This window comes from Macaca nemestrina, chromosome 11 (genome assembly GCF_043159975.1).
Source record: "Macaca nemestrina isolate mMacNem1 chromosome 11, mMacNem.hap1, whole genome shotgun sequence".
Lineage (NCBI taxonomy): Eukaryota > Metazoa > Chordata > Mammalia > Primates > Cercopithecidae > Macaca > Macaca nemestrina.
In genome coordinates this window covers 11,866,205-11,935,233 of record NC_092135.1, presented here as the reverse complement: position 1 = coordinate 11,935,233, position 69,029 = coordinate 11,866,205, and the positions used below count along the sequence as shown (strand labels likewise).

The 69,029-nt window shown below is 51.5% G+C and overlaps 1 protein-coding gene across 1 annotated transcript; it reads left to right on the top strand.

Annotated features, from left to right (window-relative positions):
* Positions 1–29,219: 29,219 nt before the first annotated feature.
* LOC105492491 (STEAP3 metalloreductase) lies at positions 29,220–68,793 on the top strand. Its single transcript, XM_011759687.2, has 5 exons — positions 29,220–29,304; positions 51,433–51,932; positions 53,615–54,142; positions 60,549–60,713; positions 68,512–68,793. Exons 2-5 carry the CDS (start codon positions 51,441–51,443, stop codon positions 68,791–68,793), a joined length of 1,467 nt encoding a protein of 488 aa, XP_011757989.1. The 5' UTR covers positions 29,220–29,304; positions 51,433–51,440.
* Positions 68,794–69,029: the final 236 nt, after the last annotated feature.

Genomic DNA, 69,029 nt, shown 5'->3' with positions numbered 1-69,029 from the left:
TGGAAGGAAGGAAGGAAGGAAGGAAGGAAGGAGGGAGGGAGGGAGAGAGGGAAGAGGCAGAGAAGGTGAGAAAGAGGGAGGGAGGGAAGAGGAGAGAAGGTGAGAGGGAGGAGGGAGGGAGGAAGGAAGGAAGGAAGAAAGGAGAGGGGAGGGAGGGAGGGAGGGGGAGGGAGGGAAGAAGGGAAAGAAGGAGAGGAAGGCAGATTTCTACTGAGGCTGCCTCTTTATTCCCCTGGGTGGAACAGGTACTTCTTTGTGGGTGTGGCTGTGGACACCCAAGCACTGGCCATGATCCATGAGAAGCCAAGGGAAAAGGTAGGATCTGAGAACAACTTATTTGTTAATGGGAAAGGACCTGGGCAGGATGGTCCTATGGTAAGGTTTCAGCTAAGAAGCAGACAGTATTCAGTAACATCTACTGTGAGTGACAGATTCTGACTGGATGGGCTGCACCAGCAAGAGAACGTACACGCAACTGATGCGTTCCAGCAGCTCACAAGAGGGCTCTACCACGTCCTGATGGCTCCAGCACAGCTTTCTCTGTCCTTTCATCTCACTAACCATACATAAAGTCACTAATGTGGGTGCGCAAGCATATTGCTTTTTTTGTTTAGTTACATGACATGTGTTTTAATAGACGTGAAATGCAGATGGGGTGAGGAAAAACTGCTTCTGTAAAAATTCCTCCTTTCTCCATTACTGGCTTGCTTACTCAACTTGCATCCCTATCTTCTAGTAAATTGTTTGGCTCTCAATGTTTAACAAAAAAATTCCTTCTTATCATGTTTGGAGAATTGCAATGGTTTTCATTTTTTGTAAAACCAAGGACACTCTTATAATTCATTTTGCATGTAGCTGCTTCATGTAGGACAATCTGTCTTTAGGGAGGGATACAGCACTTTAAACAGAGATTCCCTTCAAGTCAAGCATCTAGTTATTTAAAGAAAGTTATTGATTCTGGGGATTTGGGTTCTGTGGCTCATGGGGAGGCCCTGGCACCTGTATTTTGAACACGTGAGTTAAGTGAGTGCAACGCCGCAGACACCCACGGCCTTTGGGACACACTGTTCTCATCTAGAATGGAGAAACTGAGGGGCAATCTCGCATGTTTGACCGAACTTGGAGGCTTCATTTTGGGGTACCCCAACTTGTTTTCTTAGAGAAATAGAAAATGTTTTAAACACCAGCAGGCACCTAATTACAGCTTGCAGACAAGAAGTTATAAGGAAAAGCAAAAGCACAGTTTCTGCTTTGATGCATTTTGCAATCCAGGGTGGGGGAGGGTGCAGAAATGGGAGCTCAGGCTGAACGCCTGTGGGGGTGGGGGTGGGGCTGAGGTCAAAGTCCAGGCCTGAAGCTGCAGAGAGGCACATCTGATTGGCATTTTGACTCAACACTATGGAGTTTTTGTTAAAGGATTTGCAGGGACAGGGAAGGGGTGGCTCCCTCCATCCTCCCCTCACCCCCTCCACGGAAAACCAGTTCTTCACCCCAGGGCTCTGTCTTAGATAATCATCACTCCAACTTTCTGCCCATCAGGGTGCAAGGAGGAACTTGGTTTGGTGGGTGTGCTGAGGGTTGAATGGGAGGATGTAAATTGCAGAGACCAAGACATGGATGGATGCTCTTGCAGGCAAAAGCATGTGGTCTTCACACATTCCCCCTCCTCCAGCCTCCCACTGCCTGAGGACCAGCCTCATCATCCCAGACCCTCGCAGGACCAGGATCCTTCCCTGGCCAGTGCCCCCAACGTGGAAAGACACTGGGGTCCTGGGTTTGACATTCTGTGACTCGAGACTGCCCTCCTGCCTTCTCTCTCCTCCTGCCCCAGAGAAGATTCAGGGTCTTTTTCCTCTCTCTGTTCAGGAGACAAAGGCTTTTCCATTGTCATGGGTAATTTTGAGCTCTTTTCAAGTGTAAGGTTCTCATCTGCCCTAAACCTGACATCCTTCCTTGCCTGGCTCGGCCGATTACTCAGAGAGCAGGATGCCGAATAGCCCCAGGAACAATTCCACTCCTTCCAGGCAGGGATCCATCTCCCAATTATTTCTTTATCCTATTTACTTAATGACCAAATCTAGTGTCATCCCATGTTTCACAGCCACGAGCAGCCCCATGATGAGGGTAAATGGTTCACGCCACTGCCAATGCGGGGCCCTGCCTCCACCAGCCTAGAGGGACCGAGGGAGGCTTCCGGGCTCTCCCCTCCACGCACCTGGGCACGAGCCACTGCTTCCAGCAGCAGCTTTCCCCTTCCCATGTTCAAATCTGCCCTGCCTACTCCGGGGCTCCCCGCTCCGTAGCAGACCCAACATCGTGGCCCCAGCCTTACAAAGCCCTTCTCATTCCGGCCCCTCTCCCTCACCTGCAGGGGGCTTTCCCCTACGGTCACACCTGTTGCCGGTGGCTGGCACTCCCCATAGCAAGCTGAAAAGTTCTGTGCCAAGCCCTTTCCCCAGGATTGTGTCCTTTAGTCCCTACAGCAACCACAGAGATCAGAGAGGTTAAATGACCCCTCTGAGGCCACCCAGGATCTACAGTCCAAACCCAGCTCAGACTGTAAAACTTGCACTCTCAGTGACTGCCCTAGCCAGCCCCACCGAGGCCATGAGGGGCCTCTCGGAGCCAAGTGCAACGGCTTCTCTTGGCCTCAGCCTCCTTGACCTGCAAGCAATATTTGATCCCACTTCCCTTCCTGTCTCACGCCCTCCTGACCTCCTCAGCTCTCCTTCTTGGTCTCTCTTTCCCTCTCCCCACACCTCCAATTAGATCTTCAGCCTTCCTCTCCTCTCACTCCACATTTTTCAGCCGGAGTCCTGTGTTTTTCACTCTTATCTCTGCTCCTATGCCTGCCAAATCTGTGTGTTCAGCGGTCCGAACTTCTCAGCTCCACATGTGTGTTTGCAAAGGCTTCACCATCCTCCCCACACTTCCTCCACCAGAGGCTGCACCACGGATCACTGGGCCTCAATCTTTCTGCCCACTCAGCTGGAGGCTCTAGGGTCAGCTTTCCCTCCTGCCAGACCCTGCACTGCTGGAATCAACTGCCCACACCTCTCTCCTTTTGGACTCGTGTCCTCACTGAAACTTGCGAGGTGTCCCTTGGAGTCCCTTGAGAGCTCATGATTGTCACCCTCTCTAAGAGCCTAGAGACCCCTGATGGATACGGGTCCTGGAGCCCCTCACACAAGCCTAGCCCTCTGTGTTAGCTAGCCAGTCAAGTGGGTGCACACAGGGCTAGCACCACCGCAGCTCAGAAGCTGCCTTCCCCTGGAAGCCACTCCTTGTATCTGGGCACTTTCTCCCCTGGACTATCCTTGCATTGCACTGTTCTTCTTTTTTTTTTTTTTTTTTTTTTTTGAGACGGAGTCTCGCTCTGTCACCCAGGCTGGAGTGCAGTGGCGCGATCTCGGCTCACTGCAAGCTCCGCCTCCCGGGTTCACGCCATTCTCCTGCCTCAGCCTCCTGAGTAGCTGGGACTACAGGTGCCCGCCACCTCGCCCGGCTAGTTTTTTGTATTTTTTAGTAGAGACGGGGTTTCACCGTGTTAGCCAAGATGGTCTCGATCTCCTGACCTCGTGATCTGCCCGTCTCGGCCTCCCAAAGTGCTGGGATTACAGGCTTGAGCCACCGCGCCCGGCCTGCACTGTTCTATGGTAGGTGCTGGAGACAGTGGTAAGAATCCACGGCCCCTGCCCTCAAGAAGTTCTCCAGTTTTATTGGTGGAAGCAAACAACTATACAGACAGATATGGAGAAAATGCATCAGGTTGGGTTTGCATGCAGGAAGTTGTCACTTGGGAGGGAATGACAAGAAGCAAAAGGAGGCAGAGGGAGAAGTTAAACCAAGGCGCAGTCCCAACAGAGGCATCAGAAGAACCCACGAGAAACTCAGAAACTGGACGGGCTTTCAGAGTTGTACCAAATGGAGGCAAGAAGACTGGCCTCTACCCCTGTCTCATCCACTGTAATGTGGGCTGCTCCCAGAGAGGGCGTGAGTGAGTTTGGGCAATACATCTGCCTTCAGTGGAAAGCAATTCCCAGAGAGGGCTGCAACCATTGCTCCTCCAGCAGCCACGGATATGAGTACCTGCGTGCAGAAGGGGACCTGGGCAACATGCCACAGCATCTATGACACGGCACAGACAGGGATGCCCAAAGTGGGAGCTGGCCAAGTCAAAGACGAAGGAAGTAATGAGGTGATCATCAGATATTCCCATTTCACCTGGGCATTGACCTACATGTAGGCGTTTTTCAAGTAGGCAATCTTTAGTTCCCTCAGCTCCTCATCATACAAATATACCAGCAATGGCTGATGTTATCTTTGCACTTGCTGCGTGCCAAGCCGTGCCTTAGCTCTTCACATGCATAGCTTATTTAATATTCACAAGAACCCTATGAATGAAGTAATACTGGCCAGGCACAGTGAGTCATGCCTGTAATCCCAGCACTTTGGAAGGCCAAGTTTGGAGAATTGCTAGAGCCGGGGATTTCAAAACCAGCCTGGGCAACATGGTGAAACCTCATCTCTACAAAAAATAAAAAATACTAGCCGAGCATGATGGCAGACACCCATAGTACCAGCTACTCAGGACCCTGAGGTGGGAAGATCACTTGAACCTGGGAGGCAGAGGCTGCAGTGAGCCAGGATCGCACCAGTGCACTCCAGCCTGGGTGACAGAATGAGACCCTGTCTCAAAATAATAAATAAACAAGTGGGCCAGGCGTGGTGGCTCATGCCTATAATCCCAGCACTTTGGGAGGCTAAGGCAGGTGGATGACTTGAGGTCAGGAGTTCAAGGCCAGCCTGGCCAACATGGTGAAACCCCATCTCTACTAAAAATACAAAAATTAGCCGGGCATGGTGGCGCACTCCTGTAATCCCAACTACTCAGGAGGCTGAGACAGGAGAATCACTTGAACCTGGGAGGCGGAGGTTGCAGTGAGCTGAGATCACGCCACTGCACTCCAGCCTGGGCAACAGAGCAAGACTCCATCTAAATGAATAAGTAAATAAATAAATAAATAAATAAATAAATAAATAAAACTATTGCCCCTATCTTACGTAAATGGAACATGAGGCTTAGAGAGGTAAAATGACTCAAGGTCACACAGTAAGTCAAAGGCTAAGCTATCTCTGCCCTTTCTTCTCTCTGGTGTACACCTTTCACCCTGCAAAGCTCAGTGCCCACCTTACTTGCTCTATGAAGCCTTCCCCATTTGCTTCAGAAAGACCAAGTCCCCCTCCTGGTTTCTAGAGAACAAGCTGCCCTGGGCCACACACCTTGGCTTCCAGCCCCTTCACTATCCCAGACAAGGTCACCTAGAAGGTTCCATCCAGACTGTGAAAGTCCCTCTTTAACTACAGCCCCCAGTGAACCCACAACCTCGGAGACATATGACCTTGGAGGGTTAAGTGGGATTTCATTTCCCTGATTCTGGACCTGAGCTTTGCTAGCACGCCTCTCCCACTATAATGGCATTCGCTTAAGGCAGCTGAGCCCCATCAGGGGCTCCCTGAGCTTGTGGTCATCTCAAGCCGTCACATCTTCCTCATCTGTGCTCTGGGAGGCTGCCTCTGCTTGGTCTACACAGCTGAGACAATGGAGCCTGGGTGGGCTCGGGGGCCCCTTCTGCTGGGAAAGTGCTTTGAAACAACACATTCATTGCATTCACTGGCAGAGCATCAGAAGTAGACAGTAATTTGTGTTTTTTCTTTACTGGATGCCCTAGGGTGGGTTCCCCTGAAGCAGATCCTGAGATGGGCATTTATGCAACTGATCGAGGGCGTGCCCAGGAAAACTGGATAAGGGAGCCAGAGTGGGAGGGAAGAAACTAAGAAAATTGTGCTCCAGGCAAAGTCCCAGCCTCAGCTTGATATAAATTACACTGACTTGCAAGGGGGCTGGGCTCTCACACCCCAGCTCCAGTCAGTCATTGTTTCAGGGTTGCCCCAGGAGGACACCAGCTCCCAGCACTCTAGCGGTCTGTGCATGCATTCAGCACGGTGGCACCCCCTCAAAGGCCAGCCATTTAAGAGGGTCACAGGTGCTGGGGCCACAAAGCAGCCAGAGCTGGGTGCACAGCCACTATCACAGCGATGGGCGCACAGGCACTGTCAAAGGAATATGAGGGCCGGGTGCAGTGGCTCACGCCTGTAATCCCAACACTTTGGGAGGCTGAGACGGGCGGATCCCCAGGTCAGGAGATTGAGACCATCCTGGTTAACACGGTGAAACCCTGTCTCTACCAAAAATACAAAAAATTAGCCGAGTGTGATGGCACACGCCTGTAGTCCCAGCTACTTGGGAGGCTGAGGCAGGAGAATCGCTTGAACCCGGGAAGCGGAGGTTGCAGTGAGATTGCACCACCGCACTCCAGCCTGGGCAACAGAGTGAGACTCTGTCTCAAAACAAAACAAAAAAAGGGATAGGAGAGGACCAGAGCAGCATCCCCTGTGCTACTGGAGGTGTTTTCGTCTCCTGTTAACAGGAAGGTACCAAGCTGTTGTTCCCTCAGGTTGTTCTCCATTCCATGTTGCCCAGCCAGCCAAAATCAGAACTCGCCAAGGCACCCAGGGAAACAAGGCACCCACCGAAGCTCTTTGTTTTCAAAAGTTTGAGCTAATTAAAAGTTGATGGAGCTGGATTTCCCCAGAAGGGAAGGATGCCAATGTTTGGGAAGGTTGGGATCCAGAGAAAGAAACATTTGAAGTCTTCCCCAGGGCCTAGAAATTAAAGTTTAGAGATTTGGGAGGGTCTCTAGAAGGGCAGGAACCCAGGCCTTCACCTGAACCACTTCCTAAGCAGATAGCCAACCTCAGACGGGAGGTTCCTAAAGGGGCTGCCATCAAATCCTGAGGCTCCATGGTGAAGACCCCGAGCTACAGCCTGGCCTGGAAGCAGAGTGACACACCTACTAGAATAAGAACTGATCAGAGTATCCAATGACAGGAGAAGTCCAGAGGGCTCTTCCCTGAATGTTCACCCTCGGTGAGTCCTGCCCCAAACCTGACAGATACAGATTTCTCATCTATCTTGACAAATGGGAACTTGCAGCCAGTTTAATTTGATTTAAAGAAAATAAAATGATGTGACATTCCTTCACTCCCAGCAAGAATTAATCCCTTTCTCCAGTGCTCCTACAACGGGGAGGACTTTTCCCTCGTATTGGTTTTTCGTGACTGTCCTTCCTCCCTTGGAGACCCTGATCTCCTTAGGGAAGAGGTGGTGCTTTTTAAACCATTTCTGCAGCCCAGTGCCTACCGAGGCCCCCGAATCCAGTGGGTCTCAATAAACGGGACCTGTCATAATCAACTTTCCCCTGCATCAGCACAGAAGTCATCAAAGTCTTACGTGTAGTTTGCACTTCTCTACCCCCTCTCCTTTCCCATCACCTCAAAGCTCTCAAGCACACATGAACCACTGCTCTAAATGTTGCATGAAAGAAGGGGCAGATGGATGGACGGATGGATGGGTGGGTGGATGGATGGACAGATGGACAGCCTGATGGATGAGGCTGGAGAGCAAGTGAAGGAGTGCTTGTTTTAGAATAAGCTATTTAGGCCACTGCCATTTCCTGTTGGCTGAGCAATGAGCATGCCACAGGGCCAATCAGCTCTAAATGCAAGGCGGTGCATGGCCAGAGGAACGTTCCTGCTGTCTCTCCTTCAGCCTGACAGCCATGGCCCCAAAGGCTAACAGAGGCCCTTGAGACCAATTCTGCCAAGAGGAAGGAGAAGCCCTGGCAAAATATTTGCATTCAGAAAATTAGCACTTATGACACAGTCAGAGAACTATGAAATATCTTCCAGGCCAAGCACTGGGCATGCCATGTCGGTGGGTTCTGATGAGCCCTGGGAAACTTACTTGCACCTTTTCAGCCCCTAACCCTATGACTCATACCCCTGCGTGGAACAAACGCCCTCATCTGCACATGCTGTTGGAAGTGCACTTTGATACAGCCCCTACTCAAGAGCAATTTGGAAATACCTGTAGACATTTTATTAACAAATGTGCATGCCGTTTGACCCAGGAATTCTACTCCTAGGAATTAATCTTACACATACACTCACATATATGTACAAAACCCCCATATACAATGTTTGTAAAAAGCACGGCATGAAAGCCATCTAACTCTTCATCAGAGGGACTGGGTAAATAAAGGATGTTCTGCAGCCATCAAAAAGGATGAAAGTTCTACATGTTCTGATATGGAACAAACAATCCCCAAAATATATTGCTAAGAAGGAAAAACAAGGTGAAGATCAGTGTGCATCATTTACTACCATTTGTGACGGTCTTATATAGCATAGACCAGCTCTGGAAGGATCCCTAAGAATGGGTCCCAGGGACTGGGTGTAGTGGCTCATGCCTGTAATCCCAGCACTTTTGGAGGCCATGGCGGGCAGATCACCTGAGGTCGGGAGTTTGAGACCAGCCTGACCAACATGGAGATACCTCGTGTCTACTAAAAATACAAAATTAGCCAGGCGTGGTGGCACATGCCTGTAGTCCCAGCTACTCAGGAGGCTGAGGCAGGAGAATTGCTTGAACCCGGGAGGCGGAGGTTGCGGTAAGCCAACCATTGTAACCATTGCACTCCAGCCTGGGCAACAAGAGTGAAACTCGGTCTCAAAAAAAAAAAAGAAGAAGAAGAAGAAGAATGGATCCAGGAGTAGTCTCCAAGGAAGGACCATGGGGACAAGGAGACAAGAGTAGAGAAATGCTTCTCATGTTGCACAATTTTGAATTTTTTTGTATCATGTGTATGATTATGCTTAATCAAATACTCAATTTTAATATTAATTTTAAAAAATAATAATATCCCCACCCACCCAGCCAGGTGCCATAGTATCTGACATTCTGCCAATAGGGAGCCACAAGGTTAAAGTCTCGGACTGAACATTGTTTCAACATTATTTCTCACTGGAAGCTCTTTATCATGTAAACCTTACTGCAACTGGCTTAAGTGTATCCAACCTATCAGACCAACTTTCCTCTTTCAGGCATACAAAAAATTTCACTGGACATTGACTTTGTCCTACACACTTACACAGGCACTGGAGAGACAGGGAGAACAAGGCTGACCTCACAGTCAGCCAGGTGGGCAGCTGCAGGCACAGAGTGGTGGCAGTGCACAGGGAGTGGTGGCTCTGCACATGGACTGTGGGCCTTGCATGGGACTGGTGGCACTGCGTACAGGGTGATGGCCCTGTACAAGGAGTGGCATCCCTGCATAGGGACCTATGGCCCTGCACAGGGAGTTGTGGCCTTGCATGAGGCTGGTGGTGGCCCTGCACGGGACTGGTGGCACTGCACAGAGAGTGTGGCCCTGCACAAGGAGTGGCGGCCCTGCATAGGAACTTACGACCCTGAACGGGGAGTTGTGGCCTTGCATACAGAGTGGCAGCCCTGCACAGGGATGGGACAGATATACCCTGACATTTGAGGAGACTGAGGCAAGGATGTAAGTGGGAGAGAGTTAGAATTTAGAATTCTCAGACTCCTCGGGTTTCATGCTGGAACATGACAGCATGAGAGAGCCAGGCCTTGGCCTGTGGTCCAGCTCCCTCCTCTTCCCACCCCCTGCCCCGTCCCACCCCACGAGGGGCTCGCACACACACAGAGACCCTTCAGCCCTCATAGCCAAGCTCCTTGCATGCAGACTCTCTCCACAGTCAGCGCCCTTAGCTCCTCTCAAGCCTCCAGGTGCGCACAAACCTGTACCTTTGCTTGCCTGCAGGAGGAACGACCCAGCCAAGAATCCCAGCAGGGCTTGGGAGCGATCTTGATGCCACCCGGGCAGAAAATCCCAGGTGGAGCACAGCCGGATAAAGATCTAGAAGGGAGAGCCCAGGCTTCAGGTTGGCATGTTCTTCGGGTTCTGCAGCTCTCTCGGGCCCTGGAGAAGGAGATGGCCAGAGGAAGATAGCAAGGCCTTCCAAAGTGCAGTCCCGGGTCACAGCCCGCTGGCCTGGGTCTAAGGACAGTGTCACTGAGGCTCTGGCAGTGGGAGAGTCCAATTCACGGTGAAGGCCTGAAGGAGGGGGTGGGTGGCCCTTGCTAAGAGCTGTGGCGGGCTGAGAGGGCCTCCCAGCACTCTGTCAGTAAGGCCCTTCCAGGACGAGGGAGTGGCTGGACAAGAGGCTGTGCGTGGAAGGCAAAGGGGAGAAGGGAGAGAGGTGGCTGGTAACTCAATCCTTCTTCCTGCCTCCCTACTTCAGCATCCGCCCTGCTCACACCCCTTGCAGAGCTCCCACAGCGCTCCCTGTGTACACCTTAGATGCTCAAAGGGTCTACACTAGCCAAGCACAGTGGTTCTTGCAAAGGTGGGAAGATGTCTTGAGGCCAGGAGTTTGAGACCACCCCAGGCAACACCGTGAGACTCTGTCGCTATTAAAAATAATTTTATATATATATATATGGTTTTTTTTTAAAACAGTGTCTTACTCTGTCGCCCAGGCTGGAGTTCAGTGGCGTGATCTCGGCTCACTGCAACCTTCCCTTCCCCAGTTCAAGCTATTCTCTTGCCTCAGCCTCCCAAGTAGCTGGGATGACAGGCGCCCGCCACCACACCTAGCTAATGTTTGTATTTTTAGCGGACACGGGGTTTTACCATGTTGCCCAGGCTGGTCTCCAACTCCTCACCTCAAGCAATTCGCCCACCTCGGCCTCCCAAAGTGCTGGGATTACAGGCGTGAGGCACCACACCCAGTCAATGATAATTTTTCAAAGGGTGATCTAAGATCAGCAGCATGGCCTGGGAACTTGGAAATGCAGACCCTCTGGCCCCACCTCAGAACCACTGAATTAGAATTTGTATTTGGATAAAAGTCCCAGGTGAGTTCTGCAAGCTTTGTAATTTGAGAAGCGCTGGTCTACACTATATTCCAGCACCTTAACGGAGCTCTGTTTAGCAGTGGTGGACATTCTGCAGTGTATGGTTCCTTCTTGAGTGCAGTTTATGGAAGGAGGGGGAGGGACAGGACTGAACGTATTGTTCAAATCCCCTTGTGGTCTCGGGGTTCTTGGTGGCTCACTGCAGAGTTTATAGGTGGAATGAGCAGCTGTCCTCACCTCTCCAGCACCCTTGGAATGAAAGAGGCGGCCCTGAGCTGGGCTGGCGTCTCCTGGGTCCTCAGTCTCAAGCCTCTTTCTGATGTCAGTGAGCTCTTTGAAGTCAGGTCTGCATCCTGCACAGGGTAGGTACAGGGGGCCAGGAAGGTACAGAATACACAGTAGGTTGGATCCAGCATCTGATCCACCTCGCCATGTTTCAGGAATGGGCCAGTGGGTGAATCTTAGGGAGGGCTAGGCCCTGCCTCTTCGAGGAAGGCTTAAAAGGCCCCAACCTACTCTTCTTGGCCTGGGCAGCTGGAAGCAGGCAGATGCCCCAAGTTCAGACAGTCAGATGCTCCCACCAGGGATTTGGGTCTATGGTGAGTGACATGTAGAAGCAGGGCCAGTCAGAAGTCCTTCTGCGGGCTGGGTACAGTGACTCACACCTGTAATCCCAGCACTTTGAGGGGCTAAGGCAGGAGGATTGCTTGAAGCTAGAAGTTTGAGACCAGCCTGGACAACATAGCAAGACCCTTATCTCCACAAAAGTAAAACTAATAATAATAATAATAATAATAACCAGCCATATTAGAGCATGCCTATAGTCCCAGCAACTCACTGAGGTGGGATGATCACTGGAGCCCACAAAGTCAAGGCTGCAGTGAGCTATGATTGCATCCTGTAGCCCAGCAATTGCACACCTAACCCCACATACACATAATCAGATAGAGATTATACATTCACGATTGAAGCAACAGTGTTATGACACAAAACCTACCCTTAGGACATGTGATAAGATCTGATATTTTAAATTTTTATTCTTTTTCATTAAAGAGTTTGTTGATCCAACCCTCTAATAAAGCTGAAAGCCAACGTTTGCAAACACTGGCAGGTGACTGCGTGTCAGGGTGAGGTGTCACTGAACAGGGTGATAAAGCAAGATCTTGTCTCTAAAATAAATAATATAATATAATAAATATAATATAATTAAGTAGAATAATAAAATATCCTGCTGGCCAATGTGGCATCCCCGCCCCCAGCAGCAAAGTCAGCAGGGCCAGTGGTGGCACCTGGTGTCCACACCAATGGCCACAGTGTCATGGCCAGGCAATCTCTGCCCTATGGCCTCAGCTGGCTTTTCAGCTGCCTGTGGTTTCTGCCAGTTTCCCTTCAGCCTCCCTAGATTCTGGGAGGGGCCAGTGTCCTGCTCGGGGCCGGCAGAGTCCAGGTCTGTTGTGGGCAGAACTCTGATGATCATTGCAGGAGTGGGAAGAGGGATGGAGGGAGCGTGACGCTGGCAAAACCTCCATGGCATCTGGGGAATTGAAGGCTGTCTTTTTGCTCAGTTCTCACCATCCAAAGCAGCATGAACAGTTTTCACCATGCCTCTCTTGCGGATGCCTGTGTTCCTGGTACACACCTCTGCTATGACACTTATCACCTGGTATTAGTTAAGCATCTGCCTCCTTCATTTGCTGTGGGTATTTAGAAAGCCATCCATATTTCCTCTCTGTATGCCTCAATTTCTCCACCTTTATTAGAGGAGACTGGATATTATTTCTGAGGCTGCTTCCATCAGCGGTTCTGTGAGCTGGCCCGTGCATTCAACCAGCCAGTTGGCCATCAAGCATGCATCTATGCAAGGCACGAGGAGGGTTACACACAATGGGAAACTGAGGCCCAGAGAGAGAAAGATGAAGTGCCCAAAGTTAAGGAGACAAAAGCAGAAGCGCAGGTCAGAGAAGGAGTATTCATATTACTGCGGGAATCCAAATTTTACAGGAAGGTATGCTTGTTCTTTAAAGGGAGCCCTCGCTTTAAGCGTTTATTTGTCGATCAATACCCATTAATAATTACAGGACACGGGCAAAGATTCTAGCAAAGGTCCTGAGGTCTTCCTAGATGTGCCCAAAATAACAAGGAGTCCCCTCCGCAGGCGGCACCAAAAGTCGGAGGAGGTTGGAAGCTGACCTTCCCCACCCTGTCCCTGCCTCACCCACAGTCCCCCATAGTCACCCACTCCTCTAGGATGTAATGGTGAAGCACTCAACACATGGGCCACCTTGGGAAGTCGCTTAACCTCTCTCCCTTTTCACTTTATAAAATGGGCATAGTCGTTACACAAACGCATAAATCAACCTCAATTTTCTCATCTCTAAGTGAGAAGGTTGGACTAGAATTAACAAGAGGATCCTTGAAGTTCTTTCCAGCTCTGATATCCTCATCCACTGCAAACAGGCTGTGAAACCGGATTATGTAAAGTCCTGTGGCCTCACCAATTGTTTGGCGCATGCGGTCTTTTTCCCTAGCTAGATAATGATGCGGCTGAGGGCAGGGACTGTGCCCACACTCACCAGGTGCATGTGAGTCAGCGTCTGGATTGTGTGGCCCCGCTGGGGCTACCCTGGCTGTATCACGTGCCTCTTGTGCCCATCTCACACCCCTCAGCCACCCTCTAACCACAGCATTGGCCGGTGTGCCCCCTGCAGGCTTTTATTCTCCTGCAGCCCCAGGGCCTCTTCGACACTGTGACATCAGTCACCTGAGAAGCCCAGTCCCACAGGCATGCACAGCTCAGGAGTGCAGGACTGTCAAGGACTCTTTTTTTTTTTTTTTTTTTTTTTTGAGACGGAGTCTAGCTCTGCCACCCAGGCTGGAGTGCAGTGGCCGGATCTCAGCTCACTGCAAGCTCCGCCTCCCGGGTTCACGCCATTCTCCTGCCTCAGCCTCCAGAGTAGCTGGGACTACAGGCGCCCGCCACCTCGCCCGGCTAGTTTTTTGTATTTTTTAGTAGAGACGGGGTTTCACCGTGTCAGCCAGGATGGTCTCGATCTCCTGACCTCGTGATCCGCCCGTCTCGGCCTCCCAAAGTGCTGGGATTACAGGCTTGAGCCACCGCGCCCGGCCAAGGACTCTTGCATCAACCCTCAGCCATGCGGTAGGTATGTGGGGCGCAGGGTGGGGGGGCAGCAGCGTACACACTCCCCAGAAGCTTCCAGTGGGATGGAGATCACCTCAACAACACACCTTTGTCTTGGCTTCCCCTCCTTCTCCACTTCACTCCCTCAGCCCCTCACCCTACTCCCTGAGCTCTCCTCCCAAATAAACTGCATGCATGGAGGCACACATGCCCAGGCTGTGGCTCTGCTCTTAGTGGGATGCCAGGCAAAGATATCTGCCCTAGGGACTGGAGCCTAAGCCAGAGGAGTCAGGAGGGTTCAGGGCTCCAGCCAAGAAGTGCTTTCCAGATGCTGATTGGAATCCCGAGTAGGGGAGAGGGCATCTAACATAGAATGAGGAGGAGATAATACAAGGGTAGAAATAACCAAGAAAGGGGATTTCTCTCAGATGGCTTTAGAAGTGCTCCCAGCCATCGCTGGGCTCACATGGCTCATGTGTCATAATTTTTGCCAAGGCGGTTTCCTGCCACCCGCCTCAGCCTCCAGTGGCTTGTCCACGCATGGATCTGGCCTCTAACTGGGCAGGATTTTACAGGCTAGGAAGAAAAGTGGGGAAGGTTAAGGGAGAAGGAAGTCAAGTTTAACTTGGAACCAACTCAGAATGTCCAGCAGGAAAGGCCCATGGATGTTACAGGCTACAACCCTCTCAGTGCTCAGAGGAGGAACTAAGAGCAGAGATAGTGACTAAGTCAAAGGCACCCAGGCCTTGTAGGGAATCCTGTGTCCCTGCAGGATGCAGAATGGATGCTTCTGAACCCTGCCACACCCTCAGGGTACATGTCAGAGCAGGTGTGTGGCTGGGACAATCCTCTATCTACATTCTTCACTTACACTGGCTCCAGTTTAGGAAGCCCAAAAGGCTACATCCAACCCACCACCACAGTGACCACAGTGTGCTTGGTGACACCTCACCTTGACACGCAGCCACCTGCCAGTGTTCACAAATGTTGACTTTCAGCTTTATGAGAGGGTAGGATCAACAACCTCTTTCTTTAATGAAAAAGAATAAAATTGTAAAATATCAGATCTTATCACATGTCCTAAGGTCTACTTTTGTCTCATAACACTTTTGCTTCAATCACGAAGGTATAACCTCTGTTTGATTATGTGTCTATGGGGTTAGGTGTGCAATGTGGAAAAGCTTGAAAAACATTGCCTTATACCCATTTGACAAACCAACCACCCAACAAAGGCTTGAAAAGATGAATATTTGCCAACCAAAAGGAGAACTCTTGGGCCCGGAAGAAACATCACGATTCAAGTGCTGCAGCACAGAAGAAATTGAGGCTGGATTTGCATTCAGCTTGACTCTTCATAAAGCACCATGCACCATGCAACTGCCTTCAGTTCTTTTTCTGTTTGTTTGTTTATTTGTTTGTTGTTTTGTTTTTTGGAGACGGAGTTTCACTCTTGTCGCCCAGGCTGGAGTGCAATGGCACAATCTTGGCTCACTGCAACCTCCACCACCCCGGTTCAAGTGATTCTGCTGCCTTAGCCTCCCGAGTAGCTGGGATTACAGGTGCCCGCCATCAAGCCTGGCTAATTTTTGCATTTTTAGTAGAGACGGGGTTTCGCCATGTTGGCCAGGCTGGTCTTGAACTCCTGACCTCAGGTGATCCACCTGCCTTGGCCTCCCAAAGTGCTGGGATTACAGGCATGAGCCACCGTGCCCAGCCTGCCTTCAGTTCTTACCACTAAAGGATTCGTGTTCTCAACTGGGAAACAGGTATGTGGAGGGGCTTCCTACAAGGGCACTGAATATGTCAGAGATGATGCCTGTGGAGCCCCTGGCACACAGGAGCTGCCCTGCAGACTGCAGCACAGCCAGTTCACAGGGGCGAGCCCCGGCATCAGCTGAGAGAGTATCCAGTCTTGCAGCTCCTCCCACTAGCACACTCATGCAGGACCTCTGTCCAGGAGTGCTCACAGCAAGGCTTCTGCCTCAAAAACAGGGCTTCTGGGGCTGACTGGGAGTGTAAGGGTAAGAAGAAAGCTTCCACTAGGCCCCCCTGATTGTTCACTGGAAATGAAGGGACAATAGGAGATTAATAGGAGAAAAAGGCATACAAATGTATTAACATACATAAACATAGGAGCTATGCAAAATATGAGACTCAAAGAAGAGTGCCAGATGACTGAAGTTTAAATAGCACCCTCTTCATAGGAGAGAGGGAAATGGGGGTAGGTAATTTTCAAGGTTAGTGAACAATTTTGAGCAAAATCAAATGGACCCAGAAGGCAGACAGTTTCCTATAAATGTCTTCTTAGGAAGCTGAATGGAACTGCAATGTAAGGGAAAGTGCGGGGCAAAACTGCACTGTGAACAAAGGTTGTCTTACTATGTAGGTAAAGCCTGCTTCGCAATCCCTCAAAGCCGCCCTCAGAAGAATAGACGAAAAGTCTGGGCTTGGTGACAGCTTTTAGTCTTTTCTCCTTGCAGGTGGGTGGTTAATCTTTCCTGGTTATTTGATAAGATTTCTAGGGAGGGGGCCTTAAGACAGTCACATTTCTTTTTATTTATTTATTTATTTATTTATTTTTTTTTTTTGAGACGGAGTCTCGCTCTGTCGTCCGGGCTGGAGTGCAGCAGCCAGATCTCGGCTCACTGCAAGCTCCGCCTCCCGGGTTTACGCCATTCTCCTGCCTCAGCCTCCCGAGTAGCTGGGACTACAGGCGCCCGCCAGCTCGCCCGGCTAGTTTTTTTGTATTTTTTAGTAGAGAAGGGGTTTCACCGTGTTAGCCAGGATGGTCTCGATCTCCTGACCTCGTGATCCGCCCGCCTCGGCCTCCCAAAGTGCTGGGATTACAGGCTTGAGCCGCCACGCCCGGCCGCATTTCTTTTGGAAAGAAGTTTCCTTAGTCAGAGAAGGAAATTCTAGAGAGCCCCTTTTCCCTGCACTTGGGGAGGGGGCAGAGGAGAAACAAGAGAAGGTTAGAAAATTCTTAGCTCTGAGGCAGCTTCTAAGGACTTGCATTTTCTTTTAATTCACAGTGCTCAGCCTGCCAACGTTTCCTACTTTGGGGTATCGTTCTCCGTGACCCCACAGGGGAATGGGGTCTGTCTTCAGAGAAGGGAGGAGGACCTCGAGGCAGCAGGGCAGAACCCCAAGGTGAGAGTCAAAGACGGTTTCCTGGACCTGAGACTGTAGTGGGGTTCATGCTAGAGTCACCCCAGTCTTCAGGTTCACTGTCCAAACATGCACTTGAGGAAGTCCGTGGGGGCAGCTCCTTGTTTTGCTCCTCACTGTCATTTTCCAAAAGGCAGACGAGCCCTGGCCGCCTTATGCCAGGGCTCAGTCCACACCATGCTACAGGAGCACCTGAGGGGAGGCTCCTCTCCAAAGTGCATTACCGGGACCTGTGCTAAATTTTTCAGCAGCCTCTTGCCTCACTAATGGTCCCGGGAAATAGACTGAGACTCCATCCCCAACTAAGTGCTCAGGCCTCCCCCACCTCTGTCCTGCCTGGGCAAGAAGCCCAGCGCTGCCCCGTAGCCCAGCTCTCCATGCAGCCTCAGCTACCGATGGCCACCTGCCAAGCACTTGGGCCTCCGCTGTGGGATGTAGTGCCTCATTTTACCCATAATTGTACATGGTCCCTGTGTGATGTCCGGGGAAGTGAAAAGTTGTGTCTCATTTCATTTGGGATCCAGTTAAAATTCCCAAATGCTGCAACTGAGCAGGAGTCTCAGTGCTCAGAGACCAGCAGTAGGAGGAGTCTGGCTGCTGGGCCTGGACACCAGGCCACTCCAGCCTCTGACCAGCTCTGGCCATTGGCCACCACCCTGGCCACCACACTCTGCCTGGCTGATCCCTGAGTCAGAGTCAGGCTGGGATATATGGGTCTCTGAGCCGACCAGCCTGTGACTCCCAAAAAGAGAGCCCCCTTGCTACTTGGGAGGCTTGCCACCGTGCCTAGCCAGCACTCTTGCTTTCTAAGCTGAAATCATTATACTTAGTCCTCTACTACATTCTACCAACAATGTATCCCCTCACAAAGTATACGTTCCCACCCTACCCCAATCCCACCATCGTGATTTCTGAGTACTTTCCAGAAAACTGTCTCCACTGGCTCCCAAGGGCAGAGCACTTCCTCCAGCCTCTGGAATGTCCACCATGTTGATGGTGTATGGATGCTAATGACCCCATGGATGAGCTCTCTCCAGCGGGATCACGAAGGGAGAATGGGATCCCTGATTCCCCACAGAACAGCTAGGCCCAGCTGTGAGCTTGAGCAAATGCCCTCAAAGCTCAGAGTTAACCCAAGTCCAGCGCTCTCAGCTTTCACAGGTGGCAGCCCAATCTTAGTGTTCCACTCAATCCATGTCTATGTCTACTTAATTCTCTGGAACTAAAATGGGGAATAGGGCCAGGCGTGGTGACTCACGCTTGTAATCCCAGCACTTTGGGAGGCCGAGGCAAGCGGATCACCTAAGGTCAGGAGTTCGAGACCAACCTGGCCAACATGGTGAAAACCCATCTGTACTAAAGATACAAAATTAGTCAGGCCTGGTGGCAGGCACCTGTAATCCCAGCTACTCGGGAGGCTAAGGGAGGAGAATCACTTGAACCCAGGAGGCAGAAATTGCAGTGAGCCGAGATCGAGCCATTGCACTCCAGCCTAGGTGACAAGAGCAAAACTCTATCTTAAAAAATAAAAATAAGGCCGGGCGCGGTGGCTCAAGCCTGTAATCCCAGCACTTTGGGAGGCCGAGACGGGCAGATCACGAGGTCAGGAGATCGAGACCATCCTGGCTAACACGGTGAAACCCCGTCTCTGGCGGGCGCCTGTAGTCCCAGCTACTCTGGAGGCTGAGGCAGGAGAATGGCGTAAACCCGGGAGGCGGAGCTTGCAGGGAGCTAAGATCCAGCCACTGTACTCCAGCCTGAGCGACAGATAGAGACTCTGTCTCAAAAAATAAATAAATAAATAAAAATAAATAAAATAATTTTTTTTTGTAAAAAGAGGGGGGGACTAGGATGGGAGGGGGAAGGAGGGAGGTTCCAGCTCAATCCTTGCCAGCAGATATTCATGCATCCTCCATACCTGAACCTTCAGACCAATGCTTCCCAGGCCCAAAGGGGACCTCCCTTTCATGTGTAAGGCTCCCCTAATTCCTCACCTTAGGATTAACTTCTTTCCCAGATGACTGCCTTAAAGAACATCTATTCCTTGCAGCAAGAAAACCCTACTCCCAAATCCCCACAGAGTGTGGTCTGGCCTGGACAAGTCTGCCCTAAGAAAAAAGCGACAGAGACCCTTAATAATTGAAATAGAGTTTAAGTACCATAAAGATGAGCTTTCAAGCATTAAAAAAAAAAAAAGTTTACTGAGCCAGGCACCAGGCCTAGGAACTGAGAGGTGCATCCGGGCTGCCATGTTAGGTGGGCTTGGGCCCCACTGCTGGGGTCAGGAGGTATTAGAAAGGGTCTGGTCTGCTGGGCACGGTGGCTCATGCCTGTAATCCCAGCACTTAGGGAGGCTGAGGAGGACAGATCACCTGAGGTCCGCAGTTCGAGACCAGCCTGGCCAACATGGTGAAGTCCCGTCTCTACTAAAAATACAAAACTCAGTCAGGCATGGTGATGGGCACCTGTAATCTCAGCTACTCAGGAGGCTGAGGCAGGAGACTTGTCTGAATGCGGAAGGCAGAGGTTGCAGTGAGCCAAGAACACGCCATTGCACTCCAGCCTGGATGACAGAGTGAGACTCCGTCTCAAAAAAAAAAAAGAAAAAAGAAAGGGTCTGGGAGCTCTAGGTGACCACATGCCCACATCTATACACACACCTTGGCACATTATTTATTGATCAGGTGGCACAGCATTGTAGGCAGCAGCATGGCAAAGACAGTGTGGAATCAGAGTCGGGCAGCCTTGGATGGGATTCCGGTTCTGCCACGGCTGGCTGTGTGATGGAAATCTACCACATCTCTCCAAGCCTTGCTGTCCTGTTTCATCAAATGAGGACACTGCACTGAATCACGTGGTCTGCACAATGCCCATGCATGTGCCTGGAATCTTCCCCTCTGGTGTCCCCTCAATGCCCATGGTGCTGCCTGCACAGGGTGTACCATAGTTGCTTTGCTGTCTCTTTCTGAAGCCTGCCGTGACGAGGGACTGTGTGGAGAGAAGGCAGTGGGCCTCTCCCTGTGAGGTCCTCAGGGGGCTGAAGGCAAAGTCAGAAGTAAAAAAAGAGCGGGGGCACCCCATCCCCAACCAGCTGCCATCCCAGGGCACTCAGCCTAAGGTCACTGTATTTGCATGCTATTTGCATAAATCTGCATATACACTGTATTCCCACTGTGTCTTGTAGGCAATTATTGCATTTAGGCAGCTCTGCATTCCAGGAAGGGGCACAAGCAGAGATGTGATCTCCTGAACTTCATGACAAGAAGGTACTCGAAGCTCCTCTCCCACCTCCAGCAGCAAATGTCTACCCTGGGGCTGTCCCGTGTTGTGTTTGAACCCTGCTCTGGGGCTCCTGCCCGCTGCCTGTAGGGGCTACCATTAGAAGTTCCTGTTAATTGGGGACGGCAGGGTCACAACATCTCTGCTCCTCTCCCACTTCTCAGCAGTTCTAATTTAAACCAGATTAGAATCTTTCCACTCGGTAGTCTGGTAGGGAAATTATAGTTAACAATAATTTATTATATAAGTCAAAATAGCCAGAAGAGAAGAACTATAATGTTCCCAACACAAAAAAAAAGATAAATGTTTGAACTGAAGCATTGAAGCGATGCTCCAATTACCCTGATATGATCATTACATATTGTATGCAAGTACCAAAAGATCACATGTACCCCAAAATATGTACAACTATGATATATCAATTAATTTTTTTAATTGATTTTTTTTCTTATTTTCCTGTGTAGTGGCAGAGTCACAGCTCACTACAGCCTCAACCTCCCAGGGTTCCAACAATCCTCCCAACTCAGCCTCCTGAGTAGCTGGGACTATAGTCCCTCGCCACCACGCCCAGCTAATTTTTTGTGTGTTTTTGTAGAGATGGGGGTCTCATTTTGTTACCCAGCTGGCCTGTAACTCTTGGGCTCAAGGGATTCTCCTGCCTCAGCCTCCCAAAATGATGAGATTACAAGTCTGAGCCACCAACTCTGGCTGATATATCAATTTTTTTTAAAAAAGGATCTTCTCCAGGCTTCAAAGCGACTTCACCTATCCAGGTGTAAGCCGCCCTCATGTCCAGGTGGGTGGGGCCAGGCATCTACAGGGATCTCAGGCTCCTTGGATTGTTTGGGATGGAGGCCCAAGGAGGGGGAAGGTCTGGGGTCTCACCCAAGCTGGTGCACCCCAAGGAATAAGAGTAATCATATGGGCCTGGAGCAGAAAAGGGAAGAGAAGGGCCCCCAAGGATGAGGATTTCTGGGGCTTCAGGAAAGATTGTGGAACTGAATGGCAGAGCTAAGGGAAAACTGGACCTTGCAACTACCCAAATCAGGCCCTCCAGCTGGGTTCGGGGCCAAGGCAGAGTGCAGCCTGCCTTCTGCCATTCTCCTTTCATCCCCCCACTGAGCTTCTGAAATCCACAGAATTGTGGTGAAGGACAAGGAGCCAAGGGCTCACAGGCAAAGCGAGGCGGGGAATTCAACGTGCTCAAGGCCTGCATTGCACCATCTGCCCTTGGTTTACTCTACCTAACGTTCCCATTTGACCAGTTAGAACACTGAGGCTCAAGATTCAAACCCAGGTTCTTGTAACTTCAAAGACCTTGTTCTTTTTAGGTGTCAAAGTCAATAGGTGGGCCACGGGGCTAGCAGTCACTTCTCTTCCTGGACTCAGCAGTCAAGGGATAGGACCTGAACTAAATTGCCTTTCTGCAGACTTTTCAGCCTCAACCAGAGGTCTGCTGCAGGCAGTTGTTTGAACTCCTTGATTAAATGTTCAGTCCCCGGCCTGGGCGGCAGGCTCCCTACACACGAGACTGACTGAGTCCCCCAAATAGACTTCAAAACACAGTGCTGAGACTCTGCCTGCCAGTTGCCCATTAAGCTCATCCCAGCCTGGCATCTTCCTTTGTTGGTCCGCTCTCCCTGTGGCTACCAGGGAGAAAGTCTTTTCAGAGATGAATAAGGGCGTCCAGACAACAGAGATGTAGTAGGAGGAGGTGGAACCGAAACAGAACCAGGAACCTGTCTCTGCCACTGTCTGAGCTATGTCACATCAGACAGGTGACTTAACCTCCTGCGTTTCCAAATTCACTTTCCAATTCAAAACCTCCTCAGTTTCCAAATTCAAAAACGGAAAATGTATTATGATGATCAGATGAGTTAATACAATCAAAATGCTTACAACAGCATCTGGGATGCAGCAAGCACTCAAAAACATGTTAGCTATTATGAACACATCGACTCATACCTCCTAAAATCTTCCTGAGCTCCCACCGCCGGCATGATAAAGCCTCATTTCTCACCAAAGGCAAACCAGGCCTCTTATCATCTGCCTCCTCCCTCCCCAGCCCCATCTCCTTAAGCGCCTCTCAGGGCACCTCCGCCCTTGCACAGGGCAGGACCTGTTCCTAGCAATCTTCAAAGCAGCAGGGGAAGTTTCCAACACCAAGATCTCAGACACCTCAAACTGGCAGGAGTGTGAGGTCCAACAAGAAGAGATTTTATGAATCAGCCAGCCACGTGGGTGGGGCATGGCCAGGTTTCCTGATTCCCAGACCAGGGTGCCAACAACACCTACTGTTCATGTGAGAAGAGGAGGAGGGGCCACTGGCATCTTTTGCCCACCTGGGTTCCTCGCTGTGGGAGAAGGGAGGCCAGAGAACAGCAAGTTCCCTGAGGGCTTCTCAGAGAAGAGGAGGGTTTAGATCATCCCACAGGATAAGGAAGAAGACCTTCCCCAAGGGAGAGGAGCAGAGCCTGCCTGGAGGTAAATTTCTTTTGGGAACTGTCTTCTTTAGTAGTTGCCTTCCTCTCCGAACACTCTTTCTTTTCCTTTCAGATGATCTGACAGTCTTTTAATGAACACCTACTAAGTGCCCAGCACTTTCCTGGGAACTTAATTCTTACAATCTGCTGAGAGGTCTATACATTCATTCTACAGTGGAGGAAATGGAGACTTAGGGGAGAAGTGAAATTTGAACCAGGTCCATGTGGTTTCAAAGACTGTGCGTGTTCCTTTACCCTGTGGAAGCCTCCAGAAGCCAAGGTCTCACCTCCCCTCTTCCCTGGAGGCCCCCAGCCTGGGTAGCTGTGGCCCAAGACCTTTGAGGGAGGGTCTTGAGGCATTATCTCCCTTATTTTTTCTTGCAGTGACTTGGATTCTCCCAGGCTGCTGTAACCAGCAAATGCCTAAAGATGGCTCTGAGATGATGGCCCTCTGTGCCTGTGTCCATGAAATCAGGTAGTACACCACAGAGACCCAGACTCTCGGTGACATGTCTGATATTCCACAGACCTGCATCCAGGCTATGCAAATCTCAGGTGGACACAACCAGTGGTTGGGGATAGCTGGTAGGATCTTGCCTAAGCAGACCAGGGAGCTCTGTGAGGAGTGTTTGGGAGAAAATCCCCCAGGTTCATCTCCCTGCATGGACTGCCCCTGCTGGGCCCTCACACTAAGCTGGTCCTAGTCCTCAGTACTGAGGGGTCACCACAGGTGTGTAGGCCACAGCTCAAGGAGCCCTCCACCTAGCGGGTCAAAGGTAGTGGAAGATCTGAGAGTCAGGCAGACCTGGTCCAAATCCTGGATCTGCCATTTCCTCACAGCGTGATGCTAAAAAAAAAAGTCACTTCTTATCTGAAAAATGGGGCTGATCCCACCCGTTCTGCAGGGTCTCAGTGGGGATTGAAAGGGGCTGACCTCAATGTAGCACGATGCCTGCCCCAGGTGGGACTTCAGCAAACTTCACTTCCCTTCTCTTCCCTCCCCTTGAGGGCCAAGACCAAGAAAACAGAATTGGGTATGCGGAAAACATATCCCAGCCCTGTGGGGTGGATTTATCTCCTCTTCTGATCACAGTGTGTTTGCATATGACCTTGAGGCCAGTGACTTTTACACCTTGCCTATGCTGGGCTGGGCTGTGACCTGGCTGTGACTTGCCTGACCTCAAGCCAAGCCTCAGCTGACACGTGTCTTTCCACCACCCCTGTTGTGCTGAGTGAGCGCCAGCCACCTGTCCCATTGTTCCTGCCCCAGGCTGTGTGTGGAGAGTGGTCTGATGGGGCAGATAGCACCCTCCACTCCAGATATGCTGAGGTGGGCTGTGAGGGTCAGGAAAGAAGCAGAGAGGGGCACGGTGTGAACATCCAGTGCAGATTTACCCCCAGGTGGCCCTGCAACTGGTTGGATTTTCTTTTCTCAGTAACTCCTGGCAGAAGTCCAAGGAGGCCTCCTTTTCCCAAACCCTCTGTCCTTGGCTCAAAAATCCAGCAGAGGACGTGCCACGACCACGAAAGGTGACAGCAGTCAAGGGGAAAGAGGGCTCCCTTACTGGAGTGCACAGATGTTTCCTATTTATTTTGCTTACACGGTTGACTTTTTCCAAAGGCTGCTTGGGATGGCTTTACATCGAAAAGCTTAGCAATAAGGCTAATAGTAAATCAGACAAAAAAAATCACGGACTGGGGGAAAGAAAGTAGCATTTAAACATGTTTAATAAGGATGATATAGTCATGAACATGTGCCTGAGTATCCTGGCTACCACAGGAAAAGGGGAAATACGATTAGTTATGGGAAAAGAGTAAACATACAATTCATGTTTTTTTTTTCTTGGAGCTTTGTGTAATAGGCACTGAGTGTTGAAAAGGGTAGAGTTATTTACTCCATATTTGTAGAAATTCAGACGATTATCAGATTATTTGCCTCACAAGAACTTTTAAGCAAGCAAAGAGTATGATGCTGTCATACACCCTGATAAGGGGAAGTGTCGTCCAGTTCTAGGTTTCTGTGAATCTACCTTGATGCAGGTGTTCAGGGAGTAGTGAGTTTCCTTGGTTGTAATGCAGACCAGCGCTTCTCAAACTTAAACATGTATACAATCTCCTAGGGAGTCTTGTTAAAATGCCACTCTAATTTGGGAGCTTTGGGGTAGGCCTGACACTTTGCCATCCTAAAACCCTCCCAGGCCATCACGATCACCACCTTCCGAGCAGCAAGGGGTTAAAGCCCAGGCATCTCCCATGATCTAGTAGTGAGTACCTTTCTAATCTTCCCCAGCTGAAAGGCAATGCAATGTTATGGACGGGCAGAAGAATCTCTTCCTTGGCTCTGTAAATGCTTCCGGGGTGTGCAGGGTCAGCCTCCTTCCATCCTGGTTGGCAATCTTGGTCTAGTCACGAGCCAAGACCATTGATCATACACAAAAGTTTAAGTACCTACTATGTGCCAGGAAGCTCCCTCAGAAAGACGGTTTGGTCCTGCTCCCTGACCCACCCTCCACCCCGGCATCTTTGATCCACTCTTCCTTCAGCAACTGCCTTTGTCAATGCTCTCTTGAGCCAAAATAAACAAATAAAAAGCAACTTCCTTTCGAACCTTCTCTATACTCCCCTGCTGGCCACAGTTGCATCTCCCTGCAGACACACAGATTCTCATGACACAGAGCTCAGACAGCGCTTCCTCTCTGGAGGGCTCATGTTTCGAGAGAAGACTGAAAGAAGGACAACCTTATGCTCCAGTAGAATTCCACATTCTGGGGTGCAGGGAGATTTGGTGTGTGTATGTGGGGGTGGGTGTCCTAATGCCCCGGAAGCCACTCTTTACAATGCTGTACAATATTGGCTCACCATCATGGGCCATGGAAAGCGGAGTCTGTAAGGTTCAGTCCCAGGCTCCAGCACTCCTTTATCAGCTGGCCTCCCCGCTCAGCGCCCTCTCCCACTACCCGCCCTGCCTCAGCTCTGAGTGCTGCTGATGCGCCTCCACCCATCGAGATGGCAAAGACAATGCCTCCCTTTTACCCTGAATGCAGCCTCACATAGGGAAGAGCTTCCTGTGCCCCAGAACTTTGAGGAGCCCTGCAGCACCTGATCTAGTGGGGAGAGTATCAGTGGGGAGCGGCACCTTTCCTGAGGCCACGGCCCACCATGGCCTGGGCAGGACCAGATCCAAGTGGCCCGGCTCCTGGCAAGGGCTGTCAGAGTGCATTGGGGCACGCAGCTTCCCATGACCCTCTCGTTTTCATGTAGGATTTATTTTGTGAAGTGGATCTGCTCTGTCCCAGCCTATAAATGCTGGATTAATCCAAGAAGCTGAGGAGGAACAACACCCCTCTCCTTCCTAATCAAATAAGAAATAAATCTAGATTTTCTTCCCGGATACTATTCTCTTCTTAGCCAAACAGCTAGCCTGGTCGTCAAGGAAAAGGGCAATCCCGCGGGCTCTGAACATTGAATATTCAGCAACTCCGGGGGCAGAGACGTCCCTAAGTGCACGAGCGGAGCTCCCCTCTGAATCAGCATCACACCAGCCGGGGGCATACAAAGGAGGACAGCAGAATGGGCAGGAGCTGTGGGGACACTTCCGAGATGCTAAAAGAGGAAGGGCGAGGACGGGTGTGCATTCCTGCAACAGGTATTTACTGAGCACCTACTATGGGCCAGGCAGTGCTCTAGCCGTTAGAGATACAGAACTCACTAAACACAAAAATCCCTGCCCAGCAGGAGCTCACATTTCTATGGGAGAAGAAAGTCACTGCAAAACAGTCCAAAAAACTCTATTTGACAGTGTGTTCAAAGGTAATACAGGCTATGGGAAAAAAAAGAAAGAAAGAAAGCAGGTACATGGATGAGGAATGGGGGTGATCGGGGTGGGCCTCACAGAGATGATGACCTTTCAGCAAAGACTTGAGGGAGGTAGGGAGGGCCCCTGGGGATACCTGGGGTCCAGGCAAGGGGAACCGCAAGGGTCAGGATCCTGTCAGATCTATCGGAGGCGGGACTGAGTGTGAGCAGAGAGACGGAGACAGAGGAGGAGAGAAGGCCAATCACACTGGGCCACAGCTATTGCAAGGACTTTACTTTTGCTGGGGGAGGGGGGAGAGTTTTGAGCAGAGGAGAAATGCGATCTGGCAAACATCTTGAAAGCATGGTTCTGACTGCTCTGCCCTTGGCGGAGGACACCAGAGCCTGGCCCATAGAAGGTGCTCAACAAAGCTCAGCACATTGTACTCCTCCCTGGAGTAGGAAGGGGCTTGTCTGCTTTGAGAAATTTGGCCCTCAAGCTTCTGGAAACATCTGACCCTATTCTAGGTGAGACAAGCTCACACTCAAGGCCCCCTTAGTCCAGGGGTCAGTGGACAGAACAAACACCAAAGGTCAACGGCGTGGGTGGTGCCCTCTCTGCCAAGGTGTGTGTGTCCAAGTAGGGCGTTCACCTCCCTCCCTCTCTGTGAGAAATTTCAGACCCCTCTATTTTTTCCAGCAATTCACGTTCCTTTTAAGATAATCCTCTGTAGACCTCTGCCAGCCCAGCCTTCAAATGGTCTCCCTTTCTCTCTCTTACTCATGGAGAGCCCCCCCACCAAAAAAAAGTCTCCCTCTCTCTTACTCATGCATGCAGAGCCCCACAAAAAGACACTGGTTCCCAGGGATTCTTCCAAAGATGCTGGAAGACCTCTCAGTGTTTGCGTTTCCCAAGCTCAGTTTTTGTCCCTGGGCATTAAAGGAAGGATATTCAGCCATCCCCGTCAGCAGAAGCAGGCCTCAAAAGAACAGCTACTGTGTGGGGAGCATATTGGGGGCACCAGAGGGGGCTAGCAACTGGGTCTTGTCTTTTCAAAGTTTACAACCCACTGCAGGGGCAACTCACCAGCCCTGGCACCCTAAGGGCAGGAACCTCCATTGGGCACCTGTGTCTCCAGTACTGGGAACACTGTCTGGCACCTGAGGCACCATAAGTGTTGAATGGATAAAGGACCTGTGAGAATTGCCACAAGAGGTGTTGCCCTGGGGCAAGGTGGGACAGGAAAGTTCTTGCAAGAGAAAGGAGAGGCTCTGGCCTTGGGCCCTGGCTATGCAGAGAGCTGGGAGGTGGGTATTTGGGCAGGAGGAAAGCTGTGTGGAGGGGGAAGCAAACCGCCTGCGGGTGGGTCTGGGTGGGGGTTGGGGGTGGAGGAAAAGGCCCTCACAGCAGCGCTCCCTCCACAGGGAGACCAGAGCTCTGCCTCTTCCTCCCTACCGTACCCTTTGGGGTCTAGTTGTGGAGCCTTCCCTGAGGCCCAGTTCCTGCCTCTGGCCTCTGGAGGCTTATCTCCCCAACAGAGGCTGGCTCCCCAGAAAACAGGATTCTTAGACTTCCTAAAAATAACCTGAGGCTCCTCATCAGAAGCTAATAGAATATGCCCCTCAGGAATACTCTAGAAAGAGTACCAGGGGTCAGGAACCCCCACTCAGCCTCCACGAATCCGAGCGGAAAAGCCCGGGTCTCCTCACCTGTAAAGAGAATAACAGCAGCCGGCAACTGTGACCACAGGTGAGAAAGGGCTTCGGACCAGGGCGCACACCTCTAGAAAGGCGCCCACAGAGGGCCTCACCGTACTTATGCCCGGCCTCACTGCTGTGCTGTGAAGCCATCGGCACTGGAAGTGCGGAGGGCAGCGAGCAGTGCCCCAGGGGGAGCGGGGTACGGGTAGGGTTTCAGCGACCAGAAGGCCTAGACAGGGAGGCAGCTCCGGGAGAAAGGCGCCCGCCATCCCACCGGTCTTGGAACCTGAGGACTGCTGGGAAGGGTCAAAAGGGTGGACAAGGGACAGAGATGGGCAGGACCACAAAGGCCTGGGTGCAACCTTGTTGAGACGGAAGGGATCCGGACCCAATCTGGCGCCCTGGTCTCTTCCCACCTGCAACCATGGCTGCCACTTGGCCTCCGTTATAAAATGGACAAGGATTCGAGGTGCTCCTCAGGTTAAGAGAGGGAGGCCTAGAGGTCACCCTGGCCTCGGTGCCCTCCCTGGCCGGGTTAAGAGGCTGTCCCGGAGTTCTGCTCACTTCAGCCATGTGCGGGGCACTGCAAATCAGGAAGTGTTGGAGCCCGGCTGGGGACCTCCTGCTTGGGGCCAGGGGAGGAGGGTGGTTAGACGCCGCCACCGCTGCCGGGCCTGCAGGACTGGGCGGGGAGCGAGGACCCGGCGGCTCCTGATTGCGGCCCCGGGGGAGGTGGCCGAGCCGGATAAGCTGCGGCGGGCTGGCGGGCGGCCACCTCCCCTGCAGGTCCGGCCCTCCCGGGCGGGTGGGGCGCGCGAGAGGAGGAGCCTCGGGCCGAGCCACTGCCTTCGCCGCGGACCTTCAGCTGCCGCGGTTGCTCCGAGCGGCTGGCCACAGAGGTGAGTGACCCCTCCCCCGGTCTCCGCGGGGCTGTGTGCTGCGCCGGGTCCCCGAGACACCCGCCCGGTTGCACCCTGCGCCATCGTCGCGCGGACCTCGGGTGCTGCCACACGTCTGGAGGCGACCTCTCTCCCCTGGGACCGAGCCACGTGCGCCCGGCGGCAGAGAAACCGGGTTCGGGGCCCCCACCCCGCGTGGCTTCCTTTTCTAGGCGCAGAAGCCGCTTGCGCCATGCGAGTTGGGCAGGGCCGGCGGCGACAGTGGCGGGGAGCAGGCTCCGGAGCCCCGGGTGCAGACGTGGGCGCCCCTCCAGGTGACCCCGGCTGAGTCCACAGGTTCCGTGTGCCCCACAGCTGGGGCTCTGGCCAGCGGTCCCAAAGGAGGGCTGGTAGCTGTGGGCGGGATCTTCCAGGCTCTTCCTCGCCAGACCTCCCAGTCCCTTCGTAGCCGGGCAGGGAAGGGGCAGGGGCTGGGCAGGGGCTCCGGACCTTGGTCCCCAGGAGGAGGCTGGTCTGACCAGTGCCCGCCTCTGCCCGCAGAGCTCTTGCCTGGCAAAGTTCCCCTTCCTGCCCGGCAAAGTTCCCCCTCCTGCCCACTTCCCCGAAATTTGGGACAGGCGGCCCGGAGAGGTGTGGTTGGAACTTTGGTCACTCTGGGTAAATGAAGGGGAGGGTGTGCCCAGATAATATGCCGTTTGGGGACCAGAAAGCCAGATCCGTGGGGAGAAGCAGGAAGGTCCTGCTGGAGCCCTGGCAGAGGGCACGGAGAGGCCTCCCAGGTATCCAGGGCCACCTCAGAGATGGACTCCAGAAGTGTGGGGTTCTGGAAATAGCCCCAGGGAGGTATTTCTGTCCATCAGAGTGCAGCCATAATATAATTAACAGCAGATATTCCCATTTATGTGTGCCAGGCCTCTTGCTAAGGGCTTTGTGCATAATATCCCAGTTAATCCTCACAACAGGAAGGCACCATTATCTCTTGTTAAAAATGGAGAAACAGCCTCAGAGAGTCCACACATTGTGCAAGGATACACAGCTAGCAAGTTGCAGAAGTAGGATTGGAACCCAGAGTTATCTGACTTGGAGCCCAGAGGAACCTACCAGTGGGGTGAAACAGGCTGTGTCCTCAAGAGGATTCTGGTAGCCCCAAGAATACAGTGCTGGGAACCAGAAGGTCCACAAAACCAAAGGGTCTCACGTGGGTGTGTCCCCTCGGTCACCTGCAAGCCTTGTTAAAAATATAGATCCCGAAGTCCCATCCAAAGCTGACTGAATCAGCTAGGAGCACCTGGAGGACCCAGACTGTGTCTTACTCATCTGTGTCCCCGGTGGCCTGCAGAGGGGCTGGCAGGGAGCAGGTGCTTAGCCAATGTCTGATGGGTAAGTGGGCGGAGTGGGGTAGATGGTGTCACTAGTGTCCTGAAGGGGCTTAAATGGAGCAGGTGGCCTCAGCCAGGCAATGTGGCAGCAGGTATGGAACTGACACAGTCTAATGCTGGCCTCAGAGCCAGCAGGGAACTCAGGCTGGGCCACTTGTCCACCTGGAAGTTGAACAGCCTGCCCCAGGTTTGCTGAGGTCCCCAGGACCAGGCCAGGTCAAGCTGGGATCACACATGTGCCCTCTCCAGCCTAGAGATGTCAAACAGGTAGATTCCTCTCCCATTCATGTCTCCTATCCTTGGCCCACAGCCCTTCCCTCCTTGGGCTTATCAGAGACCAGGGTGCTGGGCAGGGCTTCACATAGTTAAAAAGTGAAAGTTCTTGAGTGAAGTCCAAAGGCACACACCTGAGAGCTGGGTGGGTAAAGGTCGCTGGCTGAGTGCTGGGGGGAGAGTCTGGCTTTGGAGTCAGATGGATGAGTCCAAATCTCAGCTCCTTACCCCCAACATGAAGCCCTCAGCCCTGTGAACCTCTGTTCATTTGCAAAACCTTGCCAAGGGCTTCAAACAGGATATCCTCATAAAACAAGGATGCCTATCCGGGGGACTAAGTGTGTGAAGTGCTGAATTTTAGGAGTGCAGTAAATATCAGATCCCTCCTTCTTCACCTCACGTTTACGCGTTAACCAGTGAGGGGCCTTCCAGGCCCAGCACTCTTCTAGACCAAACCACTGACTTTCCTAAAGAAGGTAACTGAGGCCCAGAGAGTGGCCTCCAGGTTCTGTACTCTGTGGCAGAGCTGGCCTTGGCTCCAAGCCCCAGGGTTCCCAACTCTGTCTTAGCTGATGCCTCCCAGACTGGCAGTCTACGCTGCCTGCTGCATTCTCTGTCTAGCTGCAAATGAACAACTGAGCGGACTAGGGTGAGGTTCAGGCAGGCTGGGGCAGGGGAAGGAAGCAGGTCATTCGGGGAGTCGGGCTCCCTGGTCTTCCAGCTGAGGCTGGATCTGCTCTTTCCTGTCCACCCACGGTGCATAGTGGCCAGGTCTTCCTGAGCTGGGCAGGCCTGAGCTGAGCAGGTTGAGTACTATGAAACTGCTTTCTAGCATCTAGACCAGGGAGGTGCCTCTCGATTTAAAATGAGGATGTTTACCAGTTTAAGTAGTTATTAGAACCTAAGGCCAAATTGGCGCCTTTCCTCCCTCTAGGGGTTGGAAGGGTGCATGCCTCTTTTTCCGCTCCTACCTCACCCCTGCCAACCCATCCCAACTTGAGAGGCTTTGGAGATCACAGAACTTGGAGAGGAGAGGGGCAGGGGTCGGGGTGAGACTAGGTGGTCTTCAAACATTGGGCTACTGAAGTCCCGCTTCCTCCCATCAGTCTCCTGCAGCTGTGTCCACCCACCTGTCCAACACAGCCTCCCACGGGTCCCGGGCCTCTGTGTGCTCCAACCATCACATCCTTGGCATGCCACACACCACCACCATCTCGCCTGAAATGCCAGTCCTCATCACTGACATTCAACCTCCCATGTGCTGGCTCCCGGGCCAAATACTTCACCCATAGGAGCTCATTTGTACCTGGAGACTCTTAGGAGGTCGACAGTGTTATTTTCCTAACCACGTGACTTTCCAAGCACATATGGACCCCAACTTCTTTTTTTCCACCCCTATCCTGAGACTCCTAGACACTAACTAACCGCCACATTCTCCTGTCCAAATTCTGCCTCATTGGTTATTCATTCAACAAACACTGAGCACTAACTTTGAGCCAGGCACTCTAAGACCAGCTGAGTCCCACTGCTGGCAGGATGAGTATTCTCATTAATCAACCCACAAACACACATGCCCTCTGCGTACGTGTGAATCTGAGTGAGGAGACGCATGGCGGGGAGGCCCAGGACCTATTGCTCATGTGAATGAGCCAGGATGCAAAACCAGAGACACCCCCTCCCCTCACCCACTGAGCCGGAGGGATCAACCTCTGTGCCTGCGGTGAGGGCTGACAGGCAACTGCTCGTGGCTAAGAAACTCTTACGTTGTCATTTCAACCCAGGGGCAGAGTGTGCTCCTCTTCAGGTGTGGCCTGGCCTCATGAGCACTCCTCCGAATGGGCCAGGCGTTGGTTGCTTCAGCGCTGTAAGAACACTGTTGGCCGGGTGCGGTGGCTCACGCCTGTAATCCCAGCACTTTGGGAGGCCGAGACGGGCGGATCACGAGGTCAAGAGATCGAGACCATCCTGGCTAACACGGTGAAACCCCGTCTCTACTAAAAAATGCAAAAAACTAGCCGGGCGAGGTGGCGGGAGCCTGTAGTCCCAGGGCGACAGAGTGAGACTCCGTCTCAAAAAAAAAAAAAAAAAAAAAAAAAAAAAAAAAGAACACTGTCACTGGAGAATTGTTTGATACTCAACTCTTCCCAGTCAGTCTGTCTTCTGCATGCCCACAGTTACCGGGCAGCGCAGGCAACAGGTGAGCACTGATTGTTCCGCAATCAGGCAGTGACTTCCTCCATCTCCGCCTTCTGCTTAATGAGAGCCAGGTGGGAGTTCAGCAAACATCGCTTGTGTAAGCCTTCTTTTTAAAAGTGTAAAAAAAATACTGCCCCAAGATTATAAAGCCGACTTTGGTACATGTAAAGAGATTTGGGGTTGGTGAATGGGCCCACTAAGCTTTATTTGGTGGTGTCAGCTGTCTCGGGTCATGTGTAGACAGCAGGGCCCCCAGAACTGCCATGCTGGGGTCTGCGAGTGAACAAGCTTCCCATTTCTTTTATGTATGTATGTATGTATGTATGTATGTATGTATTTATTTATTTTGAGACAGACTCTTGCTCTGTCGCCCAGGCTGGAGTACAGTGGTGTCATCTCGGCTCACTGCAAACTCTGCCTCCTCATTTCAAGCAATTCTCCTGCCTCAGCCTCCCGAGCAGCTGGGATTACAGGTGTGCTCCACCACGCCCGGCTAATTTTTGTATTATTAGTAGAGACGGGGTTTTGCCAGTTTGGCCAGGCTGGTTTTGAACTCCTGACCTCAGGTGATCCACCTGCCTCGGCCTCCCAAACTGCTGGGATTGTAGGTGTGAGCCACCATGCCCGGCTGCTTCCCATTTCTATAAGCATCCAACTGGTGGGGTGGCCAGCAGGCTATGGCGAGTGGTGCCTGATTTTCCCAGTGGGCTTGAGAGGGTAACGGTACACTCCCTGTCAGGGCGAGGGTCTCTCTGAAGGTGAACTCTGGGTACACAGCTAGAGGATACAGTGGCTGTGAGCTGGGCCCTCCGGGTGAGGTCTGGCCTGCATATTGCCACAGTGGGCTTGCTGGCATCCAAGGGGGCTTTCTGGGTGACCATCCAGGCCTGCACGAGGGTCAGTAGCACACTGAATGCAGTGGAGTTTGAGAGGACCCACCATTGGCTGTCAAATCGCCCCAACCTGGGTGTAAGGCCAGAGCAGCTGTGGGAAGTGACGCCGGGCCCTCTGGAGATGACCCTCTGGCCCTTGGAGATGTCTCTGGACTGGCCAGAAAGAAGGTGGTACCTGGAACTAGAAGGAAAGGAAGCAAGACAGTGCTGGGCCCAGCAGCCAGAGATCAGGGTGATGGGTAGATGGAGGGGCGGGCATCTGGGAAAGCCCTGCCCTCCTGGTGTTCCCAGATCTGAAGGCTGGAGGTTGGAAACCTTGCGTCACCTGGGCTGGTGTGAGTTTCAGTGGGGCTGCTGCTTGCCCTTCCGTGACCTTTAACATCTGGCGCGGCTGCATTGGGGGCGCTGAGAGGAGGGGAAGTCCCAAGGTTGAGGGAGCTCGGGGTAGAGCCAAGGTCTCAGTGAGAACCCCAGGGGGCAGCTGTCACCGCTGACCTGGAGCCCTCCAGGAATGTGTACTCTCCAGCTCCTGTACTCTCAAAAGCAACAGAAAGGTTTGCTTTCCTCAGGTGCGATTTCCTCACAGTGCAGCTTCTCCAAAGAGATCTGGAGACCCCCCCCCCCAGCAGCTTTGATAGGAAAATACAGTCCTGTCCACCCCACACCAACACACTGAACTAGAGACTCTGGGCCTGGGGCTGCCCAGAAACCCACCCACTTAAACTGCCCGGACGATTCTGGTGTTCACGAACATTTGAAAGCACTGCCTGAGACCCGCTGGCTCAACAGGTATCCACCAGCTTCACCTAAGCAGAGCATGATGTGAGGGAGTGTGAGGATGTGCTGGGGTGGAGGGCACATAGTTCCCTCCCTCAGCTGACCACAGAGCACCCAGAGTGGCAGAGGGGCCATGTGCAGTGAGTGGCCACAGCAGAGCAAGGAAAGGTGCACACAAGAGCAGTCCTAAGGAAGACATGTGTTTAGGGGTTTCACATTCACTGTTTAATCATCAGGACAGAGAGGGAACGCAACCTGCCCAAGGTCACACAGCTAGCACATGGCTGGACCGGAATTCACACACAGCTCTGTCCAGCTAGGTCCACCAACTAACACAGCTGCCTCTGTGAATTCAAAGCAGGGAGAGATTGTCAGGGGTGGGGGTTGGGGGAGATGGCCGGTGCCTTAAGTGCCCAAGGCCTTGGGCTGGGATCTTCAAGGAAGGGGGATTGGGATGCACCAGGAGGATGTCAAGATTTGAGATGGAAGGAATGCCATTGGCTGTGGTGGGGGGTGGAGTGGGCAGGGACTGGAAGGAGGGGTAGTGGAAGTCAGTCCCTGCCTACCGGCCTGTGCTGCACTCCGCGGAGATTCAGCAATCTAGCCCTGCCCACAGGAGCTTCCATTCCAATAGGAGAGAAGAGACCCAGGGGGCCACAGAGCACAATGAGGCCTTGGCTTGGTGTTTGGTGATGATAGAGGAAACCTGCCCAGAACCTGTTTATCAGATGCTCAGGGATCTGATAAACAGGTTCTGCATGCGAGCTTGAGATAAAGATGCCAGGGATACTTAGATGTGCCCTATTCCAAGATCGCTGGGTTCCAAACAAGTTGAAAACAATAGAATACACTTATCCCTAAGAATGGACTTGCACATAATTCACTTCAACAACCCAAAAGCTTCCAAACCTCCAGCCTCCTTTGGGCTGCCGATGTGGCCTCCAAGGTCCACTGAAAAGCCATCCCCAGCCAACAGAAACATGCCTGTGTCTTCTTCAGCCCCCGTCCATGCTTTGCCCCAGAGACAAGTGCTGTCATCTGTTTGTGGGTCTGTCTGTCTGTCTGTGGGTCTGTCTGTCTGTCTGTCTTTCTCCCCATTGTGAGCACTGACAAGCAAGTAAAGATGACAATGAAGCCTTTGTGGGCACCAAATGCTGAGAGCATTATCACTAAGCCAGTGGCAACCATGGTGACTGCAATAAATTTCCCCCACAGAAATTGATAGATTGCCACTTTCTGCAGCCATTATGCTTGCCTTTGTATCCCGAAGAGTAAATGCCTCTCTCCCTTTCTTTCTCTCTCTCATGTGTGTGTGCGCACATTAGATGACATTTATTCATTTTATGCATCCTGGGTTCTACTGGTCGTCCCACCTCAGTTCCTGTAGCAAAGAGACTTGAGTCTGAGCCACTAATTATCACCAGTGAGGTTTCCTTCCCGAGCAGGAAGCAGCAGGCCAGAGCTGCGCTCTCTCAGTGCACTCTCCAACCAAGCATCAGTCACCACTCCCGGTCCAGTCCCTGCGGCCAAGAGCTGGCGTGCAGGCTGGAGGAGGCAGCTGGCTCTCTCCCTGGCAGGTCCCTCGTCTCCTGAGAAACCAAAAGTCAGAACCAAAGCCAGGCTGTCCTGGTTGGAGACTGAGCCAGAAAGGTGGCTCACCTCATGGTGAGGCTGTCGAGTGACCTGAGAGCCCCAGACCCTCAGACCCTCATGTCAGCCAGATGTCGCACCAGCCTGCTGTTGGTAAATCTGGCTATGATGCACATCCAAAGTGGCATGGGTCCTGTGCAAACCCCTCCCTCCAGCTCCCCAACCCCCTGACCCCTGGCCAGCTGGAGGGCGCCCCTTGAATCTCCAGGAGGTCCGAGGAACTTGACACCTCCCAGAGATCTGTACTGCCTTGGAACAGGCTGCAAAACGTGCAGTATAAAATGGGAAATATGTATCATCTGCACATTTTCATGGCCCCCTTTTGAGGAAAGGGAGTCCAAGTTATTAAGTCAAGAGGCTTTTAAAAGTCAAAGGTTCAAGGATTTATCACACACAATTGCGTGTGTGTGTGTGTGTAAGGATGTTAATGTTTATGATGCATTTCTGTGGAATGCAGGCCCATTGGGAATTGTAAATTTTTCTTATTGGTAACCATTTCTGCATTGGTTTAGCACGGAACTGCTGCTGTGAGTAATTGAACCGGATTTTTCTAGAATGATTCGAAAATCTAGATGTTTGTAAAAAGCTCTCTAAATTATTCATTCACTTTTATTTTGCAAAGTGGTGTGATGATAAACTCTTTTCCATCAGACCTACCTTGCGCGCATGTGTATTTCTGTGGGGATTGGCTCGAGTGTGCTTGAGCTTTCTGTATTCTCTTTTGTAGGAACTTCTCAGCCTTCCTTTTAAAAATATAATAATTTTTTAATGATGTCTAAATAACGATTCCAGGCAGTATTACAAGAAATATAACAGTAAAATGTTTGTAAGAGTCCATCAGAAAGGGAAAATGCCCACAGAGAAAATAGAAATATACCAATTAGATGTGTATGGCTATAACCAAGCTTTTAAACCATGATTTGAGACTGGCATCCTCCATCCTCTCTCCCCTCAGGTCAGCTGTGGGAGGCTAGGGGTGGGATAGCAAGAGGGACCTGGGGTCAGGTGGGGCCTCCTGGACCCCAGGCCCAGTGAGAACCAAGCCTGGGGGTTTGGGGATAGCGGGCAGCTCTGGATTTGCAGAAACAGCCTGAGAATGAGAGGCTGGAAAGTGTGAGTTGGAGCAGCTCATTGAGGAGACAGAAAACCAAAGGGGAAGAAAGTAGAAGATGCCAAAGCCTGGTGCTGAGCGGGTGACCAGCTGTTACTCACGTCCCGAGCAATGAGTCGCAGGCCCTCGCCACCCCAGAGGCAGCTCGAATGCAGGGACTGGACGGGCCCAGGGCACAGTGGAACCGGGGCAGGCAAGAGCCAGCTCGGGGCCCGGAGGAGGTCCTTTAACCTGTCCGGGCCTCACTTTTCTCTTCTGCAAAGTAGAAGGAATGATAGCCTTCCGCAGGTCAAACCTTGTGCGCACATCCTCAGGCACGATCCCCGACTTCGCCTCGCGGGCACTTCTCTGCATTTGACTCCTGGTTATTGCAGCTGTGCCCATGCCAGCCTTTGTTAGGTGCTGGGATGTGCCTGCCCAGCTCCTCTCTGTTGGGGAAGATGGAATTCACGCTGTAGGGGAGGCCCGGAGTTGCCACATGGGGCAGTCACAGGGTGGGGGACTTCCCTGAAAACTTCTTATTTGCATAAAATGTGCCCTGCTTTTGACTTACACTGTAAATTTCAGATCCATAAAATGGGAAAGACTTTGCAGAAGCTGTTATTCACTTTACCTGACTGGGAGATGTTGATTCTTCATATCCAAGGGTGTTAGTTTTAATACTAACATTAGCATGTGGGGAGGGGTGATCGAGACGATGGTCTCCCCATCCCCCCACTACCTACCCTGGGACCTCTAAGGGAAAGTACTTACCACCGTATGTTAGTTGCATCCTGTTACCTGTGCTGCAGAACCAAGAGGTGGGGAACTTAATTCTGCCTTGTAGAGGCACTGGGCCTTCCTGTTGAATTTAACTAGTTGGGGGAAAGGCACTTCCCAGGGAAAAAGATTAAGCCTATAACCTAAGCAGAAAGAAAGCAAGAGCTCTGGGTGGGAAGTGGCCAGAGACACAGACCAGGCAAACACAGGTTTGGAAGGGCCAAGGAGACAGCACATCTACCAATGGCAGCAGCCGGGCCTTACCTGCCCTGACACCCCCACCTAATGGAGACTGGGCAGACCCCCTCCAAATGGTTGCTATGCCCTGGCCCAGAAGCCTCCAAAAACCCTGAAGCCATTGACTCAGCATTCCTGAAGGCTCCTTCCATGAGTTCCCCCATACCAGGCTGCACCTCAGTGTACCTTAGATCTGGTGTTTGATTTTCACTTTGACCAGAGCTGCAGCAGTCTCTTTGCTAATATGTATTTCCAGTGTTTAAATTCATCTGTGCATAAGTCCTCAGTGTTACTAAGTTTATCAAATAGCGAAATGCTTGACTAGGTCTAACGATGTCACCAAGCTGCAGAAGGGATTAGAAACTCATAGCATTATTATTTCATCACCACTGAGTATGAGAGAGCCCCAGCTAGGTTCTGGGGAGAACTGCTATGACTCACAAATACTCCCCTCAGAATCTAGTCTTAAATCATTCAAACCACAGAAATGTATTGAGCACTTACTGTGTGCCAGGCCCCAGTAGGTGCTAGAGGCACATAAATGAGTTTTTTATTGGCCCCCATCCAATGAGGTGACAGACAAGAGAACCAGTGTGTGCAGCCAATGGTAATGTGACCAAAAGTGCAGAGTTAGTTCCAGAGCGCGAAGTCCTCCCTGTCCTAGATGCAGGTGGAAGCCAGGAACTGCTCCCCAGGCTGCCTGGACCAGCCTTTTGAGCTCTTGGGACTCTGGCAACGTCAAAGCTGTTGCGAAAGTCAGAGCTCTTGCAAAAGTTGGAGCTGGCCCATGGCAGGTGGTTGGGAAGTGGCTGCATGACTCTCCCCATGCAGAGCAGTTACAGGGTGGAGGCCGACTTCCAGTATCCCTGAGAATCCAAAGTAAGAGGCCACTGAGGGGCAGGGGAGGGCCCCTCAGAGGCTTCCAGTAAAAGGCAGCGCAGCAGCTGGACAAACCAGGAGAAGATGTGCATCCCTAAGCCCAAAAATCAGGTGATGTGAGGCAGGCCGAGCTCCGTGGCAGACACCCTGAGCTGCCTCTGTGTGTCTTGGCTAACTCTGCTCTTTCCTTACTCCCATGGCTTGCCCTGCCCAGGAGCAGGGCTGAGGCCCATCCCTGATTCAGTAAATCCTATGCCATAACAAGGGGAAGGGTGGGGGCAGCCACAGCCTACAAGACCCACCAGTCCCAGGGTTTGTGCAGCTCCAGGTCTCCCTGGAAAGCAAGAAACCACTCAGCTCCAGACGCTGAGGCTGCAGATTCAGCTGCCACTGCCTGATGGCCTCCAACCTGGCTGGATTAACCGGCCCATAGGGAGCTGGCTGCCCCTACAGTCCAGCTCCCTGGCCTCCCTGGGCAAAGTAAAGCCCTCCTCCGTGGCTCCATAGTGCCCAGTCATCCCCTCATTCCAGCACTTTGCTCCTTCCTGCATTGTGTAGCTGGCCTTTCTCCCAAGAGCCTTAAGAGGGCAGGTCATCTTTGGCTCCCTGTATGGCCCTGGCACCTTGCTCCATGCTGGGTATACAGCAGGTACTCTGGGAATAACAAATAAGAGAATTTCTCAGAGGAGGTTTGGCAGGACAGACCATTGCATAAAACTGCACAGGCTGTGCAGAGGGCGCTCTCCACAGCGATTACTATGTAAATGGCACCTCCTAAAGTTGTGCTGCATAGGGACCCTAGGGCTTGAGCATGCCCCACCCCCTCTGCTGCTTCAAGCCCCTGGCCTTGGTGCTGACGGTTGGGCTTTCCTCTTCCCCTTCCCATCCGGCACTGACCATCTTCCTTCCCATACGCTGGCAGTGGGTAGTAATGAACTGTCCCAGTGAGCAGTTCTCCCAGGCTGGGCTGTCAAAGCACGGTAGTGAGAGACTCCTGGTTGGCAAGCAGGCCATCTGGATTCTTGGTCAGCCAGGAGACTCTGTCCTTTGGGAATATCCTCCCAGTCAAGATGTTAGGGGACTCCCGGATCCCCAAGATCTTTATGGTCCCCTAGAACTGCTTCCCTCTGCAGCCTGCAGTGGGCCTAATGACCCACATGTAGCCAGGGAGTGGTCCCATGGGATTCGTTTCATTGACTCAGCTAACAATGCCATGATGACTGATCACCTTCTTCTCACCTGAGAGACCCAGCTCTGGGCAGCCAAGGGGTGTGTAGGGACAGGGCATATACATGTGACTCTCAAGACCTAGAGGAGCTCAGAGAGAGCATGAATACGCGAAGTCCCTATGAGCAGGGAGGACTTTCTGGACCAAGTGGTCTGGGAGCTGGGCCAACTGTAAAGACCCAGGAAAAAAAAAAGTCAAAACAGAGTTGCTCTTGCATGCAAGTGAGTGGTTAGTTCATTCACCCCTTCCACAGCCCTTTCCTGAGCACCTACGCTGTGTTTTTCAAAGTGTGGTCCCCACACCAGCAGCACCAGCAATTCTGAATGTGGAGCCCAGCAATATGTTTTCATCAGTCCTCCAGGTGACCCTGATGCAGCTCAAGTTTGACCTGATGTGTCCTAAGTGCTGGGGTTTGCAAACGTGAGTTTTACTTAGTTCTCACCTTGAGGAGCTTGGAGTTGGGGAGAAGATAGACAGGAGAGAAAACAGTACTGTCCAGTGAGACCGATTGCTCTGGAGGGCCATGGAGGCAGAGGAGCAGTTGGTGTGGGCTTGATTCTTGCAAGGGTAAGTGGCCTGGAGACCCCAGTGGCATGACTGTCCCTGGCAGGCAGCCAGATGTTAGGACCAGCATCCCCTAGAGGGCTCAAGGAGCCCAGTGCCCCAGTTCCCAACCACCAGGGCCGTAGCCCTGAGCAGCAGGCCCTCCTACTCTTCCTTCCACCCCAGATCTCCTGCTCTGCTCTTCCCCCATCTTCTTCCCACTCCCAAGTCCCAAATAGCAGCAGGTCTTTTCCTCCAATTGTCTTGGGGAGAAGTGGGTATGTCCCTCCAGGCCACTATCTTAGAGCACATTTTTAGAAAATTTTAAAGTACATTTTCCCATTAGGCAGAGAACACCGTGTATTGATTTGGGTGCATCTATTTCTGCTTTACCCAGACAAGAAGATTTACAAATTATCCTAGATAGGAATAAAATAAAAAATGAGCAAATTAAAAGGCCCAGAGCATAGCACTTTATTTGTCTCATATAATCCTTCCTACACCTCATTAAAGTGAGGAACATCACCCCACAGTGCAGATGAGGAAATGGGGCTCAGGAAGGTGAAATGACTTGGCCGGGCCACCAGCTAGCAAGTGGTCGGGTGGGTTATGAAAATCCATCCCTCTGCTGGGCCCTTGCTGGTTGACCTTGCAGTTTACTAAGGTGACTGATTTGGAATAAATCCAGAGTGTTCTAACGCTTTCCTGAGCCCATGTCCTGTTGGCTACATGGTGGGACCTATGTCCCATTGACTGCATTGTGGGGAGTGGCCTGGCCTGCCTAGGGAAGCTCTCAGTGACAAATTGTGGCTTCAGCTGTGCTATTTAGAGTCCCAGGGGCTGAAATGATCCTGCTTAGGGAAGAGATGACTTTAGGAGGAAGAGGGACTTGGAAGATTTGCAGCTGTGTGCATGTTTCCACCTGCACATCCTGCTATAAACCCTCAGCCATGTGGGTGAGTAGCAGATGGCGCCTCCCCCACACCCCCTGGAACACATCTGCCCTCTTCACTGACCCAGGAGCTGGTGGGGTAGACCTCAGACCTGGGCACTTGGCACACACACATCATCCCCTGGGCCCTGGAATGGCTCTCTGCTTGCATGGATGGCAGAGAAGTAGCTGTGTGAGCAAAGGCCAAGAGGACAGTTTAGCCCAAGGCACCATTTTTACAACAACAACAGGTAATGGTACTGATTATATAAGCCTCACTTGTCCAGAGGTCATGGGGCTTAGAAACCTCAATTATGTGGAAAACAAACAGGAAATAACTTCAGAAGGTTGCAGAGTCACTGTGTTAGTGTGGTCTTTGTGTTGCTATGAAGGAATACCTGAGGCTGGGGAATTTGTAAAGAGAAAAGGTTTTTTTAGTCCATGACTCTGATGGCTGGAAAGTTCAAGATGAGGCATCTGCATCTGGGGAGGGCCTCAGGCTGCTTCCACCCATGGTGGAGGCCAAAGAAAGGCAAACATTTGAATGCTCTGGATTTATTCCGGATCAGTCACCTTAGTAAACTGCAAGGTCAGCCAGCAAGGGCCCAGCAGAGGGGTGGATTCGTATCCCACCTGACCACTTGCTAGCTGGTGGCCTGGGCAAGTCACTTCACCTTCCTGAGCCCCATTTCCTCATCTGTACCATGTGTGCAGAGATCACCTGGGGACAGAGGAAGCAAGAGAGAGAGAGGGGAGGGGGGTGTCAGGCTCTTTTTAACAAGCTGCTTTCAAGGAAACTAATACAGTGAGAATTAACAGGAAACTTACTTGCCCCTCTGCCCGCCCCAAAGCCAGGGAGGGAATCCACCCCCATGACCCAAACACCTTTTACTAGGTGCACCTCCAGTATTGGAGATCAGATTTCAACATGAGGTTTTGGGGGGACAAACCTCCAAACCACAGCAGCTACCAACATTGGTGTTAAAAATCCATCCAATGATTTAGGCTCATGGAGCGTGCTTAAGCTCTCATTCAAAACATGTTTACTCTTGGCCGGGCGCGGTGGCTCAAGCCTGTAATCCCAGCACTTTGGGAGGCCGAGACGGGCGGATCACGAGGTCAGGAGATCGAGACCATCCTGGCTAACACAGTGAAACCCCGTCTCTACTAAAAAATACAAAAAACTAGCCGGGCGAGGTGGCGGGCGCCTGTAGTCCCAGCTACTCGGGAGGCTGAGGCAGGAGAATGGCGTAAATCCGGGAGGCGGAGCTTGCAGTGAGCCGAGATCCGGCCACTGCACTCCAGCCTGGGCGACAGAGCGAGACTCCGCCTCAAAAAAAAAAAAACAAAAAAACAAAAAACATGTTTACTCTTGGTTTACACACACTAGTAGCAGTCTGCCGTATCTCAGTTTCCTTTTTTAAGTAACAACTTTTTAAATAACTTTATTGAGCTATACCTCACATTACCATGCAACTCGCCCATTCAAAGTATACGATTCAATGGTTTTTAGTGTATTCAGAGTTGTGTAATCGTCACTATAATCAACTGTGGAATATTTCCATCACCCCAGAAAGAAACTGTGTACCTGTGAGCAGTCACTCCCCATTTTCTCCAAATCCCCCATTCTGGCAACCACTCATCTACTTTCTGTCTCTATTGATTTGCTTATTCTAGACATTTATATAAATGAAATTATGTAATGTCTGGCCTTTTGTAACTGGCTTCTTTCACTTAGAGTAATGCTTTCAAGGTTCATCCCTGTTGGAGCATGGACGGGTACTTAATTTCTCTTTATGGCTGAATATTATTCCACTGGATGGATAGGCCACATTTTGTTTAACCCTTCCTCAGCTGATGGACGTTTGAATTGTTTCCACTTTTTGCGTATTATGAATAATGGGTGAAAATGTTTTTGTGTGGATATACGTTTTTCCTTCTCTTGGATATATAGAGTAGTAGAGTTGCTGGGTCATATAGAAACTCTGTTTAATGTTTTGAACAACTCCCAGGCTGTTCTCCACGGCGGCTGCACCATTTCACAATCCCAGCAGCAGTGTAGGAGGGTTCTGATTTCTCCACATCCTCCCTGTGTTTTAAAAAAATCTATCATTGTAGCCATCCTAGTGGGCGTGAAGTGGTATCTCATTGTGGTTTTCATTTGCATTTCCCTGAGGGCTAATGACGCTGAACATCTTTTCATGGGCATTTGTATATCTTTTTTGGAGAAGTGTCTTTTCCAGTCTTTTGCCCACTTTATGTAGGTTGTTTGTCTTTTTTTTTTTTTTTTTTTTTTTTTTGGTTGTTTGTCTTTTTAATACCGAGGTGTAAGAGTTCTTCAGATATTTAGAAATAGGTCCCCTTATCAGATATATGATTTGCCAAACTTTTCTCCATTCCAAGTTGGCTTTTCACTTTCTCGATGTTGTACTCTTTCGATTTCCTCAGCAGCGAATTAGCAGGACCTGGGGGCCTTTAAGAGGCGAGCAGGCAGACAGACAGCGCCCATAAAGGCCTGAGGATGAGAGAAGAGGCAGAGCTTATACAAACGCTCTGTGAAAACTGAAGATGAACCCCAGGCAGGTTGGGGTGATCCCTGGGGTGCTGGATGAGGATCTGATTTTGTACTGCATTTCGGAAGGATTTCTGCCCCCAGAGGCTACATAGGCTCCAGTGGTGTATGCAGTCAGGCAGAGAGATGCACAGAACCTCTACAGTGTGCCGGGCATGGTGCGGGGTTCTGGGTGCGTGTGGAACAAAACACAGCGATCCTGCCCTCCCAAAGCTCAGGGAAGTGGGGGCAGGGGGTGGACAAGGAGCACATGAAAAGAAAGACCACAGGGGAAGGACTCCCAGAAACAGCCCAGCCACAGAGCAATGCCCCAGGTGTATATGGGCCTTGGCTACTTCATGCCCTTGAGGGAAAATCAGTATTTTCATTTTACATATGAAAAAACAGGTTAGAGAAAGGACTGACATGTCCAGTACCTCCCAGTGAGAAGATACTCAGGGTAGACCCCAGACCCAGTTCCTTCCTCTTTCCCTCGCTACACGTTTTCAGTCTAGAAAAGAGTTCTGTGCAAGAATTTGTTTGTTTTTGTTTGTTTGGTTGGTTTTTGTTTGAGATAGAGTCTCACCCTGTCGCCCAGCCTGGAGTGCAGTGGCGCGATCTCGGCTCACTGCAACCTCCGCTCCTGCTTCAGCCTCCGGAGTAGCTAGGATTACAGGCACGCGTCACCACACCCGGGTAATTTTTGTACTTTTAGTAGAGATGGGGTATCACCATGTTGGCCAGGCTGTGTGCAAGAACTGACGTTTTCACCTGTGACTTGCTGAGCCCCGGTGCTGGTTGTGGGCACATACTCGTTCACCCAGGGACATGCACTGCTGATATGTGCCTGCACTCTGGGCCATCCTGGGCCCCCTTTGCTCAATGCAGGCCCCTCTTTCTGAAGTGCTTTTCTTGGGCTCACTCTCAATTCGTCAAGGCTCAGCTCAGGCCCACCTCCTGCAGGAATCCTCCCAGTCCCCGCTGTCGGAAGTCAGTGCCCTTGTCAGGAGACCTTGAACACTTTAGTCCACTGCCTGGCCCTCCCAGGGGGCAAAGGTCTCCAGGGTGTGTGTGGACTTCCTCGGGGCTTGTTAAGGCTCATTCCCTGAGAGCAGGGAGGACATACAGAGCCTCCCTTGCACCTACATTTGTTTACATATGATCTATACCACATACAACGTTATAGGGCACTGCTGCATAGGTGTACATTTTCAATGTATTTTACTTATAAAGAAATAGAGCAGTAATAGGAATATGTGCCCCCAAATGTAATTTTACTGGCCAGATAAAAAAAAATTTTTTTTAATTGAAAATTAAGTAGCCGGACGTGGTAGCATGCGCCTGTAGTCCCAGCTACTCAGAAGTCTGAGACAGGAGAATTGCTTGAACCTGGGAGGCAGAGGTTGCAGTGAGTCGAGATCGCGCCACTGCACTCCAGCCTGGTGACAGAGCGAGACTCCGTCTCAATAAATAAATAAATAAATAACAATTAAAAAAAAAAATTGAAGATAACTGTGGGCTGCTTGAGGACAAGAACTGGGTTATTTTCTCTCTCCTTGCTCAGTCAGTCCCCACATGGGAGGTGTGGGAGACACCCCGTTCTTGGCCTGCAGGCTGCCCCTCCTCCATTTAGCTGCGGGGTACCACAGCCAGCCTCTGATTGCCGGTGGCCCCAGCCCCTCCATCCACACCGACCTCACAGCAAACTCTCCGTGGCCACAGCCTGCCCCGGTCACCCATGTCCGAAAGGTGATCAGTGTCCATGAAGAAGAGGCCAGGGGACTGTGGATGTCATACCGCTAACCATTAGTGACCTGCACAACAGCAGACAGCAGCTGGCAGGCAGGTCCATGGGCCAGGCGTGGCTCCCAGCCATAAATACAGGCTGTAGTTCTGCCGGAAAGAGGGAGGGGACAGACAAGCCTGGGCAGAGACCCAGAGGGGACCAGGACACCCGAGCCTCCATGCAGTTCTGTCCACAGCTTGGGAGGAGAGGTGGGCAGGTCTGCGTGCAGGAGACAGGCCTCGGCCCACAGAGCTGCAATCTGATCCCGTCTGCTCCCTCTCCAGTTCTATAAATAGAACCCCCAGGGAACCAGGGCCCAGACAGGATTAGTCACACCCTCACCTCAGGCCGCAGGGACAGGCCTCTGAGACTTCCAGGACATGTACCACCTGTCCTGCCCCCAACCCCTGCCAGCCTTCAGCAGGAGGGCTCGTGCTGAGAGCATCAGGAGGGGGCAGAAGAATTGAACGTGGCCACCGTTCATGAAGAAGTTAGAGAAGAGTACACACAGCACACATGCACACAAGAGTAGGACACGTGCACACACACACACACACACAAGATTAGGAAACACAAGTGCACATACAACCAGTCAGAAAAGAGCTCTAAGCTTTTACACATATTAACTCATTTCATCTTCAAACAGCCTTTAGAGAGGTATAATTAGCGTTCCATTTTAAAGGTGAGGGAACTAAGGCACAGAGAAGCTATGTAACTTGCCCAAAGGCACCAAGCTACTGAATGACGTTTGAGGCCATGATTTCTCCCCAGGCCTTTAACCACCTGCCTGACTCCTCCCAGCCGAGCGGCTCTGCTCCTGCATCAGAAAGGTCAAGGAAGAGGCCGCCTAGGGAGCAACACAAGGCGGCATTACAAGCAGGCGTTTTCCTGTTGCAGACTGCATTTTGGTGGCAAGAGAAGCTTTGGAGGTGCTTAACGTTTAGTTTGCATTTATCCTACAGCTGGAAAGCAGGGCCCCTTAGAACCATAAGTCTAGGACTTTTCATAGCTCCCTAGACTGCTGGGGCTGAAAGGGGCTTAGAGCTGAGCTGGTGCAGCAGCTCCTGTTAGAGAAGGCACCCAGAGAGGCCCAGGGACCTCCTATGTCCCAGCGCCAGTTAGAGGCAGAGCTGGGACCAGCTCCCCTCGGCTGCGGCAGCCTCCATATCAGCTCCCTGGAAGGGAGCAGATACCGAGTCAGGTTCTGAGCAACACCCTCAAGGCCCAGCCCCGGCAATCCCTTCCCACCTGTGATTAGCTTTGGCGTTCAACAAAGACAGGACTCAGAATCTGGATCTGCTCGCCTGGCTTCACTTTGGGCTGGTTCAGTTTCCTTTTGAGGTAAATCATTCGAGGTTTTTCAGGGATCCTCAGATGCACGTCTGAGTGAAGCCGCCCTGGCTTCTCCTTCAGCTGCCCCCTGGGCAAGAGCCCGGGCCATACCTGTGCCATGCCTGAGCTCTGTCTCTAGCTGCCCGATGTCCAGTTATCGGCGGCAGGTCTTATTCAAGCCCCTTTTCCCCCAGCACACACTAGCTTGTAAGTCCTCGGGGTGGGGACCGCTTCTCACTCATCTTCATATGCTTAGGAGTGTTCAGCACAAAGTCACTCAGGAGAGGGGAGGGAGGGGGGACAGAGAGGGCAGACATGGAGGAGAGGCTCTGTCCGGAGGGGTCCTACTTAGGATCAACCAAATCGTTAGCAAATGTTGGAAAGATGGTCCGGAGGCTTCAGGGTGGCTACTCTTCCTCCCCATCAGGGCAAAACTCCCTGGGACTTGTGTCTCCCTGTGGTTGGGGACAGGCCTGGGTGTATCTGTCCCAGCCTTGACTGACCACAAGGGGAGCCTTGGCCCTCCCGATTGCAGGAGAAGAGGGATTTGAATTCACCTTGGCTCAAATCGCAGATGCTGGCCTGTGAGCCCTGAGGCCATCTGCAAGGCCCTTGGGCTGACATAACTGTCACCCAGCTCTTCATCCTCCTTCCCTGGGGTCGAAGGGGTGCCGGCAGGGTCTTCTACCCTCCCTCCGCCTGGGCCCTGCTGCTGGCATGGAGCTTCGTTTCTGTTGGCAGCCAGTGTTTGCTTAGTGATTACTGAATGCCATTTGCTGAGTGCTTATTATGTGCCCAGCACTGTTCTAAATGCTTTGCACAATTGACTTATTTACTCCTATAACCTGACCATAAGGGAAGTGCTGCGATGGTCTCCCTTTTATAGCTGAGAAAACTGAGGCACAGACAGGCCCGTGGTCACACAGTTCAAATGCGGCAGAGTCAGGACCAGAATCCAGGCGGTCTGGCTCTAGAGCCCGGCTCCTGGACCGAGCAGCCTTGTGGGCCTGGTGCAGACCCGCCTGCCGTGGACTCACTATAGGATGGGTCAGGAGGCCCGTTGTCACCTACAAAATGTAGCTTACCACCCAGGAAACGCTCCCAGAACCAGGCAGAAAACGTCGTCTCCTATTCTCAGGGTGGCTGCGCCCAGCGTGTGTGGGGTGGGGGTCTTGGCGGGTGCCTGCATGTCTGTGCGGGTGTGTCCCCATCTGTGGACCCGGGAAGCACGATCCCCACAAAAGCAACCCCTCAGTGTCTCTCACATCAGCCAATCCCTGCTATCCTGTGACAGGCAGGGCCGTGTTTGAAAACCATGTTAAAGATGCGCAAGAGGCTAAGGGAGTTTCCCACGCTGGCAGAGGCAGGACGGGAACACACGTCCCCTGACTCTTGACACTGAGAATGCACCTCCTTCCAGCTGGCCTCTCGTCCCAGCCAGTGTGGTCCCAGCTCTGCAGCCATCTGGGACATCTCTGGAAAGCTCGCTGTTCTCTGTCTGGGCAGTAAGATGGAGTGAAGCTCTGACTGCCGAGGCAGACAGACCTGCCTCCTGCTCTACCTCCCCTCAATTATTTGTGCTGCCTGACACAAGTTCCTGAGCCTCCCTGAGCCTCAGTTGCCTCCTCTGTAAAGTGGGAATGATAACTGAATCTACCTGCTGGGGTTCTTGTGAGGACCAGAGGCCCAGCACCCGAGGAAAGCCCTGACAGCAGTGATGGGTGTATGGTAGGCATTCCGTTAACAGGAGCTGCTGCTGCTGCCTTGTAAAAGGAACAACCACAGTTTCGAAAACCTCTTAAGATTGCATTGTTTGTCATCTGAGAGCAGAGATTGTGATCTCCATTGACAAAGATGGAAGCTGGGGCCCAGGGAGGCCCACAGACTTGTCTGAAGACACACAGATGTTTCATAGCAGAGCCGGGCCCAGCCTCCTGGTCCCCCTACCCCATCTTTGTGTCAGTCCCTGGACCCACTCCTCACCTGGTCAGGTGTCCAGAGGTTCCAGGAGAGTGTTGTGGAAAAGTGGGAAGAGGCCGACACCTATGCAGGGTGTCGAAAGTCACCCCGACTGCTCTGCTGCCTTGAGGCAGGGGTTCTTAAGCCCTGTGGAACTGTGGGCTAGTGAAGCTTGTGGACTTCTGCTCAGAATAATGTTCTTACATGCGCCAAATAAAATAGCCTAGGGTTACAAAGGAAACATGTTACATGGAAACACGGTGAAAATATTTTTTAAAAAAGACCACAGTAGCATTACGCATGCTTCTTTATTAGCACATTAAATAACAAGCTCTAGTGGCAGATCTAATGTCTACCATAATTTTATTTTTACTTTATTTTAGTATTATTATTATTATTATTTTGAGACAGCCTTGCTCTGTCACCCAAGCTGGAGTTCAGTGGTGTCATCACTTCAGTCTTCAACTCCTGGGCTAAGCGATCCTCCTGCCTCAGTGTCCTGAGTAGCTGGGACTACAGGCATATGCCGCTGTGCCTGGCTAATTTTTTTTTATTATTATTATTTTAGAGATGGGACCTCCCTATGTGGCCCAGGCTGGCCTTGAACTCCTGACCTCAAGCCATTTTCCTGCCTTGACCTCCTAAAGTGCTAAGATAACAGGTGTGAGTCACTGCACCTGGCTAGCATAGTTTTAAATTTGTGCTTAATTTAAATAGTATTAGGATAAACTATTTACAGGTAAATTTATGATATAATCTTGGCCAGTGTTAATGAAAAATTATGTTGCCTACCTTCATACTTAAAGGAAACAGCAAATTTTAGTTAGAAGTTGGTGACAATTAATATATAATAATTTTTCCCATCCAAGTTTACTGTAGACTGCTGGCCTGAGTCCAGGGTTTCCTCCACATCCACTCGTATCTTGGGCTCAGCAAAGAAGATCGCAGGGCACCCACCCTATCTTAGGGGCCCATTCACATGTCTCTCCAGTCCTGCCCTCAGAGATCAGGGTTTGGTGTTCATTCATTCATTCATTCATTCATTCAGCAAACACTGAGCACTGCCTCTGTGCCAGACTATGATACACAGTGAGATCCAAGGTCAGATGAGATGAGGTCCTGCCCTCAAGCTGTTCACTATCCGTCAGGGAGAGCATAAGAAGAACCGCTCCAAGATGCAAAATGTAGACAGGTATAGGGACATGCTCACCCTTCCTGGTCATCAAACACCCAGCGATGGTGAGGTTGGGGTTAGATAGTCACTCCTGGCTAGTGACACTGTCCATTGCATCATCCTTTTGAAAAGAAGTATGGCACTGCATCACGTTGGTCATGGAAATTCCAGAGTCCCCTTTCCCAGCACTCTCACTCTGCCAGCTTTTCCCTGAGGAAATAATTCAGCAGGAGGAACAAAGGGTGGAGGGCAGAAGTCCTCCCTGCTCTTCCTGAGTCTGTGTTCTCCCCAGGGAAGGGGCTGTGTTGTGCTCACCTTGTTCCCCTGGTGCTGACATATGGTAGCACTCGGTGAACACTTGCTGGATGAATGTCTGACTGCCGTGTAGTTACGATGTATAAGAGGAGGGAGGTGGCAGAAGGGGCAGTCCAGGAGCCCTCCACTGACCAGGTTCCTGACTTCTCTTGCAGCCACCAAGATGTCAGGAGAGATGGACAAGCCACTGATCAGCCTCCACCTGGTGGACAGCGATAGCAGCCTTGCCAAGGTCCCCGATGAGGCCCCCAAAGTGGGCATCCTGGGTAGCGGGGACTTTGCCCGCTCCCTGGCCACACGCCTGGTGGGCTCTGGCTTCAAAGTGGTGGTGGGGAGCCGCAACCCCAAACGCACAGCCGGGCTGTTCCCCTCAGCGGCCCAAGTGACTTTCCAGGAGGAGGCAGTGAGCTCCCCAGAGGTCATCTTTGTGGCTGTGTTCCGGGAGCACTACGCTTCACTGTGCAGTCTCAGTGAGCAGCTGGCTGGCAAGATCCTGGTGGATGTGAGCAACCCTACAGAGCAAGAGCACCTTCAGCATCGTGAGTCCAATGCTGAGTACCTGGCCTCCCTCTTCCCCACCTGCACAGTGGTCAAGGCCTTCAATGTCATCTCCGCCTGGACCCTGCAGGCTGGCCCGAGGGATGGTAACAGGCAGGTAGGTGCTGGGGGAATAATATCCATCATAACAATAAATATAAATGGTTAATTTTCATTGAGTGCTGCCAGCATGCCAGGCTCTTTTTTTTTTTGGTATATTATCATAGCTAATCCTGCATCACTGCAAAATTCCATTTTACAGAACAGGAAATTGAGGCTCAAAGATATTAATGATCTTACTCAAAATCCTATAGCTGGTAAGTTGGGATTTGAACCCAGTTCCTATGGATCTGAAACCCATGTTCTTTCTGCTATGGTAACTGGGTTTCCTAGAGGGCAAGGAGGAAAAGTTTGATGACTTTTTGCTATTTGGAGCCAAGAAGGAGAGAGACTTGGCTTTTAGAATTGGACTTATAAGGAGGAAAGTAACACACTTATGTACCAGGCCCTGAGGAAGGCAGGCATGTCTCAGACCTTTTCTTATTTATTCTAAGGGCTTCCAAGAACTGATTTCTCAGAAAAGTCAACAGCAGGATTTTCTGGGGCTAGATAATGGCTCCACAGAACAGCTAGAGCTGCATACATTTCTTGCCACGAGGAGTTCTTACCAAGACAAGGTGGTTTTTAATGCCACCTTGGTTTTTAATGCATTTTCTTGGTGAAAGAATGCCAGACTCCGTGTGTGTGAGAACTTCCACCAGTGAGTCCAGCCCAGGTGCCAGGCTCTGTAGGACAGTTTCAAGGTGCCCAGCTATACCTGACTACAGCACCTTAAATGCAGCCTATGTCACGGGACTCCCAGGTATGGACCAGGAGGAACAGTGGGGAGTGTTGGGTGCAGGGCGTGGAGGGAACAGAGCAAGCAGGCTGGCTGGAGAAGACTTGGAGGAGGGCTTTGACCTGGGCCCACCTCATGCTGTCAGGCTCAGGGAGCAGGAGTGCATTCCAGTCTGAGGGAACACTCTGAAAAGGCACAGAGATAAGAAACAATGCTCCTAGACCTCAGTTTTCTCATCTGAAAAATGAAGACAATAGTACCTACCTGTGGGCTCATGGCAAGGCAGAGAGATCATATATGTAAAGCTCAGCACAGAGTAGGTGTTCAGTCTGTGTTTTGAGACTAGACTGACCAATGCAGTGTCAACAAGGCCCATGGGGTGCTTTGGGATCTGAGGACTCCAATGTGCCTGCAGGGGGACCTCGTGGGTCAGAGCAGTGGGCTTCAAGGCAGAGAGGGCAGGCTGGAGCTGGCTCGTGGAAGACCTTATGTGCTGACTGAGGGCCCTACTGAGCCGAGAGACATCATCAAGGGGGGCGATTCTGAACTGAGGGATGGAGCTGCAGCCACCGCTGCCCATCCTGCACCATATGCAAAACTCTTTTGCTGAGCGGCTCCCAGGGCAGGCCACAGCCTTGGCGACAGCCGTGTCAGGGGCCCATGGGGACAGCCTGGATGAGCATTTTGCTTGTGACTGCTATGTCCATGAGCTGGGCAAGGCGCTTACTGTTCGCAGCTTCTCTCCTTGAGTAGTTGGCCTGGCTGGGCAGCTGGGCCAGAGGCTGGGAGGCCTTGGCGCCAGAGAAAATACCCCTGGCCTGGGAGCTAGAGTCCCATTAGCTCCCACCTGTACCATTGACTGGCAGCTCACTTGGACAAGTCCCTGCCCCTCTGGCCCTCAGTTTCCTGCCCACTCCTGTGGCCTGTGACCCCATCTGATTGCCCCACTTTTCCTCCCACAGGTGCCCATCTGCAGTGACCAGCCGGAAGCCAAGCGTGCTGTCTCGGAGATGGCGCTTGCCATGGGCTTCATGCCCGTGGACATGGGATCCCTGGCATCAGCCCGGGAAGTGGAGGCCATGCCCCTGCGCCTCCTCCCGGCCTGGAAGGTGCCCACCCTGCTGGCCCTGGGGCTCTTCGTCTGCTTCTATGCCTACAACTTCGTCCGGGACGTGCTGCAGCCCTACATGCAGGAGAGCCAGAACAAGTTCTTCAAGCTGCCCGTGTCCGTGGTCAACACCACACTGCCGTGCGTGGCCTATGTGCTGCTGTCGCTGGTGTACTTGCCTGGCGTGCTGGCGGCTGCCCTGCAGCTGCGGCGCGGCACCAAGTACCAGCGCTTCCCCGACTGGCTGGACCACTGGCTGCAGCACCGCAAGCAGATCGGGCTACTCAGCTTCTTCTGCGCCGCCCTGCACGCCCTCTACAGCTTCTGCTTGCCGCTGCGCCGCGCCCACCGCTACGACCTGGTCAACCTGGCAGTCAAGCAGGTACCCATCCCACGCCCTTCCTCCCTCTGGCAACTCAGCACATGCTTGTCCAGTGCCCTCCACCAACCAGGTGCAGCCGATACCCACAGGTGCAGCCTTACCAGGTGCCAACTGCAGATTCTGTTCTCATGGGGCAGCACCCACATCCTCCTGCCCAAGATTTTGAGTATCAGTGAACAAAGCAGATGAGAATTCCTGCCCCCATGGGTACATCCCAGCTGGGGCAGACTTCAACAAAATACAGCAGTGAATTATAGTGGGCGTTGAAAGGATCAGGAGTGCTAAGGCGCAAACGAAAGCAGGGGTGGGTGGTGGGGGTGCAGTTTTGAAGATGGTCCGGGAGGCCTTGCAGAGTAAGTGCTATGTGAGCAGAGCTGGAAGGAGAGGAGAGGGTCTGGTGGGCCGCTGGGGTGGTGTTGCAGGCCACGGGGCATAGGCCTTGGGCAGAAGTGTGCCTGGTATGTTGGAGGAGCAGCCAGGAGGCCCATGTGGCTGAACAAGGAGCGGGTGGCAGGCGAGGCCTGAGAGGAAGGGCTTCAGACTTAGGCTCTGAGTGAAATAGGGAGCTGGTGAAGGTTTGAATTTAGGCGTTGATCTGCCTGACATTTTAAGTGGTTCTCTCTGGGTTTTGGCTGAGAACAGACTGTAGGAGGTCAGAAGCAGCTAGCTGCTGGGGCCAGCGAGGAGGCCGTGCATATGCCCAGATTTGAGGCAGTGGAGGCTGGAGGCAGTGGGAGCAGTGGAGGAGCAAGGAGATCCCGAAGGCACATGTGAAGCTGGAGTGCACGGAATTGCTGCTGGAATGGGCCCGGGGTCTTGTGGGGTGGTCAAGGATGACTCTGGGGTTTGGGTCTGAGCACCTGAGAGAGAGAGTTGCTGTCAGCGGAGATGGGGGAGGCTGCAGGAGTCAGCGTTCCAGATTTAGGCTTGTTGTTGTTGTTCTTTGTTTTTTACTGGGGGTGGCATTAATCATTCATTTAGAAAATCCATATGGCACTTGGTTGCCAGCAGGATTCCTGGGAAGTGGAGGGCCTTCAGGCCACACCAGGTGGGGACCACCCAGGCATCAGCTGGCACCTGTGCCCACAGAAGCAGGCCCCTGATGCTCCCTCCTGGTCCACAAGCTCACGGGGCTTGATTCTTAGTCCCAAGCTCACATCTTCAAGCAACACTGTCTTTCTTTATTTTCTCCAAATGAATTCCACCTCCAGTGCCCAGCCCTGGGTCTGGTTGGTAATTAGGTCCTGCCCACTCCAGGACGCCAGTCACCCAACAGGGTTCGGCCCAGGTGCTGGTGAGACACTTCTCATCCACCCCTCATTCCAGCCTGGCAGCCCCTGCTCAGGATGCAGGGACCTTGTTGAGGCTGGGCCCTCCCCTCTGAGGATGGGGGATTGGCAGGACTGGGAAGCAGGGCTGGGCACCTCCTGAGAACCACAGACCTCAGCCCCTACTCACTCTCAGGGTTGCTGCTTCTCTGCCAGCAGCTACTCGACTGCCCTCATCCTTTGCCACCCACAGATACTGGCATCATTGCATCTGTGGGCTCAGACTTTCCTAAGACAAAGGAAGAACCCCAGACTTCAGGCAGAAAAGCAAGATGCTTGATGGAAATGAGAGGAAGGGAAGAAATCAGTCATGAACCCTTAACAAGAGCTCGCTGTGTTCCAGGAACCATTCTAAGAGCCTCATACACCACTGTGAATTCATTTAACCCCATCTCATCCCTGTAGGCCAACTGCTATTCTATCCTTATTTCATAGATGAGAAATCCGAGGCACAGAGGGGTTAAGTAACTGGCCAAAGTCACACAGCCAGTAAGTAGCAGAGCTGGGATTCAGATCCAGCTATTTTCCAGATCCATGCTTATACCCACGCTGCTTTCTACAGGGAAACCAAAGTAACAATTGAGTAAATGATTTCAGAACTAGGTCATGCACTCACTCATTCACTGAGCACCTACGCTGCCAGGCCCTGGGGCCACAGAAAGGAGTAAGAAAGACACAGAGCATCTGGCTGCTTGCCTCAGCTGCTGTGGGGCAGTGTGGAGGCCTGAAGGCTAGAGCCTGGACTCACGCTCTCCAGCATCGCTGACTGCAACAAAGATCTTGACCTTGAGCAAGTTACCGCCCCTCTTATGTCCTCGGGGCCCTGATGGGTAGATCAAGCTCTCTCCTAGTGCTAATGTTTTTGATGCTCTTTGATGATATTTTCTTACTGACTTCTACACAGCGCCAGCCCCTTGGCGGGAGGCTCTGCGGGGCTCCTTGGGGACTAGTACAATGTTGCTGCCCAGGATGGGCAGATCTGCGTGGAAGAGACCACGACCACTCCCTCTCCCCTGAGCTGGCAGGTATTTCCAGCACCAGTGGGTAAGACGGTGACGGTGCCCACTATCCCCCACAGCAAGACACACCACTGCTCCCTCCCTCCCCTGCCACCCTCCAACTGCCTTTGTCTAAATTCTCTGCCCTGCCAAGGCTCTCCCTGATATTCTGTTAACCCAATCCTGCCCTGATGCAAATACCAGGGCACAGAGAGGCTCATGCAAGGTAATTTTCCCTGCGTCCCAAAACTCTTTAGGGCTGCAGGCCCTGGTGAGGTTGCCAGGCAACCATCCCTCCCGCAGGACGAGATCAGTCAGACACCGGAGGCCTCTCACGCAAAGGGGCTTAAACTTGTTCTACAGAGTTCTTAAGGGCAAAACCAGGGCTGATGTGGGTATGTCGGGTGGATGGTCAGAGGGAGGCAGGGGCTTGACACACAGCAGCCCAGATGTGGGGAGGTGCCCAAGCCTGGACACATCCAAGCAGATTCTGGACGGTCCGTGGTAAGCCATGCCCGTGGTTCTGGGCCTGGGCACCTGAGGCTGTTCTGCCTTCAGCCCCAAACAGCAGGGCCTCTGGGCAGCTCAGGCCTGATATGTGGTTTCTGCTGCCAGCCCGTGGGCATCTCACCACAGGGTCCCCACACATCCACTCACCACCCCAACTGCCCACGGGGCCCTTGGGTCAAGGGAGCGCATTAGTCCAGGCACAAGAAACTCCTCCAAGATTTCCTTACAGCCCTGAGTCTGCAGATTAGGAGGCAAAGCTGTATCCCAACTGTAGGGAAAACCTTTGAGACCATGTTTACAGACTGTATTATTACCAACAATAACTGATATTTGTACAGGGCCTTTGGTTTTGCTTGTGTATTTCCCTGGAAGTACACATTTCAAGATCAAAATCAAAGATCAAGATCAAAGAAATGTTTAAGCTGCACTCTGTTCTCCTATTACCTTCACCCCAAGCTACATCTGCACATGGCTGGCATAGGATGGTCGGTCTGAAACGCTCATCTGACCATGTCACTGCTGAAAAGGTTCAGTGATTCCAGTGTCCTTGGGATAATGGTAGAACCCTCACTATGTAGCTAGACTCCCTCCACAGCCTCATCTCCCCTTCTCCTGTGAAGTGTCAACACTTGGGTCCCATACTGTCCTCTAAATGGGCAGAGCTCATTCCTCTTGCTTGGCATGCCCACCCTGGGACACCTTGACAGCCTGCAAACTCCTATTCCTCCTTCAAAACCCTACCTCTGTTAAGCTCCCCCAGCCTCTCCCCTGACTTCCCCACACCTGCCTCTATAATCTGTCGTATTTTGTAAATACTATTATTTTTCTTACACACTGCTTCATACCTGACTCAGAGGTCCATGACTGGGTCTTCCACACCTTGGGGTCCATGGTTCCTAACACAGGTTCCCAGTGCATGTTCACTGAGTGACTGATTTTTAACTGCCCACCACAAAGCCAATACCAGGCATCTTAAGAGGAGTGCACGTAGAGCTTGGAGCAAGAACTAGCCTAACTGCCTTGTTGCCACTGAGAACAACAGCCATTTATTACATTAAGCGCCCACTGTGTGCCTGTCCCATGCTACTCATTCCACAAACATAATGCTTTTAGTCCTACAGTAACACAGCAAGATACAAGGATGCTATGAGCCAGGAAAGGGACTGCCCAGGGTCTCATGACTGCCCACCAGTGGCAGAGTCAGCGTCAGAATCCAGGCCTGTGGTCTCTATGCCCCCCAGGTTGCCCTTCCACATCCTGCCACTCCCTCCTCCTCTGAGTCTGGCAGGCAGTGAGTTGGTACCACTCCCTTCCCATCCATCACCCGCTGTGCAGACATGGAGAGGGGCTAATGCTGCAGCCTCACTGGTCCTTCAGCGTCTGATCTGCAACCTAGAGGGAAATCCCACACCTGAATGCTGTCTTTCCCTCTCTTGTTGATGACGACTCTCCTTCGCCTTCTCAAGGTGGCGAACTTGATCATCTCTAAACATAGAGACTTACTAGGCGAGCTATTACACCTCTGTTCCAGTTAGCCGTGTGCGCCACTGGTCAACGGGGAGCTCTGAGCACAGCACTGTGGTTTAATAGGCTGACCGAGAATCTCATGGACTCCTAAGGCTGGCTTAGGTTCAGTCCTCATGTGGCTGTTTGCCATCCACTGCTCCCTTGCCCACCTCATCCCTCCCTTCCCAGCGTCACTGCAGAGAAGAAATATTAGAGGAAAAAAACAAGACATTTTGCAAGCCAATGCGGTATATGTGTGTGTAATCATCGAAACTCTGACTTGTGACATTAACTGCCTGATCTTCCCGAGACGCAGAGAGGAATGACTAATGAAGCAGAGTTAAAGAACAAACAACTTCCAGCGAGGAGATGACTTACTCAATTCATGCTGCGAGATGTGAGTAAGACTTCTCTGGGCAGACGTACGGAGGAGACCTCTCCGCCCTCTGCATGCCGTTCCAGCTAATGGTGACTTCAACCACAGCAGGCACACAAGCAAAATCAAGAGAATTTCAGACATGACCTCATCCAAACCTCCCAGGTAGAGAAACTGAGGCCCAGAGACAGACCTGCTAGAGTCACATGCCACTGGTGGTCAGGACAAGAGGCTGGGTCCCCAGACTCCTGGTCCCTTAGTGGCTTAAAGTCACCAAAGTGAGCCAGGCCTGCCCTAAAATAGACCAGAGGCAATCATTTTTCACAGATTGCAGGAAAAGCACTCAATGGATGGCATTTTCTCCGTTTCTTTAAACTTTCTCTTATAAGCTATAGAACCATTTTGCTCAGCCTAGTGGATTCACTTTTAATATTTTATCTGGTAACTGAACTCATGTTATTATTATTTTTTTTTTTCTGCTGAAATTGTTTCTCAAAAAACCTGTATGAGTCATTCTGTTTTGAGAGGCAGCCTATTAAAGTGGAGTCACATCTTCTAATGGAAATACTGCTCCTTGTTCTGCTGACATTATAGAATTAAAGTACCAGCATTTCACAGTGATTCGCAGAGAACACTTTGACTTCCACGAACTCTGCTACCTGGTCTAGTTGCACCTTGATAAAAGTTCTTCCTCATGAGGGTACTGTGCGAGTGAGTGTTGGCCGGGTTAGGAGGGGGCTCAGTGGCAAGGTGCGGAGAGAAGGGTCAGAAATCTCCAGGTTCATACGGGCTCCCCAGTTTATGTGTCCTGGAGCTTGGTGGGGGTCCCAGATCTCTCAGAGGGCAGGGTGAAGGCAGGTATCTTTATTTTCTGTAGCCCAGGGCCTGGCACACAGTAGGTGCTTCGTAAGTGCTCGCTGAACTGCTTGGTGAATGGCCGTCAGTCTCTCTTGCCTGGCAAAGTTGAGCCAAGGCTGTGTGCCCCAGGCAGAAGTAGAGAACTGGGTAGGAAGACGGGAGGCTGAGAGCTTTGGGTCAGGGAGTGTTGGGGGCTCAGTGTCTGCTTGTGTCTTTGTATGTCCTGAGTGTGAGCCAGTGACAGGGGCAGTGTGGGGCTCCAGGAAGACAGAGGGCTCAGGGTGAGACAGGCTGGGAAGGGAAGCAGCCAGTAGGGTGTGAGCTCATTGGCTGAGGGGATTCTGAGCTAGGAGAGCTCCTCTCTCCTGTCCTGGGATTCTGGGGCCAGAAAACCATCAGACGGAGCCATGCTTAAGGGCTGGATTTCTGGTTGACTCCTTACTCTGCTGATGTGACTGTTCTGATTGGTTGCCCAGGGGCAGATGTGTGAAAGCCCCAGGATCCCCAGTCGTTGGCACCAGAGTGCGTGGGTCCTGGTCCCAGCTCTACATCTGTTAGCTGCATGTGACCTTGGGAAAATGATTTCATCTTTGTGCCTCATTTCCTCCATCTCTAAAATGGGATAACAGTGATCTCTACTTCGTAGGATAGTTTTGAGGATTCGATGAGTTAGTGCCTGAGAAATGCTTGTCACAGACCCGGGTAGTGTCAGGTGCAGTGTGAGTACCCGCCGTATCATCTTTCTTGTGTCCTTCATCATTGCCCTCCCAGGGCACCAGCCTTTGCCATAGCGTTCATGGTTTTCCTTCTTTTCCTTCCATCCATGTCAGGTCTTGGCCAACAAGAGCCACCTCTGGGTGGAGGAGGAGGTCTGGCGGATGGAGATCTACCTCTCCCTGGGAGTGCTGGCCCTCGGCACGCTGTCCCTGCTGGCCGTGACCTCACTGCCATCCATTGCAAACTCGCTCAACTGGAGGGAGTTCAGTTTCGTTCAGGTAAAGTAGTCTCTCGTCCGTCAGCAAGCTTCAGCGTGGCCCTGGCCCACCTCTCATGAGTAAGTGCTCCACCTTTGAGAACTGGCTGGGCTCTGATCATCCGCACAGCAGGACCACTCAGTGAGATGCCAGGCCTTCCTGACCCAGAGGGCCCATCCAAGCCTTCTGATAGGGGCTGCCCGCTAAAAACTTAACCTGCCACTACATGAGGAAGCCAGACACAGGCATGGGAAAACATTACATTCCAGGACACTGAGCCCTGGGTCCACTGTTCTCAGCTTCTAGAATTCTTGAGCTTTCCAAACAAAATTGAATGACATGAAGTCACTGGACATTTTGCTGGTCTAGGTAGGAGTCCGTGGGCTAGGGAGTGAGCGAGCCTGGTCCACCACCCTCCACCCCTCGTCTCAGCCTGGCTCTGTTGTTCCCCTTAACTCCTTGATTCATGCAGTGTGGATGGGAGACAAGCATTAGGACCCCAGTTTATAGGGGAGGTGGCACAGCTTTTTCCCAAGGATGCCATTCCTATGAAACAATCCGGAAAAGGGAGGTCTGTCATCAAATGAATTTGAGAAAAGATTTACTTCCCTCTAAGAGATCACAATGCACTTTGGCACATCAAAAATTCTAATAACATCTACAACAAACAAACCTTTGTCAACCAGACTTATTGGAGCATTAGCACCCTCCCCCTCCTTTTTTCCAAATAACAGCTATCAGCACTCCACAAGCTGGGCACTGTGGCATGTGGCTGGGATCCCAGCTACTAACAGAGGCTGAGGTGGGAGAATCACTTGAGCTTGAGCGATCCTTCCAGGAGTCAGAAGTTCAAGTGTCCAGTCTGGACACCATAGCAAGACCTCGTCTCCAAAACAAACAAACAAACAAACTCCACAGAACATACTCTGGGAAATGCTGCTAGTGGCAAGTTTCTTTTTGCATTTGTTCATTCAACAAACATTTATTGAGCATTTACTGCAGGCCAGGCATCCTGCTAGGCCTGTGATGCAATAGAGAACAAGACAGGCAGAGCCATCTTTCCATGATAAAGGAAACGGAGGCGGGGACATTGTTTACATTTCTTTGGCATCTCCCACTGTTCTCCACACAGAATCTGCGGTCAGTGTTGGCGGATTAACTCCTCCCCTCCCTTGGGTGGGAGCTGACTAATGCTGTATCCTGCCATTGTATCAGGGCAGAGAACAGCCATCCTATCCACCCCCACTATCAACAGAAATCTGTGCAGGGAGGACGTGGTACAGGACTCAGGGACAGTGACAGCGTAATGCTCTTATGTAATCCAAATTAATTGCTCCTGACCAGGGATGCTTCACATCCATTGGAACAACACAGAGTTGTAGCCATGTATTTTTTAAAGTGTGTCTGCCTCTGCATCTCCCTGACTCTGCTCATCTCGGAAGGTCCCTGGAGGAGGGCTCAGGGCTGACACATGCTAGCATACGAGAAGGGGAAGAATTTTATTTATCTGCCACTAATCCCCATGTGTCTCACACTCAAATCTAGGATTTTCCTCTTCCCACCTGGAAGTATCTGGCGTGCACGGCTTATCCACAATTAAAACCGACTGCAGGCTGCTCCCCTCACCAGAAAGCTGCTCCCTTAAGCAGCCATAGATTACATGCCCTGGCTCTGGCTGCCAGAGAAAGCCGGTGGATTTGATTTTGTTAGCAAGAGCTGACTGAGACCCTAGCAGCTGCCTTCTACTTTACATATGAAAGCGTTGAAATACAAATAGGACAGTCCTTTTGCCACTGCAAGAGCGGGGTGGTGTTAGGTGGGTAGAGAGGCAGGATTTTACTTGTGGAAATCAATGCCTGCCTTCCATCCACAAAAACCAGATGTCAATACGGAGGAGGCACTGTCAGCGTCGCCTGGGAAGCCCGGGTTCCAGCTTTCCCTCCCCGCAACCCTGCTCTGTAAGTGTGGGCAGAGCATGTCTGCTCCAAGAGCCTCAGTTTACACCCCTGAAAAACCGAGTTAATGCCCTACAGGGATTTTATGAGCCACAGTAGGAGATTATGTGTGAAAGAAAAATAAAAAGCATGTTGCTATTATTCTTAGGGTATCTGACCATATTTCCATTATCCCTGACTAAGCTACCAGCCATCCGTTTCTGAGTTCAGTAGGCGACAGTGAGATAGAGGCCAGGGAACTCCAACGCTGGGCCTAAAAGTGGTCCAGGTCAGTGTTTGCAAACTGGTGGACACTCACTAGTGGATCATGCAATTGATTCCGTGGATCACAAGCAGCATTTTAAAAATGAAATAGAATGACAAAGAAAACAGTGGAGTGTTTTGCATGTTGTCAGGATACTTTTTCAGTTATGTGGATTTGCTAGTTATATTTGCAAATGTAGCATACCTCATTGTCTACCGGGCAGCAGAGGAAAACATGATTCTTATTGCGAGTCCCTGTCAAATAGGTTGAGACATTGATAACCCAGGCCTGCCTCCCATCCATGGACTCGGATGCTGAGGGATGGCTCTGGCAGTCTATTTTTGCAGCTCCCTGAGTGACTGATAGGTGTGCATGCCACAGTGTGTGGCAACTTCCAGTGCAGGGAACGCAGACAGTGGAACCAGAAGACCTGAATTTCAGTCCCAAGACCGCCACTTACCTGCCCTGCATCATCAGACAAGTTTCCTAGGCTCTCGGAGCTTCGGCTGCTCGCTTGTGCCTGTGTCCACCCCACATGTCATTGAGAGGATTTGAGCTAGACACGTTAAATGCAGGATGCATGCAGCCAACAGTGGCATGCTGGCTTTTAAGGTAAGCTGCAACCTTCTCCTTTAAAGTTAGCACGGCCAGTGAGAAGCTACCTGAGCCCCATCACCCTCCCCTACACACATGTCCACAGCAGACACCACGCCACGGGGACAGCCATGATTCTTGAGGAGCCGTGGCTGACCCCTAGATCTGTAATGCTTTTGTTACCGGAAAAGGGTCCCGATCCAGACCCCAAGACAGGGTTCTTGGACCTCACGCGAGAAAGAATTCAGGGCCTGTCCATACAGTAAAGTGAAAGCAAGTTTATTAAGAAAGGAAGGAATAAAAGAATGTCTACTCCATAGTCAGAGCAGCGGCATAGCTGCCCAGCTGCTTATACTTACTGTTACTTCTTGATTATATGCTGAATGAGGGGTGGATTATTCATGAGTTTTCCGGGAAAGGGATGGCAATTCCCAGATCTAAGGGTTCCTTACCTTTTTAGACCATATAGTGTAACTTCCTGACATTGCCGTGGCATTTGTAAACTGTCATGGCGCTAGTGGGCGTGTCTTTTAACATGCTAATGCATTATAACTAGTGTATAATGAGCAATGAGGATGACCAGAGGTCACTCTCGTTGCCATGTTGGTTTTGGTGCTTTTGGCTGGCTTCTTTACTGCAACCTGTTTTATCAGCAAGGTGTGTATGACCTGTATCTTGAGCCGACTTCCTATGTCATCCTGTGACTAGCAATGTTTAACCTCCTGGGAATGCAGCCCAGTAGGTCTCAGCCTCATTTTACCCAGCCCTGATTCAAGGTGAAGTCGCTCTGGTTTGAACATCTCAGACACTTTATTTAGCTAAAAACCATTGAAACAATGTGTTGATTCCACAAAGAGGCGACTTGCGCTCGCATTTATCCTTGTGTTCCCAAAGCTGTTTTTAAAGTTTTACATTTTATTTTGTGTTCCTTTGGGTACTTTTTGTTATCGTTTTGGTTTGGTTTGGGTTGTGCTAACTGTTCCAATTCAGCCAGTTAAACATGATTAGATGTTAGACTGCAAAATACCCCAGTCAGAGCAGCTCATCTGCACAGAGAAATGAAGGTTCAGCTTTCAGAACCTAAGTTCTCTCCCAGAGTGAGAGGAACTGCCTGTGACCTTGCCCACTCCAGCCACCTGCCTGAAATAATGACAAGACCAGCCTGACCCCAGCTTCGTGAGCGATTGTCCAAAGCCCCTTCGTGCCACAGTAATTGAGCACCAGCAGGAGCTACAACGACCTGGCTGTTTCTTTTTTGCTAACAAGCTTACGTATAATAAAAATGGCCCTAGCTTGGGGATCTTATTAATTGCCTCATGACAATCCCTCTCCTTCTTTTGGGCTTCTTTGGGTTCTGGGATTTTTAAATTGTTCCCAAGGAGAGTTTCTGGGAAAGAAACTCTCTGGAATCATGCAGGCTTCCCACTGGGACAGGAAAGTCAAAGGCCCTTTGTTATTGGCTGGCCTTTGGTTGTCAGCCCTTGCTATGAACCACTAGCCGGAGGCTGGAGCTTCCTGCTGTCTGCACCGTGGGATTTTGGATGGCACAAGCATGAGGATATATGAACAGGAGGAGCTGACTGCCACTGGTGGGCCTCGGAGCAGTGTCTCCACACTGTCCCTGTGCAGAGCCCAGAGTGTCCAGCAAAATTCATCACTCTCTAGATCAGGGGCTGGGGACAGTGGCCCACACAGACCAAACACTGGAGCTACAGGGTACGTTGCCTGAGGGAGATGCAAAGACCTCACTGGGGCCACTAAGGCTGGCTTTCCAGGCCTGGACGGGCTCCCATTGCCGCACCTTCTGGAAAAGCGTCACGACACAGAGGTGGGCGCCCAAAGGCTCTCAGTGGGGCTTTGTCTAAGGAACAGATAGGTCCAGGTCTTCCCCAGTCACATGACCTGAGCAGAGGGGCCCGTGTGGACTTTTCACCCTGAAGCTAGAAGGGTGTGGTGACAACAGTCTCCTACATGAGTGGTCTAGTCCTGGCTGCCGATCAGCCTCATCTGCCCAACCTTAAAAAACAACAGATGCCCACATCCCGCCCCAAACCAATTTAATCTGAATTTCTGGGAGTGGGGTTTGGGCACTAATATTTTACCCAAGCAAGCTCCCCGGGTGATTTTAATGTGTAGCAAGGTTTGAAAACCACAGTCTGATAGCCACAGACTGACAAACTCTCGGGGATAAAGGGCATTGCCCAGCCATCTTGGCAACACCAATAAGTCCACAATGAGGAGGGGTGGGAGGGCCCACAGTTAATTAGGGCTGGGATCCTGGCTGGGGAACATCAGGGTGATTGACGTCAAGACTTATTCTTTTCTTTGAGATGGAATTTAACTCTTGTTGCCCAGGCTGGAGTGCAATGGCATGATTTTGGCTCACCACAACCTCTGCCTCCCGGGTTCAAGCGAGTAGCTGGGATTACAGGCATGTGCCACAACACCTGGCTAATTTTGTATTTTTAGTAGAGATGGGGTTTCTCCATGTTGGTCAGGCTGGTCTTGAACTCCCAACCTCAGGTGATCCGCCCGCCTCAGCCTCCCAAAGTGTTGGGATTACAGGCGTGAGCCACCACGCCCGGCCAAGACTTTTTCCTGATGGTCAGTGCTGGGGACCTTTTTAACCACAGTCTTCCACACCAAGAGATTAGAATTTAGAAAAGTTGGGGTGGCTGAGAAGTTGCAGGGGATTTGGAATTATTGATAGACACTTCCGGAAGTGGCAAGGATTTGCTTACATGTGCCACTGACGGTCAAGGAGGCTTCTCTTTAGGAGGTGACTACATTAAAATGATAGGAATTCACTGTGAGTGACAGCACAAAGCCCACGGTGGCTTCCTCACTCTTCGTGGTGAGCCAGAAGTTGTTAAAGACCGGGCCAAGAAGATTCTAGAAGTGGACACAAAGCCAAGAAGAACCAAAGAGGGTGAGGAAGGATACAGAAGGTTTTATTTGGTTATTTTACTTGGGCCCAGGGATGTTGAACGTGAGAACCTGTCTGTGAAATTGTAGTGTGCAGCCATTGGAAAATGTTTATTATTATCTTTAGCAAAAGTATTACAAGCAATTCTCCCACACCATGTTCTTTCACTCACTGACATTCACCGTCCTGGTGTCTGTTCTGGAGCAGGCGCAAATGAAGGGACACACACACACACACACACCAGGGAGGAGCAAGAACGGGGCCCAGTGTGTAATCAGACCCACTTAGAAACACTTCTGAGGGGAGTTCAAATGAGAAGCATCTGTCAGCCGAGGCTCTGGATTGATGCCGACAAGCTAGGCTAGAAGGGAATCCATAGAGACCACCCAGAGGTCTCGGTGAGCCACCACATTTAAATTACACCCTCGCAATGTCTCCTTGGAGAAAATGCGTATGTGTTTATTGCTTGATGGTCATTGCTATTTCCATCCCTGTGTAATAGACATGGTTTCTCCTGCCCCAAAGCTCTTAGTGGCTCCCCAGTGCTCGCAGAATTCAGTCAGAGCCCCCCTGTGCCACTCTTCCCTCGCTCTCGGTGCCCTCTGCTGTGTCACTGCCTGCCCTGTCTAGGGGACTAGATGGAGGCGACTGCACCTACCCAGCACTTCTCCCTCTGACTTTAGCTTTGGAAATTACTTATCTCCCACTAAAGTTGATTAAGTGGACTGCCCAGGGTTCATATCAGTTGAACCAGCACCAACAGTAGAACCTGGATCTCTTCCTTTGTGGTCCATGAGAACTCGTACATGCCAAGAGGCTGGAGTCACAGAGCAGCACTTCCCAGCCATTTTCACATTGCAGCTCCTACAGAAAGTCATGCTTTGGGTGGTGGATCAGTCACTCTTGGCTGGAAGTGACCCACAAAAGCCCACACGTGGTTCAAGGGGTGGGAAGCTCCATTGTAAAATGGCTGGGACCATTTCCATTTGGAGTTGGACGGTCTCTTCTCCCCACGGTCACTAATCTCCAGAGGGAAGAGTAGGCCCAGCAGGGTTTCCACGCGGGATATTTATAACCCAGCATGGGGCGGGAGGTGAAGGTCTGGCATGCACAGAGGGCATCTGTGTGGTGTTCTGGGGCTTTCTATATGGTGCCAGGTCACCCAGACCACAGGCCCCATGAGTGGGCCTTCACTACTGGTGCCAAATCCACATGCCATCTGTAAATTATTTACTCTGCATTTATCTTCAAGCTAACTTAAAATCAGTCCACTTTTTATCTGATCTTAACTTAGGCCAAATGTTATCTGTGAAATTATGATTTTGGTATACAGGCAGACACTTGTTACTCTAATATACATTAAAATACGCACATAACTAGTAAAATTTGTATACACACACACATACATGTATATGTGTATATATATATTTAGAGACAGGGTCTTGCTCTGTCACCCAGGCTGGAGTGCAGTAGTGTAGTAGTGTAGTGGCACAATCTTGGCTCACTGCAGCCTTGACCTCTTGGGCTCAAGTGATCTCAGCCTCCCAAGTAGCTGGGACAACAGGCACATGCTGCCACAGCCGGGTTAATTTTTTTGTATTTTTTGAAGAAACAGGGTCTCACTATGTTGCCCAGGCTGGTCTCGAACCCCTGGGCTCAAGCAATCCTCCCACCTAGGCCTCCCAAAGTGTTGGGATTACAGGCGAGAGCCACCGCAGCAGGCTTTAAATGTTTTTTAAACTTCTTTGAACTTAATTCCATCTGAAATCATCCAGCAGCCTCCAGAGATACAAATAGCCAAGTTAAGGAAAAAACATGGTTATATGGTTATTGTAAGGAATCCGCATGAATTTGTCAGTCCTTAGATACCTTCAGCATAGAAGCATTCTTCCCATTTTCCTGTTGTGGAAGCTGAGGCACAGAGAGTTGAGAGTTATCATAAAATCACACTAAGAGTGATAGAAGTCGGGTTCCAACCCAGAGCCACAAGGGCTAAGGTCACCCTCCTTTCCCTCCGCCAGGCCAACAGAGGAGTCGTTGGCAGGATTGCTGCATCTGTCATCCCCTTGCCCTCACTCCAGCCTTTTTTTCGCTCCACAGTCCTCGCTGGGCTTTGTGGCCCTGGTGCTGAGCACACTGCACACGCTCACCTATGGCTGGACCCGCGCCTTCGAGGAGAGCCGCTACAAGTTCTACCTGCCTCCCACCTTCACGCTCACGCTGCTGGTGCCGTGCGTCGTCATCCTGGCCAAAGCCCTGTTTCTCCTGCCCTGCATCAGCCGCAGACTCACCAGGATCCGGAGGGGCTGGGAGAGGGACGGCGCCATCAAGTTCACGCTGCCCACGGACCATGCCCTGGCCGAGAAGACGAGCCACGTATGAGGTGCCTGCCCTGGGCTCTGGACACCAGGCACACGAGGGACGGTGCCCTGGGCCTGTTAGGTTTTCTTTCCTTGGTGGTGCAGAGCGGTATAACTGTGTGCAAATAGGAGGTTTGAGGTCCAAATTCCTGGGACTCAAATGTATGCAATACTATTCAGAATGATACACACACATATGTGTGATATGTAGTTACATATATTCCACATATATAACAGGATTTGCAATTATACATAGCT

Coding starts and splice junctions, on each gene's coding strand:
- LOC105492491 (XM_011759687.2), top strand. CDS start 51,441: ATGTCAGGAGAGATGGACAAGCCACTGATCAGCCTCCACCTGGTGGAC. Junction 54,143..60,548: donor TCAACCTGGCAGTCAAGCAG/GTACCCATCCCA, acceptor CATCCATGTCAG/GTCTTGGCCAACAAGAGCCA. Junction 60,714..68,511: donor GGGAGTTCAGTTTCGTTCAG/GTAAAGTAGTCT, acceptor TTCGCTCCACAG/TCCTCGCTGGGCTTTGTGGC.